The 60,948-nt window shown below is 37.7% G+C and overlaps 1 protein-coding gene across 1 annotated transcript; it reads left to right on the forward strand.

Annotated features, from left to right (window-relative positions):
* The first annotated feature begins 26,084 nt into the window (after positions 1-26,084).
* Positions 26,085-56,724, forward strand: LOC128862872 (discoidin domain-containing receptor 2-like). The gene is made up of 3 exons (XM_054101654.1): positions 26,085-26,416; positions 50,562-50,711; positions 56,115-56,724. Exons 1-3 carry the CDS (start codon positions 26,378-26,380, stop codon positions 56,274-56,276), a joined length of 351 nt encoding a protein of 116 aa, XP_053957629.1. The 5' UTR covers positions 26,085-26,377; the 3' UTR covers positions 56,277-56,724.
* The last annotated feature ends 4,224 nt before the right edge of the window (positions 56,725-60,948 follow it).

Genomic DNA, 60,948 nt, shown 5'->3' on the forward strand with positions numbered 1-60,948 from the left:
TTTCGCTTTTTTCATATCCGGCTACATGTCAGTGGGAGCTCCATGCACCTACCCGGAATATATATATCTATAGATATGTATATACTATACATATATATTTATGCATATATGTATGTAGGTACGACTACTGGCATACATAAATTTAAGAATTTCATTTAATGCGCCGAGCATAGTGTCGACTTTTAGTGTTACTTACTTTTTTAACGGATATGAATTTGCAATTAAAATTAACTCAAGATTTATAGTTTCTAGTTGTACGCGATTTACTTGATTTACGCGTGAAAGTAATAGTTTCTTTATATGCTACATACATATTTGTACATATATATGTGTATGTATGTGCATGTGTATGTTTGTAGCTACGTAAATGCAAACTCACTTTCAATGCACGAAGCTCTTCACTTGCTAATAAATTGAAGAGTACGAGGCACATATTAAGTTTAGTAGGCAAGTAAAAAGTTCTAAGCACTTTTTCACTTTCTTTCGACAATGAAATTCACACAATTAGATTTACACAGCTCAAATATGCAGGGTTTTTTTCAGTCCATTTTGAAGACAATTCGGATTTCCGCATTTTGGTAAAAAAAAAGCTGGGTCAACCCATTCTCAATGAAACCAGTATCTAGTAGCACCAGCCTGGGAAGCACATCAATCGGTCCTCGGAACCGGCTGTGGCTAAGCGCCATTTAGCTTGGGCCATTCCCTCCTTCAAGCACTTCAAGTCGCCAGGTCCTAACCGCAGAAATCTACGGAGGTATCATGCCGTTGGTTAAGCCCTATGCGAGCTGGTTAGCCGTGGGCTATATACAGTGGCTCAATAAATATGTGAGACACCGAAGTGATAAGGTTTTAAATCAAGAAATACACTACCGGTCAAAAGTTTGGGTTCACTTGAAAAATTGTAAAATTTTTTTAAATAATCGTGACATCGGGTAACATTGGCAAAAGATGTGGCCTCTAGCCCAGAGTTGTATTTTGGCTCCGTAATACCATTTTTTTAAATGTCTTCATTGTCTGGTGCAACTTATTGGAGAGGATGACATCGGTAAAAAGCTGGAGAAAGTTCAAAAGCTGCACTAATTGGAATCAGTGAGGCCCTTCGAATCACTCCTTCTCTAGCCCTTAATGTAATGTTAAATGTGGTACCTGTAGGCAACGCGGGCTAAGCTGCCGCTGGTACCTGGTCTGGGTACCTAATCTGGGTACCTGGTCATAGCGGCATTGCGGGAAACTACGAAGCGGACGAGCTGGCTAGACAAGGGACCTGTGAGGTAGTTTCCCCGCGAAAGGAGAGCAGCGGGATCCCCTTGACAGCCTGCGCTCTACTGCTGAAACGATGGGATTCGCGTCAACTCAGCGAGCACTTGGCACGTACACAAACTTGTAAAGTCGCGAAATCCTTCTGGCCACGTGTGGATCAGAGGCGTTCGAGGAATGTTCTAAGGATGTCAAAACCTCAGCTCTCAAACTTTATGGGTGTCGTCACGGGGCTCTATCCGCGAAGTATAAATGCCGTGGGATTTGGAATTACTTCCAGTCCTTTTTGCCTCAGCTGTATGGAGGATGAGGTAGAATCACTTTCATGGTGAGCTCTTTTGTGGCTTCGTTTATTTGGGCTTAATAGGCGGGTTGTGCGTAAACCAATATGGAGTTGTAAGGAAGATTTTTCGAATATCATTTTTGTCAGTTTTATAAGACACACAACTTGTGCTAAGTCTTTCTAAAAGTGCTGAGATGAAGACAACTCTAATGCGAGCAAAGGTAATGTCTATACTGATTTATTAACAGTGGTGAAAGAAATTACCTTCAAAGGCGAAAGGTTCACGATAAGAATGATTAATGGTGAATGGTAGTAAAGGGTTAAGGTATGGCCCTTTAGCACTGCGACCATATTGATCTATTGTGCACCCTATGCTGTCTATTGACTGTTAAGTATGCTTATGAATTGTACCAGCTCCTTCTGAGGGAGTGATTGAAGGTCTTCATCTGTAAGCATGAACTTGTTTAAAAACCTTTTCCTTCTATGCGTCAACCCCGGACATTCGATGATGAGATGTTCTATAGACTCCAGCAAAATCTGCAGGTGTTGGTGTTAGTCATGCCTAATTTATGTAGGTGTTTGTTGCAGGTGAAGTGACCCGTGAGGGCGCCTGTCAGAGTGCGAATGCTCTTTTTGTTTAACGTTTCACGCTAAGAAGCTGACGATCTTTTTGTGTAACAGCATCGGTGTAGTTATTAAATAGCCACAACTCGAAAACTATGCTTCACGCCTTGGGGAGAATCATCAGTATGAGTTCTTTAGCGAAGGTTTGAGGTTAGGGGAGCTCCTAGAGAATCTAGAGCAGATATAAGTTTTTTGGAAATTTTATTGCACTTCTTCATCATCTGTAGAAAATTTAGCTAATTTAGGATCAAAATTAATTTAATTTCTAATTCACAGTCTAATATGGCCTCACGCATTGCCCTAATGCCAGCCCTAATTTGCAACAAGGTTGCGGTATCTCCATAGTCACCAACCCCACCCCCACTGTACACATCACCCTATAAACTTTACTCGTATACTTCACAGCAATTCTGAGCAAACTTTCATTCATTAAAGCATTAGAAAATTCTGTATTCACGCTTATCTCCTAACAAATCTCGCTTGTAATCCTGCCTTATCGCCAATTAAAACAATACTGCTGCAGAATTTTATTTAAGCCCTCGTTATTACATTTCGCACACATAAATACTTGTGTAATTGTACTTATACATTTACTGACATGCATATGTATATGTATGTGTGAATATAAATATACGAGCATATATGGGCATACCCTACAGGGAAAACTACTGGTTGTGAAGTGGAATAGTACCAGTATACTTTTCAGCTCAACCAGCTGGTGTTCTACCTGCTTCCGTCTTACTAAGTGGCATCAGCATTCGCGAAGTCGTGCTTTAAGAAATACATAAAATAATACCTTCTCCTCCAGATGCACAGCACTGGCTACTCAATGGACTCTAGTGGTCTACGTGTGATCTTTTACAGATCAGCCAGCTCTACCTAACCTAACCTAAGTGGCATCAGCAAAATACCAGTTCATACTAGCCACAAAATATTCTACCCAAATATGCGTCTAAAATAAGCAGTTTTAGATCAGTTAAAATTTAGGAAAAAATATCCAAACACTAAAATATTTTACTTCAGATGAAAAGTATATACAGAATTTTTTTTTGTTGTCTTCGGCTTTTGCAGTAACTTTCTCAAGCGGAGAGCTTCAAGTGAGCCTTTCATCAAGATTGATGCCAAGATAATTCGCTTCTGTGGAAAGTTGATTCATTTCGCACAGGACATTTGATGTTGATGTTCTTTAGGGTTTTTTATGTTCCTTGAGGCTCTAATTTTCTTTGGTCCCGTCTATGTTGTACTCCATTATTATATCAGTACCAAACACATTTTTAAGAATTTTGCTGGTAGAATGCTGAAGCAGATTCCTTATTGCAGGAATCTGTCACAGATATGGTTAATACTGTATTTTACACTTTGTTTTTTTTTTTTCTTTTTCATCAAAAATAATACGCACCATCTTAGTACGATTTTCCGACACCTCCTTTTCACTCTCTGCTGCAGAATTTAAAGCAAAACAGTGCCGAAATCACCGTAGGTTACGTTAAAGCGGTTGTTCTGTGGTACGCACTTAGACTCATAGCCCATTGTGATGCCGTGTCGGGGGCTTGTCCCTATCTCTCCTAAAAGCATTGTGTACTTTTCAAAAATTTTTGAATATTTCTGACTTCTGCAGAACTGAGATCTTCCAACTCATTAAAAAAATTGTCTATCAAGAATAGTAAACCTACGTCTGGATAGAGCAGGTCAATGGCACAGTAGGTGCGAGATGATCTCTTCCTCCACTTCCTCTAAGCAACTTCTACAGAATTCATGTGTTTGCACAGCCATTCTTTGGGTGTGTCTACCTATTAGGCAGTGTCCGGTTATGACTGAAATCAGTGTGCCAAGACTGTGCTTATATTGGCTTAGCGAAGATTCTGTGCGTTTAGTATTGAGAGTCGGTCACAATTGGCGAGCGATTATGCAGTTGGTTTCATAACGACATTTTCGTCCGCTGTTCTTACGATTTCTTCAAGGATAAGTCAAACGGGCTCGGCCGCCGTCGGAGCCTGACTACCATTCGGAATTCAGAGAGAATGTAGGTTAGTGAAACACTAAAATGAATAAAAACAAATTTCCGTTCGGAGTCGGCTAAAAACCATAGGTCCCTCCATTTGTGAAATAACATCAAGACGCACGCCACAAATAGGAGGAGGAGCTCGGCTAAACACCCAAAAACGGGTGTACGCGCCAATTATATATATAAACATATAAGTAGCTTGATATCACCCTAGTATAACAATTATTTCTTTTGATGTTTCTAAGCTTAAACTGAGTTGGCGTAAGTTAGGTTAGGTTATGGTGGTAGTCGGTCTGTACGGCCAACTCACATGTCCGTTGTAATACCACTGTGCGACCAGGCAGCCTCATTTATTTTTCTTCGTGGAGCCATTTTGTGGCTTCTATGAAGTGCAGGATAGGTCCCATCCCCATTCCAGACAGTTTCGTAAGAGAACTGAAACAGAAACTACCTAAAAATCAGCTCCGATTGTCCAGCCTTAGACAATTGCAAACGAAGTGATCAACTGTTTCCTCTCCTCTTCCTCAACTCTATAACTTCGACAATATTCATGAGAGAAAAATCCTAATCTCAAGGAATGCCTGCCAAGTTGTCAATGACCAGTTATATTATATAAGCCATAACCTTCGAGATATCCTCTCTTGAAAGGCTAAGTAGTTTATTTGTCTTTTTCTTATTTATTTGCGGCCACAGTAGCCTAGCTGTTCCGCATGTGTCTTCATCTCTCCATGCCCTTTTGGCCTCTTGGATGAAGTGGTTTTCTATTATTAGTTTTCTCATGGCTTTAGGTATCCCAATGGCATTTATATCACTGAACAGTTGAAGAGTAGTACCTTTCGTGGCTAGCTAATCGGCTTTACAATTTCCCTCAATACCTTTGTGCCCCGGAACCTAAAGAAGTATGAACTTGAATATTCACTTGAATAACACTAATATCATTTAGGACTGTCTGGTATTCCTGTGCAACTTTTGGCCTTAGTGAAGCTGCATTTATTGATATAATGGCCGGCGAGCTATCCAAGAATATACTTGTATTTATAGTAGATTTGTTACGGCATGCGAATTAAGATCTTTGCCACTTCTTTTATAGCTAGAACTTCTGCTTAATAGATGTTGCGGATAGTTCGAGCTCTAATCCCTTCAAAAATACTCCATAGACCACCCTATCGTCTTGCTTGGAATCAACTGTATAGAAACTTAATTCCCCCCTTCTCCTTGGTCCTTCTCTTCTTGACGGTATGCTCTTGAAGAGTTTGCCGAAGGTAAGTCTAGGAATAGAGTAGTCTATTTCTTCTTTATGACTACTCAGAGTGTGCAAAATAGAAGCGTGGCCAAGCCGCCGGTCTTTCCATAGCGCCATACTTTGAAGTCTAAGCGCCGAGGCGGCGAGAGCTAGGGTAACAATAATATAAATTTATTCCCCTAATTTAACTGGCTGGGTGGTGAGGCATGCATATAAAGTGAATGAATTTCATGTAAATATTAATTAATTGTTGCCTTGATATACTTGGATAAAGCATTTTTCAAATAAATATTTTCATCCATATCTAAAGTATTTATCCATAATCCTCTAATCACCATGATACATTGGTCCCTCCGTAGACGTCTTAAGTCTTAAACTTTCTTATCTAAAAGCAAAAAACAAAAATCAACTAATTTGCAGAGAAATTCATTATTTTACTACTGATAATATTTTAGTCAATGACGAAATAGTATGATTTCTTCTACAAGGTGGCACAAAATGAATCACTCTATTTCAAGATTTATAATTTTTGCAAATAACGTCATATGTCAATCATATTTGACACTTGTGAACTAAACAGCTGCAGTAGATACCTATGAAATGAGACGTTTTTTTCAATTTCAAACGTTTAATAACAAAAAATGTTTACAAATTTAATCTTCAAAATAATAGCCATCACCAGCGACACATTTTGCTCATCTCTCAGGCAATTTGTGGATGCCGCGCCAAAAAAATTGGCCGCCTTTGGCCGCAAACCAATCATCCAGCCATTTTTTGGCTTCTTCGTGAGAATTGAAGCGCTGCTCGGAAAGTGCGTGGCCCATCAATACAAACAAATGATAATCGGAAGGCGCCAAGTCTGGTGAGTAAGCCGTATGCACCAGCGGTTTCCCATCGAACGTCTCCACCAATTCCCGGGTCGCTCTTGTGCGATGAACTGAATATTGTTGACTGATGACAGACGAAAAAACAAGACATTTGGGCAGGTTTAAAACCTGGTACAAGCAGACAAGCAATGGAGCGCGTAAAAGAAAAGTTAAACATTTTCATCTCTCATTATGAATTTTGCATCACCCTATATAAACTACCAATATCTGAACTAAAAATTTTCATACTAGCTAGACTTTTCCCTATCGGGCATGTATGCATGCGGATCCCATGTTCTTGCGTAGCAAAATGGCAAAATTAGTTAGAATTTAGTATTTGCACGCAATCATGGAAAGGGGTTAAGAGTACAAAGAGAAAATGCTCGTAAAAAATGCACGTAATACTGAAATCAAATAATAAAATGTGAGAAATGTGGAAAATGTAAAAATGTAAAAATGTGAAACAAGAACAAGGACTTTCGCTTTTGTCGTCAACGAAGGATATGCTTTATGTATTTTGTGTAATTGTGTGTGTGTGTATGTGAGTTGGTTTGTATTATACTCTGATTAAGCAGGTCCAAATTGTATTAGTTTATGTGAATGTACATACCTTCATATGTATTTAAGTACGAGTGACGCTAATACACATATAATTGTGTACAATAAAAATAATGCAGTGGAAAAATGTAACGAAATGCGGGGCACCACAAGGCCAGTGATACAAAAGTGTGTGGCGAAGAAAGTACGAAGGAAAAGCAAATGCGAGTGAGAGCAAATGTTGTAACTGCTTTGGCAGAAGGAAAGCATATTTTCTTAAATATATTTTTATACCTCACACGCTAGTGGCATACCAATACTTTAAACGAGATATTCTTGTAATTTATATGGAACTATTTTATCCAACATCCTTTCTAGCAAATTCGGATTCTATGCGCAAATCTTCGAAGAAAAAAGTCGATTAGAGCATAGCGCTTAATTCAACTTCGAGTCGACAAATTTTAAGAGAAGCTACCTAAGTCAGTAGATTTTACAGATCGCAGTGCTAAATTCTCTCATAATAATAATAAGAAGACGAAGATTAATACGAAAGTATTGTGAATGCTAAAGAAAAAGTACCAAATGCTAATGGCTACAAATTGTTTGGGGTTGGGTGTTTTCTTTCATATAAAAATAAAAAATGTCTAACATTGGTTTGGAGAAAATACACAAGACTGCTAGCAAAAAAAAATTGCCAAAAATCAATGCGCTTTTTGAGCAGCTTCAACTTTATCTTCATTATATTAAAATTTAATGGGCTATAAAACTATAATACTAGAAAATTTTCTAAAAAATTCAATTGAAAAGTATGAAATTTTGATAAATTTGCTTGTAACTGTTTTTTTTTGTTTTTGTAATTTGCACATAGCTTGAAGCTTAGTACCTACTCTCCAAGTCTATTTCTGCTAGAAAAAATCTCCTGATCGACCATCGACCGTACGGAGTCAACATAAGTCCTCGATTTGTGGAAAACCATCAGAATTTTTTGATTAAAATATAGTTCATACATAATATTATTCATATACGAGGGCGGTTCAATAAGTACCCGTGTTTGATGACAGAGGGCGTACCTGAGCGAAGTTGGTGTTAGCATCGTGCGTTGCCATCTATCAAACGACGGCAAAACAAATTTCAGACTGATTGATAAGTTAGTTTGGATTTGTCTCGCTATTCGAGAAAAACGTGTTTAGTGATTTTCGCTAAGATGGAAAAAGTGCTGTATCGTTCGGTAATTCGCTTTTTGTTTTTTGATGAAAAAATATGCGAGGAGATAAAAACAAGGTTGGATTTTTTCTAATGAGGACGCTTTGCCTTCTATGACCACAGTAAGATATTGATTAAACGAATTTAAACGAGAGCGAACATCTGTTTTTGTTGAGGAGCGACCAGGATGCCCAGCAGACGGGGTTACCGAGGAAATCATTCAAAAATTCCACCACATAATTCTCACTGATCGACGAACGAAAGTGCGCGAAGTAACAGAGGTCATAGGTGTGTCGACCGGAATGGCAATTAATATTTTACATGATAAGTTGGCGATGATAAAATTGTCGGCCCAATGGGTGCCGCGATTGCTCACAAGCAACAACAAGCAGATGCGGCTTTACCGTCGAAGCAGTATTTGTAGCAATTTAAGCCAACTACGGCCGGCCTCCGTAGCCGAATTGGTTGGTGCGTAACTACCATTCGGAATTCACAGAGTGAACGTTGGTTCGAATCTCGGCGAAACACCAAAATTAAGAAAAACATTTTTCTAATAGCGTTCGCCCCTCGGCAGGCAATGGCAAACCTCCGTTCGGAGTCGGCTTGAAACTGTAGGTCCCTCCATTTGTGGAAGAACACCAAGACGCACACGAAAAACAGGAGGAGGAGCTCGGCCAAACGCCCAAAAAGGGTGTACGCGCCATTTATACATATACGAAGGAATGTTTGCGTTGGGTTGTCACCGTTGATGAAATCCGGGTTCATCATTACACTCCGCAAACTAAGCAAGAATCAAAACAATGGATTTCTCTCGGTGAATCTGCTCCAAAGAAGGCGAAGACAGTTCCATTGGCCGGAAAGATCATGGCGACAATTTTTTGGGATGCGAACGGCGCCAACCTCATGGATTTTTTAGAAAAAGGAAGAACGATCACTGGACAATACGACAGTGAGTTATTGCACCGCTTTCATAAAAAATTAAAGGAGACACATCCGCAGGTCTGTTTCAGCACGATAAGGCACCATCACATTCGTCCGGAGTTGACACCGCCAAACTGCGTGAAATGCTGCCGCACCCTCCGTATTCACCCGATCTGGCTCCCTGAGACTTTTTCTTGTTCTCTAACATAAAGAAATGGCTCGCGAGTTAAAATTTAGTTCAACCGAGGAAATCATCGCCCAGACAGAGGCGTATTTTGGAGAGTTCGAAAAGTCCTATTTCTTGGAGGGGTTGAAAAAATCGCCGGAGCGTTGGGAGGAGTGTGTCTTTCTAAAAAGGGATCATGTTGAAAAATAAACAATTTAGAAAAAAATGTGCCTTCATTTCTAACACGGGTACTTATTGAACCCCCCTCGATATAAATTTGACGCCTGCACCTTTTATTGTTTGCCTGGCCGAGCTCTTCCTCCAATTTGTGGAGCGGGTCTTGGTGCGGTCCCAGGAATGTTTTATGCCACCCTCGAACTAGAAAGGGTTTTTAATGAGGAGTTTTTTCATAGCCGAAATACACTCGAACCCCCCTTATGGCCATTGCCATAATCAGGTTCCTCACTGGTTATATAATCGGCCACTGTCAGTCGGTTTTCTCTTCAGAATAAGAATATGTCGCAGAAAATATGGTTTATGATTACATCCTTGCCCAATCAGTTGGGCTGCCAAGTGTCAGAAATTTTTTTATCATGAATTTTTTAGCTTACATTAGAGAAGCTAAGTCAACTTGGGCCAGCAGGCGTAGACTCGTGTTACTGTTAAGCAAAACACTTTTTAGAGCACAATGTATCTTCCTTAGCCTAGACCCAATATTCGATTCATCTATCAAAAACGTGCGCTGGGTATTCCAACTTAATTTCCACTTAAGCACTTCGCCTTTGCTGGCATATCGGAAAATTCAATCGCTGTAGGCGTGCAATTATTTTTAGAAGCGCTTGGAGCTCAGTAGCATTCAGTGATAGTGGAATTTAATTTATTTAAATAAATGCAGATTAAGTTGGTAAATAGTATGTGAACTAATTCAGTGAAAATAATATTAGCATTCTTCATTTTCTAGACAGTCCTAATCCTAATAATCCTAGCCATTGTCCTCCAAGTGATGCAGCATTCAATTTCAGCAGCTTTAATGCAAACACATACCAGTCCTAGCCCCAGCCACATGCGTAACCCCAAACAACAATTGGCTTAAGCAACAACAACTCAACAACAAAAATCAATAAACATTGCAAACATCATAACGTCAAGTGATGATATGTCTGTCATACGAATTACTTTAATGTTGCGCACACATACATATGCACATCTGAAGGGAGGCCAATGGTGTTTGATTGCAAGGGATTGTCAAACCAAACTGGCGAGTTAATACACAAATGGTTGGCGTTTTTGTAAGAGGATTTATGAAGTGTATAAACTGTGCGGCCAAAAAGCATAAAGAAAACTCCTTTGAAAGTAAAAATGTGAGCACATCTAGCAACATGCATACATACATACATACACAAGTACACCTATGATGTATGATAAGTACGCATATGAATAAAATAATAAAAATGGCACGTGGCACGTTGTCGGTATCAATACTTGTCAGATGAAATGGAAAAAATACAATTCAAATGTATACAATTTTTTCACTCAAGCTCACTTGCAAATATGGAACGCTATCTGCGCTGCTTGGAAGTTGAATAAAGTTCCCCACACATACGCGCTCAGACAAGGTCTGCATACACTGATGCATGTACAGTAGGCCGGGTCGATTTGTGGGGAGGCAAAAAATCGCCCATTGCTCTGTGAAAATCATAATCTAGGGATCAAAATAAGAAACTTTGCCGAAGGAACCATACTTCTAAACAAATTCTGATGTCCCCCAATTTGGGTCGAACTTTTTAGTTTCTTTTCTCATGTAAAGGCCAAAAATGGTGATATTTTGAAGCGATTGTATGGGGAACCCCCCAGGGGAGTTCCAGGTGGTGTGCCACTGGCATGGATGGATCGGCCGTCCAAAGTTAGTGGGGGTCGATCATACATTTGGACTCGATTGGAGCACTCTACATGGGTCAAAGTGGGATTTTTCGTTCGACCCAATTGGAGGACATCAGAATTCGTTTTAGAGGTATGGTTCCTTCGGCAAAGTTTCTTATTTTGATCCCTAGAATACGATTTTCACAGAGCAATGAGCGATTTTTAAATCGACCCGCCCTAATGTACAGCGTTCGGCACTCGAAGTGTAACTAACTTCAGACCGCTCGCGCAGCTGAAGTACGGGCATCAGCTGTCCGTTAGTTAGCTTAATAAGAGCCCATAGTATTATTTACAAACGCCCAGAAGCATTTTGCCGAGGGTAAAGGCGAAAAAAGAAAATCAGAAATGGATTTAAAACGTAAACTTATGATTGCATTATATTTGGCTGGAAAATCACAAACAGCGCTTGTTCGTGTAAATTAAAGTAAATAAAATTTCGTTACAATGATACTGGTAGCATTGCAAAACGCTATGGAGGTGGACCAAAAAAAACCGCAACAACGCCAGAAATGGTTCGGAAAGTGAAGGCTCGACTTGAACGAAATCCACGTCGAAGTGGAAGAAAAATGGCCAAAGAACTGAAAATATCGCAAGACAGCATTCGACGCATATTGAAAAATGAGCTCAAGGTCAAGGCTTACAAGTTCCAAAAAGCACACGATCGGTCACCCCAGCAAAAAAAAGTTCGGTGCGAAAGAGCAAAGGAGCTTGCACGAACGTGGCAAATTTCCTAACATTGTGTTTTTTGATGAAAAAAATTTCCCAATTGAGCAGTTCATAAACACTCAAAACACGATCGCGTTTACTTGACCGAACGCTCATACGAGAATTTGAGCCTACGTATGGCCACTCGAAGCAATTTCCCATCGCAAGTAATGGTTTGGGCCGCAGTGACCGCTGATGGACGCTCTCCAATCGTTTTTATCGAGGCTGGTGTCAAAGTGAATGCGATTTATTATCGGGAAAATGTTTTAGAAGCTGCTTTAGAGCCGTGAACACGCAAACATTTCGGTCGTAGACCATGGACGTTCCAACAGGACTCGGCACCGTCTCATAAAGCTCGTGTGAACCAAGAGTGATTAAAAAATCATGTTCCACACTTCATTTCGTCCACACAATGGCTTTCGAATTCGCCAGACATAAATCCGATGGACTATTCCATCTGATCCATAGGAGAGCAAGGTGAGGACTAAAAAATATGCCAGTATGGATGCGCTGAAAAAAGCGATTATACGAGAATGGGCCAAAATACCTCAAGATCACATTCGTGCAGCATGCAACTCATTTTTTGACCGTTTAAATGAATTTTTTGAACGTTGAAGTCAAGGCAAAAGGTGGTCATATCGAGCTAAAGTGAATATATGTTAAAATTCTAATCATTTTTTAACAATTTTGTCTTTGAAATCAATAAAAACTAATTTAACCCAAAAAAGGTATAGTGTTTTGAATAGGTAACACTTCATATCGTTCACCTTTTATATGTAGTTCCCTAACCAAGTTCAAAAAAAATATTTTTATTCCTCAGAACATCTCTTTCTCCGAAATATTTTTCCTTCACTCACCTTAGTTTGCCAGCAATCAGCTCTTCCAAGCTCTTCCCAAAGCACAGCTCAGCGAAATATCATCGGCAAAATATCTAAGTAATGGGAAAGTGCACCACAGTTAACATGTCAGTTTGAAATTAAACCTTTCACTCAAAACATCAAAATCGTAGAGATTAAGCCAGACCGTAAAAAGCATATTTTGCTTAGCAATACTCGTACAATGGAGTAAAAGTAAATTATTGCAACATCTATTTTACATCTACACTTTCATACACGTGTACGTATATATACATACATACATACATACATATATATATACATATATACTTATATAGGTACATGCATAAGTGCGATGTTCTGTGAGTGTGGCAGCAGATTTGATTCTATCAAAACGGATTATTTTTACAGTGCATTCGAGGATGCCATCCTGACAGTAAGCGCATATACTATACGTATATACCTACAGTAAAGCGCAAAATTCATGCAACCACAAACCTTAAGCTTAAGGGGGCAAGTCCATGTAGAAGCCTCGAAATCGGCCATTTTTTAAACATATTTTTGAAGGTGATAAAATAATTATCATATTTTGAAGCCTTAACACAATTTTATTTAACCTTTCGGGAGTACAAAAAAATTTTTTTTTCATTTTTTCCCCCAAAATGGCGGCTTAGGATCATTTCTTGACGGCTGCCTACGGCGCGAGGTCCCAAACTGCTCTATTACTCTTAATCTATCGATCTGAAACAAAAAAATTAAATTGGTTTTTTTTATAACATATTAACGGAAAGGATGAACCCGTAAAAAACAAGTACAAAATTAATTATATATTAAAATAAGCCTTTGAAAAAAAATCAGAATTTAGGGCTATTTTATTGACATTTTCAACCCCCAAAAAGTAATTTATCAACACGAAATATCTGAAATTGTATGTTTATCCTTCTGATAGTAATGTACAGAAAGGCCTTCCCAAACTTCAAACAAATCGGTCGATAACTTTTTGATTCACAACACGAGCAGTTTTTAAAAATACAGTTTCGAAATAATTGCGTATAAAGTTTGGGGTACAGGAGCGCGCGGACCGCTCTCTACATACTTAATGGGCTATAGAAGCTATAATATTCGGAATTTCCGCATGAAAACTTCACAGCATATTCTTAAGATACTATACTTTCGAAATATCGAAAAAATCAATTTTTTGAAAATTTTACAAGGACTTCCTCCCTTAAGGCAATAGCAGCACCTGTATATCAATGCTAGTCGATAGCCAAGACATGAACCCTTTTCTAGAAGCGATCCCTATGTAGTTACAATGGAATGATGATGAGCGTGATGACCGAGGCAGACAAATTTATTTAAGGTGATAGCAGTAAGCCAGCTGATTTACATTTCTTCTTCCTTGAATATTAGGATTTAAGCAAACAATTAAATGATCAATATCCATTGTATTTCACTACTATTCGACTTTCTGTTATCGTGACATTCTAATGTATTGTACAAAACATTGTGGTTGGTCTAGTTCCAATACCTTTTACAGATTCAACTTGAGACAGACTCACTTCAAATAAAAATTATACAAATAGATAGGAGGATATATCTGTCATATATTTTAAGTGCTGAATAGCTTAGCAAGAGAGAAAGGCAAAAGGAGTGGAGAGAAGAAAGAGAGAAGAGTTTGAGGTGAGCACATTTTAGTTAAAGAATAATTATATTGAGTTGGTAGCTCTGGTGGACTCGTAATGTTGTAGCTAACCAACATTTTTATAAAAAGAGAGTCCACCGTTTACTTCTTATACAAGAAATTAGTGACGTAATATATTATCGTAAATTCTTGCTTATGGGTTGTAGGTTGTAGTATAAGAATGATAGAATGCCAAATTATGCAGATTGTGCAGAAGCATAAAAAGTTAAGTTAGTTTAGTGTAAACAATGAGGTAAGTAGGAAACGCAATACAAAGAAAAAAGTTGTTTGAAAACAAAAGTCTAGAAATATGTCAGATCAACATTTGATTCTGGCAAATTCACTTAGAACCGGGTAGCGAATCAAAGATATGCCCAACTCTCTGTATACTCTCAACAGCAATTGTAGTATTCTTTTAATACTACACTTCCTAAGCCGATTGAGAAGTACAAGCAAGTACCTGACGACAAGCTTACAGGCGCAACTCGCTAAAGCAATAATATCGGCGACGCAAATAACATTGTAAGCGACAATCGCACTTAAGAGACAAATGTTTTATCATTCGTCAATTTAAGGATATAAAATGTTTTTCCATAGTAAAAATTTATAAATTATTTTTCCAACTTAAGATATGTATATAAACTGTGCGTCATTAAAAACGTTACTTTTTATTTCTTAAACAAACTTAAAATTTTGTAGCGTACAAAGTTATTCGCGGCCATGATTCATTTACTATTTCAATACGACAATAAAAGCTCATAGAGATATCTAGAAGTTTCTCCGTACATTCGAATATGGTCTAGAGTTACATGTCCTTAGAGGATATGCCATCGCCTAGCTCACAAAAGCAACAGACTCTTAATTCAACTGGTCCTCGTTGCCTGAAATTATAACGAAGGTTACAATATGCTGTATGGAGCCCAGTGAGAGGTCGTAAGTGCTCTTTATAGAGATTTTAGAAGCCCATTTGGCACTCTTTCTAGAAGCAAGAATAAATAGTTTTGTTTACCTCTGCCCTGAACTTTAGGTACAGCGTCGTTTGTATTCCCAGTGGTTGATAATTTTTTTTACGTAGACTATGGTAAGCACGCAAACGAGTTCTGTTTTTTTTTTTTTTCAATATAAAAACACTCTGGAAACAAAAGTTTACATATACCCCCTATTTTCGTTGGTTTCAAAGTCGTTTTCCCCATATAACTTTGTTTTCTATGTTATAGAATGGTTTTTTTAGCTTATTATCTTTAGAAAATGGTTTCAAATAAAACTGTATCAATTACAATCTTCAATAAACGTGTTTTGGACATTCAAACCAACGAAGAAGGGTTTTTTATTTTATCCGAAGGGGGAATCTCACATAGATACCGTCAACATAGAGGGCATACACCATTCGTACTGCCCGCTAAAGGTCCACCTCATTTAGGATCAGGCGCAGTCAGTGTTATCTTACTGAACTGAAATTGCGAAACAGTACACCCACGTACCAAACCCTTAACTCTGAGCTCTATAGCTTTAACTTCATCCTGTAGCTTTAACTACAGCCATTAGGCATTGCTTCGCAGGGTCAAGCTGGATAATACGTAAGTCTCTTCATATACTCGTACAAATTAGTCTACTCTCCATCGTTTGGTTGTTTCCTTTCTGTGACGCGCTGCTAACACTTTCTTTTCACTATCGTTTCTATAGTCATCCTTTCAGACACATCTCTTGGGCAGAAAAAGAAGATATGTTCCGCATTTTCACTGCAACTACCACAGAACGAACACTTCATTGCATCATCATGGCCAAATTTATGAAGGTACTCTCTGTTGCAGCCATGTCCAGTCAGGAATTGTGTCAGGCAGAAATCCGTTTCTCCATATCTTCGCTCGACCCATTTGACGCTAAATCCCAGCGATTTTGCCACTCAACCATGCTCCTCTGTCTTTCCTCTTCGTGTTCGTCAGCCGTAACGCGTCTATTTTAGAGGGTGTGTGTTTGGAATTTTGATCACCACTGTATATTAAAAACAATTTTTTTCGACACACACTAAGGGATTTAACCCTTACACTTTTTTATTTTGCCTTATTTCTGGTACTTAAGTAGAATTCTGATACTTATAGTAGAATTTTATGTCGCATCGATTGTGAAGTTAAAGGCTGAAATGCTCCACAAAAATGTTCGTCGTTGTTTTTCACATAGAACTGCTGGATATATCACACATCTAAAGTTTGCCATAAGAATTTGCAAAAGAGCTTTGACATATAATATATTATATCACTCCCATTAGAGAAGCTCTATCTTTTCAACCTACTTTTAGCGATATTGAAAAACAAGCATTAAACGCTTTTACTGACGCCACAAAATATTTCCTTGGTAACATAAAAAAAATGAAATCAAAAGTCGGAAATTCGACATACCTGTAAAAGTTCCTCTACGAGAGCATGCTGCTGACGGTGAGTTTAAATTTGTGTCTGCAACAGAGATGGATTTGATACAGTGTGTACATACTGTCAAATCTACAATGCATTTGTCTTAAATTTCTTAAAATTATTCTACTATTTGTAATACCATCACTTACGCACATAATTAACTTTTCAATCACCTCAACTACATTTCCATATCTCTGGAAGATAGCAAATATAATACCTGTGCCAAAAATAAAATGCTCTACCGCTCCTCAGCACTTCAGACCATTTTACCTGCCCTATCGAAAGTATTTGAAAAATTTTTGGCGCGACAAATTACCTGCTACTTGGACAAGAATAATCTGCTGAGTAAAATCCAGTCGGGTTTCAGAAGTCTGCATAGTTGCTCCACAGCTATGCTTAAAATTTTTGAAGATGTTCGCTCTGCTTATGATAAAAACTATCTAACAGTGCTAGTATATATTACTGGATTTTTCAAAAGCATTTGATACTATTGATCACAACATTTTACTGCAAAACTTGTGCTATCACTATAAGTTTGGAGCATTTTCTCTGCAACCAATAAAAATTTACCTTTCGAATCGGCTACAACAAGTTAAGTGTGGTGATAACTTGTCAAGCCTAAAACCAATTACTTCAGGTGTGCCGCAGGGCTCTATTTTATGTCCTATTTTATTTTGCATTTTCATTAATGATATTGTTGAGTGTTGCCAAAATTCGTCGATTCATCTCTATGCTGATGACACCCAGATCTACCTGACATAGTAACTAACCTGGGTTTCAGAATACATTCAAGACTATCATGCGTTAACCATGTAAACTTTGTTGTAAACAAGGTATATAATATTCTTAGAAAGCTATATTGTACTGCCTACTTATTGCCACGGCAAACTAAATTAAAACTTGTTAGATCACTCATTGTTCCTCATATATCATACGCTGAGTTAGTATATTTCTGGCTTGATAATAATTCGAAACATAAATTGCAAATCGCTTTAAATAATGCAGCTCGTTTCGTGTTTGAAAAAAGGAAATATGACCATATATCTATCTACTCAAAACAAATTCTCGATCCTAACCTCGACACGTAACTCAAAATGCGCTCTCTTTTTTCCCTGCACAAATTAATATACACACAAAAACCATTGTACCTGTATAAAAACATTAAACAATGCCAGTGCACTTGGAATCAGAACGCATTTTCTTTGTTGGTGCCATAAAACTATGGAATTCTATACCAACTACAATAAAGCTTATAAAACAAGCAAGTTGTTTTAAAACTGCAGTTTCTAACTACTTCTAACCTTTAATTCGCCTTCCATTCTCCCATTGCCACCATCTTTCTCTTTTTCTCACATAGAATAGTATGTCTTAGTCTATAAGTTTAATAGTTAAAAAAGTTTTAAAATTTAAGTAGCATTTTTATGTACACTGCTGGTCTTAGGTTAGACGCACGTTTAGTTGCATACAACTTTGCTTCATATTTATTTATTAAAGGACGATAGAAAATAAGTTGATATGCAAAAACATTTCTTATTTAATGATACTTTAAATATAATATTCAAATGATTATACATATTTAACAAAATTGTGTTTTTCCAACATTTTCCTAAAGCTACTCAAAATAAGGCGAATTTTTCTTGGTCATTAGAATAGACGCACTTTGGGTTTTTAATTTGTATAAGAAAAGTATTTGGATTTTAACTTAAATTACTATTTGATTTATTTGAAATAAAAAAAAAATAGTTTCAGTAATGAGTACCGCCTCCTTTGTTAGTAATAACATCATAAATCCGGTCCTTCATAGAATGATACAAGGAATCTAAGTAGTTCAAGGAAATCTCGCTCTAAGCACGTTTAATATCTGCAGTCAATGTTTCCTTATCTTCGTATTGCTTTCCTCCTTCGTATACCTTCCGTGTTAGCCAGCCCCAAACATTTTCAATTACGTTAAGATCTGGAGAATATTGTGGCCAAGTCATGATATTAACGTTTTGACTCGAAATAAAAGATTTTACTACTTGAGAGATATGAATAGGAGCATTGTCTTGTTGAAAAGTCCAAGGAATTGGTCCAAAGAGATCTTTTAATTTTGAAAATACGGACTCCAACAATGTTTTGAAGCGATCGCCGTTCATCTTTTGATCGATAAAAATCAAGTCAACTGTTCCATAAAATGTGATAGCACCCCACACCATTATTCCCCCTTCTCGGCTAAGGTGGCGACTTAAATATAGCTCATCTTTCCGCAAATCGTGATAATAATATTGAAATCCATCAGGGCCATCTAAATTAAAACGTTTTTCATCAGTAAATACAACTGAACGCCAATCATTTAGTCGAGTGTCAGATTGGACAGTCCACGTCATGTATTCTTTCGCGAATTGAAGCCGGTTTTCTTTGCGTATTGCATTCAAAGGGGTTTTTTTCTTGATTTTTAGACGCTTCAGGTGTTCTGTTAGCATTTTTTTTTTTTTTTTGGACAAGATTTGCACTTTGATAAGAAAAGCATTTTGGACAATTAGAACAAGCATGATAATAAATAATTGATTTTGTTTAAAAAAACGATGGTGTGTCTAACCTAAGACCAGCAGTGTATACCAGCCTCGTATTCTAGAATTAGAAGAAGATGTACTACCACAAGACTTTGTCTACTATGTACAAAACAAATCAAATAAATTGAAATTGAATTGAATTTCTTGTGGATTGCAATTCTTTTATTCTATACAATACTGCACACACGCATGTGAATCACCTCTATGGCAAACATGTGTATGTATGTATACTGGTGCACATCCATATGTATCTGAATAAGCGCCGAGGGTGAAATAATTATGTTTTCAATTCAATTTCATATTTATGCTGATGTTTGTGCAAATGATTCAAACAACATATTCGAAAATGCGATTATTTCTGGTTTTCTCTATAGAGGGCATGCACTTGAAGTATTTTAATTTATGCTTCACTTTTGATTTTTTCTACTTACCTACACATATGCAAGCTCAAGTACGTACTTGTAATTTCACGAATTGATGAAAGGAGGTCTGGACGGAGTAGAGATGTTTGCTATGGCGCATTTGTAAACTTAATGGAAGACAACAGAATTAACTCGTTTCTTAAACATCCTAAAGAACTCGTCAGTGGCAACTTAAATTAATAGTAAATTTTTGTGCGGTGCTATAAGTAAAACGCGGCCTCCATAGCCGAATGATTTGGTGCGTGACTACCGCTCGAAATTCAGAGAGAACGTAGGTTCGAATCTCCGTGAAGCACCAAAATGAAGAAAATCTTTTCTCATAGCGGTCGCCCCTCGGCAGGCAATGGCAAACCTTTGAGTGTATTTCTGCCCTGAAAAAGCTTCTCATGAAAAACCATTTGGCGTTCGGAGTCAGCTTAAAACTGTAGGTCCCTCCATTTGTGGAACACCAACAATACGCACGCCACAAACAGGAGGAGGAGCTCGGCCAAAGACCCTATATTGGGAATTGTTCATTTAAAAAGCGCGCGTTACACATACATATATCTAAATTTTTTTTGCTGGAGTGTTGGTACAACTGTCCTCTATAGTGTCACAGAGTTTGAGCGTGATCTGTCAATTAGCTTGTTATCAGTCAACCGAAGGTGTGTTCTGCGATATTCACTATGGATAAAAATATCGAATTTAAAGAATTTGTCTTCAATTTTATGTTTCGAACGAGAATTCGTATGCCGAATCGATGAAAATATTGCAGAAAACCTATGGCGAGTGTGCTTTATCCAAAACACGGATCTACGAGTAGTATAGGGCTTTTGCAGAGGACCTTGCCCCGACGGAAGATTTCCACCATCTGGTCGCTCATCAACGCCTTCAACGGATGAAAAATTCGACAAAGTCAAGGAAATGGTGCTGGAACACTATCATTTAGATTTGAGGGAGGTAGCTCGTGATCTTAGCGTGTCTCACGAATTAATTCGCAACATTTTACACCATTAATTGGGCATGAGACGCCAAGACGCGTGGCTGCTTGACTCGTTCCAAGAGAGTTTAATTTCTTTCAAAAAATTCATCTGAAGAAGTTGGCTGAAGACATGATTGAGCAAGTGAATTCGAATCGAACGTTTATCCAAAGCATCATACAGGAGATGAGAGTGGGTATATGAGTTTGACATGCAAATGAGTCAACATACAACCAGTCGGCTGAATGGTGCTATTCATATGAGCCGAAACCAAAAAAACCTCGTCAAAGTCAGTCAAAAGTGAAAGTCATGCTATTCGTTTTCTTTGATTATTATGGTGTTGTGCATTCCAAATGGTTCTACGGTAAATAAAGAATATTATTTGCAAGTTATGCGACGTTCGAGAGAGAATGTGCGTAGAAAACGGCCCAATTTGTGGAAAGAAAACTCATGGATCTTGCACTATGATAACGCACCGACTCTCAAGGCTCATATTGTGAACACTTTTTTGATCAAAAACTCGACAAATATCATCGATCAACTACCATATTTACCGAATTTAGTCCCCTGTGACATTTTCCTTTCCCCAAAACTTAAATTGCCACTCTGCGGACGCCGCTTTGAGTCGATAGAGGCCATTAAGGAGAATTCGCTGAAGAAGATCTCTTTAAACTCGTTTAAAAGGTGCTTGGTGACTGGATTAGTTGCTGGCATATGTGTATTGCCTCGAATGGAGCCTATTTTGAAGGCACCAAAGTAAATTTTGATGATTAAGCAAGTATTTTGAGTTTTATTGAACAATTCCCGGTACTTTTTTGACAGAATATAACTATCCTAAAAAAATAAAAAAAAAATGGTAAGGAGTTAAGAAGAACTGAAGGTTTTACACTTTAAAAAACTTTATACCAAAATTTTCAACATTGAATAACTGTTCAAATTATAACATTTTCCGGAATTTTTTTCACTTACTCTCATTATATAATACTTGAATTGACTAAAACAAACTTTGAACATATTTTCACCTTATTTTACTAGGCTTTGCCGATGTAAGTTTCGAATTTCGACCTCCAAGTCACGATTATTCTTACATTACTAACTACATTTCTACATCCCTGATTTGAAAAAAGCTCCTAGCCATCGGCGCATTCCCTCTGGGCACGCACTAGCTGCCGCATGCCGAATACGAGTAGTTGCTCCTTTAAAACTTTTGAATACTAGCTCCAATTTTTTGGCAATACTCAGAAAGCTGGTACTGTGCTTTGCTAAGCCTCCTCTAGACGGATCATTTGCTCATGTAAAGGTAGACTCATTGGAAACAAGTTCCGTCAATCTGAACTTTCTTATAATAAGGACTGCAATGTTATCGTTCACAATTATTCTCCCTGTTGTAGGTCTTTGGGAAATGTTGGCTCTTTGCAAAACATGAATTCTTTCAAAATCATCGCATCATGGCATGTAAGTGGCACGTCAGGATATATTCCATGTCATACTAGTCCTGGACATACCGATACAAATTCTTGAGCGAGTTGTTGCTCGTAAGCAGACCATTTTGAAAATGAAATGTTTTTTCTACAAAATTTAGTTCTCATCCACCTTTACTCAAAATTTCTAGAGCTAGCAACCCAGTGTTATTACTGAATTGCGGGTTTTTTAATAAGGGTTTTTTAATAAGAGGTGTTATTATGATGTTCAAAGAAAAATGCTATTTTTTAATATAAATGATCGGATGTTTATTTCATTATAAAGAGGAAGGTATGCCGTTGATAGTGGAAAATAACATCAAGCAAATGACCACCACGACCACGCTTACAGGACAATATCCTTTTCATGAAATTTTCTATAACCGAATTGCAAAGTGGCTGCAATATGTCCTCGATAGCCTCACGAATTCCATCTTTGATGTTTTGAATCGACCTTGGGCTGTTGGCGCAGACCTTTTTGAGTTCCCCCTTGGCTTTGCAGAGTTTGCGTACTCTGTCCTTGTTGCATTCCCCAGCGTTGTGGGCTTCCTCGTCGCACTTTCTGTACTGCTTTGAGCGATCCTCTTTGTTTTTCAGTTTCGCCGAATGTGGTCAAGCTGCAGGCATTTAAAGCACCTTGTTCGTTTTTGGTATTCACGGATCCGACAATTTAACCAGCCCACTTAACTCGTTGCCCAGTGAGAATTTTATTCGCCTCCGCTTCCGTTAGGCTTAACACTGCTGTCTGTGCTCCATTGGGTGCCTTTCGTATGTTCACTACCTTTATAGTTGGTGCACCGATGTCCAATTGGTCGCAGATTGCATTAACGATTTCTTCTTTGGTAGTAATCTGATCGATGTCTTTACACTCGAGAATCTTCTTTTGTGTCAGACTCCGTACCGCCGCTCGTTCCCCTAATGAACTCCTTGGTTTGTTCACCATAATTTGCTAGCTGGATGAGTATTTTGCCCTTTTGTTTTCGCCTCATTTTTAAAACTATTTATTAGGTGTGCAACTAATTTCCCGCTGTTTGTCAATAGATGCCGCCAGCAGTGTGTGCTAGTCGATTCTAACATAACCTAACCTCACAAACCAAGCTTAGATATATGGTAATCAAACTGCTTCGACACATTAGTGATTTTGTTTTGGTATCATATACTTTTGATTTTGTGAAAATGTCTGATTTTGTGCCGAATAATCGTCATTTGTGGGAAGTGTAGATTTTCCTCTTTCATTCGAAAAAAACAGCGGCTGAAACGCATCGAGAGCTACAAAAAGTTTATGGAGATGCTGCTTTAAGCGAAACAACGTGCCGAGATTGATTCTGTCGCTTCAAAGAAGGTGATTTTAATGTTGACGACCGTCCGCGTGAAGGAACGCCAAAAACCTTCGAAGACGCTGAATTGGAGGCATTGCTCAATGAGGATCCGTGTCAAAAGCAAGAAGAGCTTGCTTCAGTATTAGAAGTTACCCGCCAATCCATTTCCAAGCGATTGCATGCTTTGGGAATGATTCAGAAACAGGGGACTTGGGTTCCTTATGAGTTAAAACCAAGGGTCGTTTTTTCGCCTGTCAACAACTGCTCCAGCGGCAAAAAATGGAAGGGTTTTCTTCATCGCATCGTGACGGGTGATGAAAAATTGATTCATTACAGCAATCCATAGAAAAGAAAGTCATGGGTACGGTCCGGTCATGCTTCTACGTCGTCGCCTCGGCCGAATATTCACGCTGCGAAAGTTATTCTATGTATTTGGTGTTATTTATTATGAACTGTTAAAACCAAGCGAAACCATCACTGGGAATCGGTATCGACTTCAATTGATGCGATTGAGCCGAGCACTGCGCGAGAAGCGGCCGCAATACGCGGAGAGGCATGAAAAAGTGATTCTACAGCATGACAACGCTCGGCCTCACGTTGCCAAACCCGTTAAAACCTACCTGGAAACACTGAAATGGGAAATCCTACCCCACTAGCCATATTCGCCAGATATTGCGCCGTCCGATTATTACTTGTTTCGATGGATGGCACGTGGTCTAGCTGACCAGCAGTTCCATTCATATGAAGGCATCAAAAAATGGCTTGATCCGTGGATAGCCTCAAAAGATGAACAGTTTTACCGCGACGGTATACGAGATCTACCAGAAAGATGGGAAAAAGTAGTAGCCAGGGATGGGCAATACTTTCAATGATTCACTTGTAACCATGTTTTCAGAATAAAGTTGTATTTTCATCAAAAAAAACAGCGAGAACTTAGTTGCGCACCTAATACTTGGCCAAGTTCTCCGAGTTTGGGGTCGGATTTCACCGACTTTAATATTTACGCATAGGAAGTTTCACCCTTCGCTTCTAATACTATCGCGCAAGGTCTAATCCTCCTTGGTCTAGCCTCTCTTGGCTTGGTTTTTTTAGCTCCCGTTCTCCATTGAGCAGCATCCGCCTTCTTAGTTCCCTCTAGTTGGGCAAACGGCATTCCGGTATCCTGCCGTACGCCTGCTCCATTCCTCTCTGAGGTGTTCCACTGAGGATATGCCGTCAAAACCGTATTCTTTTGGAGTTTAGTTAATGCTCATAAGTAACAGGCTGAGCTGTGAATTTTAGTCGCCTCTTACGACAGGCTTTCCTTGCCGCCGGTAAATTCTATTCCCCTAGTATTTGAAATGTATACAAGAGATGTTACGTGCAATGAAGTTAATATTGGAATTAAAAAAAGGAAGAAAAAATTAAAAAAGTGTGTATTTATTTAACAATCCAGTGATCGAACCGAAAGAGGAGTTAAGAAGTGATCGATAAACCAACAAATCGATAACAATATTCAGGCATATTTTTTCTGATTTTTTTTTTCTTCACTGAAATAGATAGTGAATAGTGGATAGATTTGCATTTATTAAGAATTTGGTAGTTTTTCCCTAAGCAAATGTAACTCAATCTGTTAAGAAATTTATAAAAAATTTCCAATACTAAGTAGTTTAGGATAGTTGTTACAATAAAAACTTGTGAGTGCTACTTTTTAGTTACCTTAGCCATCAGTGACTGCATAATAAGCAACATAATTGACAGACACCGCCAATGCAACCCGACCCAAAACAACCAGTCGCTATTAGGAAGCCACATTAAGACTGAAACTTCGTTCAAATCCCGCACATTAATTATTATTATATTTCAAAATCACTTTAAAAGGCATTAACAATTCACAGCATTTCGAAGAAAAATCGAACTTAAAACCGTCACTTCTGTTCATTAAATCACTCATGTTACCCACATTCTCAACACTTTGCTGGCACATGTCAACCTCAACCCATGTGACCCCCCTGCCCACCGCTGCCGTTATTTACTCTTCACTGGTTTGATTTGTCAGTTGTTGATTGCATGGAGGATTTAATGCCTTCATTTTCGGTTCGCCACTGTTTGCCAGAGGGTTAATAAGTAGATAAGTAGTGTGTGTGTGCAAGATATTTTTGTTATTGTTTTCCTCTTTTTTTTTTTGCTTCCTTTTGTGGTATGAGGAGTATTGTATACGTCCATATTCCCCATTGCAAACGACCCCATTGACCACTTGGTTGTGCATGACTAACAGGCGTAAGGCAGCAAAATAGATTACAATGTGAATAAATATTTTGCTCGTATACAGTACAAATGTTCGTTGAAATGTTTGCTTTGATTGCTTGAAGTTGTTGTTTTCTTATTTCATCACTACACCTCTACGTCCGTCATCTCAACTTGGCGGCACTGCTGCGCTTCTGGTCTGTCACGAAAGCTTGGTTACAACATCAAATGCTTTGATGTGCTAATACCAACATCACCGCCGGGATAACTGTCAAACTCCTAATCCATTTGGCAAAAGTGGTGGAAGGTGAATGGCGTATCAAATGAGGGTTAAAAACGTTTATTACCGCGAGGCAGAGAAATGGCAGTGAGTGGCAGCAGCAACCACCGCCGCCACGTGTTTTTCTTTGTTGTTGTGTGCACTGTTTGATATATGTTGTTTAACTGTTTATTTAATTTTTTGATTTTGATAATTCTTTTATTTTTGATTTTTCTTCCTCTTCATGTATTTGTTATTTTTTTTTTTTTTTGTTTTTTTGTTGAATGAAATACACTTCGCCATTTTTAATTGAATTTTCAATTGCCAATTTCAAGTGCGGTTTTGAGTGCAGCGCATATTCATTTGCAATTTGTTATCCTTTTATATTTGTTTATTTACAGGAGTTGCATTATTGGCCCGGAATTGACGATAAAAGTCTGCTCCATTGGTACTGTGATAAATCGTATCGCTTATGCGGCCGACTACTGCCAGCTGGAGGGTACTTCCGGACGTCAAACGCAACCGATGCCCATACGTTGGATGGCCTGGGAGAGTGTATTGCTGGTGAGTGGAAATAACTATGTATGTATATGTGAATTTATTTGATTATGTCTTATTTCATGGGAAATGGGAAGAAGGGTATATTTTCAACAAAGAAATTACAAATAAAGTGGGTGCAATCATGATGGGGTCACCACATACTGATACGTTTTGATTATTGTTATTTTTCTAATTAACTTTACAAGTTTATAAAAACTGTAATACATTTTAATTATTTTCAAATTAATTTTAATTATTTTCATTTTATGAAAGATTTCATTTTGTACCAAACACTACATGAGTCTAGGTCTCTTACTTTCTACAAAATTTTTAAACTTTCACCTAACTTTTATGGACTCTTCACAGTTTTCTTACGAATTTTCAAAAAAATTTTGATTACGCAGTTTTATAGCCCATTAAATTCTAGTATAAAAAAGTGTAAGTCTTAAGTATCTCAATATTGTTATTGATTTTTGACAATTTTTTCAGCTGACGGTGTTGGGTGTATTTTAGGCCGGGTCGATTTGTGGGGAGGCAAAAAAGTCGCCCCTTGCTCTGTGAAAATCATATTCTAGGGATCAAAATAAGAACCATACCTCTAAAACGAATTCTGATGTCCCCCAATTTGGGTCGAACTTTTTAGTTTCTTTTCTATAGCTCACTTAAATTAATTTTTTCATTTATTTACATATGTTCTGACTAAATAAATTTCTTAAGAGAAAAAATAGATATTATTATAATATAAATAAATAAAAATAAAGAATAAACATAGTCATTTAGCTGATTTTTTCATGTAAAGGCCAAAAATGGTGATATTTTGAAATTGGGGGACATCAGAATTCGTTTTAGAGGTATGGATCCTTCGGCAAAGTTTCTTATTTTGATCCCTAGAATACGATTTTCACAGAGCAATAAGCGATTTTTAAGGTAGTAGTCTGGTAACTTACACGTTTTTTGAGGCCATGTTTGGGACATTTTTTGGAAGGGAAAATAAAATTCAATCGGTTTGATTTTCTGATATGTTATTAAAGGAATCAGAAGGTGTACAAAAATTTTTTTTTTTTTAATGTTTTGATACTATTTTTGTACACTGCAGCAAGCGGCAAAAAAAAGAGGTACAGTGGCTGGCCGGCGTGATTTCGTCACTTGTGGTCATCTGAAACAGAAAAAACAAATTGCTTATTAATCAGTGTGCTTGTCGTTCTGGCGGATAGTAAGATCAAATGATTTTGACAAAAAATAACAAAATGGCGGACTTCGTAAGAAAATTACCCTTTTTTAAAGTGGAAATCAGACTAAAAAATGGAAAGTTAGGGACGAAATAAATTAAATCTATTACCCGCCAGAACTATTGATGTGTAGAAAAACATATCTAAATTTCAGCTCAATCCGTTAGATAGAAAATTTGTTTTCACGAGGGCCATCCGGAAAAACGTTGTTTTGAGAAAAACGCGTTTAAAGTTTTAGCGTTTTATAAAGAAAACGTACAAGAACGGTAAGAAAAAAAAATATCAAAAATTAATGAGAGTCTTCAGCCACTTCAAACGTGTTTTATATTATACTTAAGTGTAATAGGCTATAAAATTGCGTAACCAATTTTTTTTATTCTGATTCAAATGTGGGAAATTTCAAAGAAAATTTGTCGAATTTGTACGAGACTTGTTCAAAGATTGAAACTTGGATTAATATAGAATGAACTATATTTTTATAAAAACCTAGCTGTACCCGGCGCGCGTTGCTACTCCAACAACTAATGGCGAGTTATATCTATGAACATGTCATATTCGTTTCCTCTGTGCAAAAATACATGATCATAATAATTTTTATGACAATCGGTTAAACGGGGCAGAAGTCGCTACTCAGCCTTCTCCGTGGAAAAATACATATATATACCAATTTTTATAATAATCGGTCAAGTAGTTTTTGAGTTCATCGATGACATACAGACAAACATTAATTTTTATATAAAGGATGGTTAAGTTTCAAGGGCCGGTGTTAATTTTGAATAAAATACAATTTTTTCAGGAAATTATTACTATTTCTCTTTATTATGATAATATTGGATTGGCTCACGTATGGAATAAAATATTGGGGGTTCTATGTCGTTAATGTGCCGCATTATTTATCTCATCCTTTAGCTCTTGAATTGTTGCTGGCTTATCGGCGTTTACCTTTTCTTTCAAATAACTCCAAAGAAAGAAGTCCAACGGCGTCAAATCACACGATCTTGGCGGCCAATTGACATCACCGCGACGTGAGATTATTCGGCCATCAAATATTTCGCGCAAAAGAGCCACTGTTTCGTTAGCTGTGTGACAAGTGGCACCGTCCTGTTGCAACCGCCTATCGTCCACATCTATATCTTCCAATTCGGGCCATAAAAAGTTCGTTATCATCTCACGATAGAGAACACTATTCACAGTAACTGCCTGACCGGCCTCATTTTGGAAAAAATACGGCCCAATGATGCCGCGGGCCCATAAACCGCACCAAACAGTCATTCTTTGTGGGTGCATTGGTTTTTCGGCAATCACTTTTGGATTATCATTCGCCCAACTGCGGTAATTCTGCTTATTGACGAATCCACTGAGGTGAAAATGTGTCTCATAACGAATCACGAAGTGCGCGATATGCATTTTGATTTGAACGCCCGTTTTCATAATAAGGCTGAATAACTTTAACGCGTTGCTCGATTGTGTATCTTTCGATGATTCGAATTGAACTAGTCTGAAATTAAAAAATGTCAAATAAAATGCAGAAAAACTTGACATTCAGCATCGGCCCTTGAAATTTAACCACCCTTTACCTGAATGATCTACATGACTGTTTGAAAGGTGGTCTACTAATTGATGGAATAAATGTGCACCTTCTTCTAAATACTGATGATATTGTTCTTTTGGCGGATAATCCTAATGTCACCTATGATTAAAAAAATAAAAATATTTTGCGCTTAGTGGAACATGGAAGCAAATTTAATGAAATCATGATAGTCTTTAGAAAAAGTGGTCAAATTTAATAAAAGGTTAAAGTATTATTCCGCTTGCGAAAGACCTTTCTCATAAGCCGGAAATGTAATGCTTACTTAGTGAAGACGAGTTTGGCGGCTGACATTTCTAAATCTCGTAATTTAGGTTTACAAAACCTTATAAAAAATGCTGTATATAGACTTTTGTCCGGCACTGTATGTATTTATATATATACAGGGTGTATTTATATATATACAGGGTGAACGATATGTAGTCTTACCAACTTCACATTGCTTGTATCTGTAAAACAGCTCAAGAACGTCAAAATTGTTCTGATGACAGTTCAATATATTGTTTATAAGCCATCAAAAGCATTTGCGTCTCAGTTTTGTTGAATTTTTTTCCTGTAATGGAATTCAAACGTTGTATTTGGCTGGAAAATCACACCCAGCCACTGTTCGTGAGCTCAGTCACCTCAAAGTGAATAAAATGTTTGTGAATCGCACTGTAAAACTTTACAATGATTCTAGTAGTATTACGAAACGCTATGGAGGTGGACAAAAAAAACCTCAACAACGCCAGAAATGGTTCGGAAAGTGAAGGCTCGACTTGAACGAAATCCACGTCGAAGTGGAAGAAAAATGGCCAAAGAACTGAAAATATCGCAAGACAGCATTCGAGGCATATTGAAAAATGAGCTCACGGTCAAGGCTTGCAAGTTCCAAAAAGCACACGATCTTTCACCCCAGCAAAAAACAGTTCGGTGCGAAAGAGCAAAAGAGTTGTTGCGCTTGCACAAATTTCCTAACATTGTGTTTTCTGATGAAAAAAATTACCCAATTGAGCAGTTCATAAACACTCAAAACGATCGTGTTTACTTGACCGAACGCTCGTACAAGAATTTGAGCCTACGTATGGCCACTCGAAGTAATTTCCCATCGCAAGTAATGGTTTGGGCCGCAGTGACCGCTGATTGACGCTCTCCAATCGTTTTTATCGAGCTTGGTGTCAAAGTGAATGCGATTTATTATTGGAAAAATGTTTTAGAAGCTGCTTTAGAGCCGTGGACACGCAAACATTTCGGTCGTAGACCATGGACGTTCCAACAGGACTCGGCACCGTCTCGTAAAGCTCGTGTAAACCAAGAATGCTTCAAAAATCATGTTCCACACTACATTTCGTCCACACAATGGCTTTCGAATTAGCCAGACGCAAATCCGATGGACTATTCCATCTGGTCCATTTTGGAGAGCAAGGTGAGGACTAAAAAATATGCCAGTATGGATGCGCTGAAAAAAGCGATTATACGAGAATGGGCCAAAATACCTAAAGATCCCATTCGTGCAGCATGCAACTCATTTGTTGACCGTTTGAAGGCTATAGTCAAGGCAAAAGGTGGTCGTATCGAGCTAAAGAGAATATATGTTAAAATTGTAATCATTTTTGAACAATTTTGTCTTTGAAATCAATAAAAACTAATTTCACACAAAAAATTTATGGTGTTTTGAATATCGTTCACCCTGTATATATGTTTTTTTTTTTTTTTTTTTTGAAGGCGCATACAAGTGTAATCTACTCTTTCAAAATAACTTTACTCTGTTATCCGGTTGCTGTATAAGCAAACGATAAGGTTGATCTTTTCTTAAAAAATTCTGCAGATCATTTAGATTTTCGTATCAAGTATCGCATATACGAGGTGGTGCAAAATTAGTCACTCTATCGAGAGCTCTTAAAATTTTTGCAAATGGAATCGTATCTCAATTTGACACTTGTGAACTAGACAGCTGTAGTACCCAAAGACAGACGCAATGGAGCGCATAAATTCAAAAGAAAGATTTCCATTACTCAAAATCATTAATTTTTTATTTAGTTCAAAAACAAATTCGGATGATTAATTTTGCACCTTTTTGTATTATCATTTATTAGTATTTAAAATTTCTAAAATTCCTGCTCCACAGCTGTAAAACTGGCAGCAAAATAAGTTAAAAAATACAAAATAAAATAAGATCTATACTCTTGCTTCCGGTGTACTTTTACGCTCCATGGCTTCAAGTCTCCGCGCTATACTTCAACCCATTCCTCGCGAGTAACGCGCGAAAAAGTTTCATCCTTTCATTTCGTTCATAATTAAAAATTAATGAAGAAATTTATAATTTTCGAAACTGGGACAAATATAATTGGCTGCAGGAAGGAAATTGTCAATATGCGGCGGCGTCTCACCACTACCTCCGCAACTTGCCGCACCACCAACTGCGAGTACTGCTCGTATCGCTGTAGGGCAATGACAGCAATTCGCTAAAGTTATTTGTACATACGAACATTGTCTGTATATGTAAGTGCGTGAGTGTGAGTGCGTGAGCACAGTACAGCCATGCATGTGAGTTGGTGCGAAAGATGGTGGAGATGGCGATGGTGCAACATTTTTACTACAACAAAAAATAATGATTTTTAATTACTTTCCATTATGAGCGTTTCGTATCGATAAATTTCATGGGATTAAAAAAACACATAACTTTTACATTAAAATGTTTCAGTGAATAATGAAATGTGGCATGGAAGTTTTAGTGAAAGTTTTAATGTTGAAATTGAAATGTATGAGGCTACTAATGGATTGAGAATTTAGTGCAATAATCGTCATAGGGATTGAGGTCAGTGTGGTGGTAAAAAATTGCTCACGCATTTAAAGGCTTTGGGTATGTAAAAACTATTTATTTATTTATAATTTTTTTGTTGTTTTCTTATTTTTTTTTTTTTTTTTTTTTTTGTGGAAAAAACTTTAATTAAACCCCATTTAGCGCCATAATTACTATTTTGTAGAAAATACAATTTAATGAAAGCATTTATGCGCTTATAAAGTCTATTTAAAACGTATGTATGTGTGTGTGCACATGCAATGGCTGTGCATAGATTTAAATATATTTATTTGGAATATTTAACAGATTACCAGAAAAAATAGATTTTTACCATACAAATGCTTCAACAATCTACTGCCAACCTACTGATAATGCGTACGAGTATTCGGGTCATTCCACGGCAAGTGCGCCAGCCCACTGCCCAGAATAGGTTATGATTAAAAAGTTGTCTATGAGTGCGTGAGCCTATGATATTGAAAAAATACCTTTCGAATGCAGTTTGCGCGGAATTTGCTTAAATTATTTTCTCAAATTTCTTCGACTCATTTGCAAAAATTTTTAAGGTGGTTTTTGGCGTCACTGAATAAGAATTTGTAGTCAAATTTTCAAAACTCAAAAGGGCGAATGAATATCTTAAAATTCAATAGATTCACTTGAAGCTTGTTACTCCCATGATTTTAGGATCGCTAAATTTGAACTCGAAGTCAATTTTTCGAAATTGTAAATAGACGACCAAAACGTCTAACGTTTTTCGCAAAGACAGAGACGCTGCAAAAACAGGGTGCTTGCGCGGGGGTGGTATTCTTATTGCTATCAGGTGTCACTTAAACGCATTTTTGTGCCCCCTCAGGAACGGTGACTCTCTACTGGATCAGATCTGCGTCTGCATAAGTAGTCCCAACTCACAAGGCTCTTTATATCTGATTGCCTCGTATTTGCCGCCTGAAAGTTCATACGAGCTGTACAAAGCGCATGTTGACAACATAGTATATCTTGTCCTAAATAATTTAAATGACAATAATTTATGTGTGTTAGGTGATTTCAACTTGAGTAAAATAAATTGGTGTGCTAGTGCCTCTAACTCTATTCTCATACCAAATAATGTAACTGCAAACCATGAATAATATCTTATTGATAATATTCTTAGTCTTAATTTATTTCAAATTAATAATTTTGTTAATTCTCTGAATAGAATCTTAGACCTCATATTTGTAAGTGATAACATAAACTACGAGATCAATGAATGTTTGAATTCCATAACTCCAAAAGGTAAGCATCATTTACCCTTAGTTGTCAAAATCGACTTTTATAGTTTTGCTACTATTGCATCTGATGTCAGGCAATCATTCAATTATTCTTTATGCGATTTTATCAATTTCAATGACTTATTACTTGACATTAATTGGGATAATTTATTTGCTGAACTTGACACATCTAGTAGTTTTTCTGCGTTTAAGTCCATTTTGTCTAAACTCTGCCTAGATAACATTCCGCTCAGAAAGAAAAAGCCCTATAAATTGCCCTGGTATTCTAAGTCTCTGAAGAAGCTTAAAAATCTTAAAAATAATTATTTCAAGAAGTTTAAATCTACGAAGAATCATTTGTACTTCGTTAAATATAAGCAAGCGTTAAAGGATTTCAACGATTTAAATAAATCTCTCTATAACAGCTATATTACCAATATAGAGTTAAACATTAAAGCGAAACCCAAAATCTTCTGGAAATACATAAAATCTAGAAGGAGTAGTGCCAGTGTTCCCACTGGTATGTTTTTCGATAATAGCCAAGCGCGAACCCCAACTGAAACGGCAAACTTGTTTGCTGAATTTTTTAAATCTAATTTTGCTGACGACGAACTTGATCGCCCATCCGACTTTTCTTCTGACTTAGATTATGCCCTGAACTTTGGAGGCCTTTGCCTCTCTTCTGAGGATATTAGTAATGCTTTAACTAAATTGAAATCATCCTCTCAAACTGATGCTGATGGACTTTCAGCAGTTTTGATAAAAAACTGTCCGGCCTTCGTCTATCCCCTGAAAATTATTTTCAACAAATCTTTATCGTCGGGGTGTTTCATTGACGTTTCATTACGCCCTTCTTTAAGAGTGGCAATAAAAATGACGTTAGAAATTATAGACCTATCTCTAAGCTGTCGACTATTTCCAAAATTTTTGAGCATGCGGTCTATGCAAAGCTGAGTTTTGCCGTTAAATCTTTAATTTGCCCTAATCAGCATGGGTTTATTGCTAACAGATCTACAGTATCTAATCTGGCCGTTTTTAGTGAATACTGCATTGATTCTTTCTCCGCTGGCTTCCAAGTCGACTGTATTTACACCGACTTTTCGAAAGCCTTCGACAAAGTTTCTCATAGAATCTTAGTTAAAAAATTAGCTAGTCTTGGCTTTCATTCTACATTTCTGCAATGGATAAACTCTTATTTGAGCAATAGACGCTGTGTTGTAACAATCGATGGTATTTCATCTACCTCCTTTGCTGCCATCTCAGGTGTTCCGCAAGGAAGTATCTTGGGACCGCTTTTATTTGTGTTATTTATTAATGACATCAAAAGTTGTTTCACATTTGCTAAATTTTTGCTTTATGCTGATGACCTTAAGATCTTCTCAGCGATCAAGACGCAAGAGGATGCCATTAAACTTCAAGCCGATATGAATAGGCTTTACTTCTGGTGCCAGAATTCACGACTTTCGCTGAACTTATCTAAGTGCTTCCAAATATCTTACTCTAAAACATCTAATATTTTGTGCACTAAGTACAGAATCTCGGCATGTGTCCTGCAGTGTGTTAGTGAGTTTAAGGACCTTGACGTCATCTTCGATAACAAATTCTCTTTTAATAACCATATAAATTATATTACTTCTAAATCTTTTTCGATGTTGGGCTTCGTCATACGGATCGCCACTAAGTTCTCTGATCCCTATACCATTAAGTTACTGCATACATCTTTTGTTAGATCTCATTTAGAATATGCTGCTTTTATTTGGAGACCTTGTAGTCAGCAAGCTATTAATAGAATCGAACGTGTGCAAAAAATATTTCTCAAATATGCCCTTCGGTCCCTGAATTTTATTGATCATGCTTATAAGTCTCAAGTCCTTAGAGATTCGTAGGACTATACTGTGTCTGTCTTTTACTCATAATATTATTACTGGAGTAATTGATTGTCCCTACTTGTTGGAAAGGATTCGATTTAATGTTCCCCAGCGATCTCTTAGGAACTTCTACCCTTATTATGGGGGAAACTTTAAAACTAAGTATGCCAGCAATGCTCCCATTACTCGTGCTTTACGGGAATTAAATGCCGTTCATAATGATGTTCTTCTTGATTTCTCGCTTTCAAGAACAGCACTTTTAAATCTTTTGAATTCTATATTATAGTTAGTTAGTAGCTAGTATAGTTTTTAAATATATTACATATAATATATTTGTAGCTTAATCTAAGCAACTTTTGTATCATAGTCTGTAAGGATTGTAATTCATAGACTTAAATAAATAAATAAATAAATAAATAAAAAATATGGTGGATATATATTTCTTTTAAATCTCTAAGTTCACATCAAACTTGTTACTCGGGGGTTTTTAAATATGATTTTGAAGTAAATTTTTTCCAAAATAGAGAACGGAAAATCGCAAATAATACGTAAGCCACCGTAAAAAAACCCGCCGTAACAGAGTGGATTGTGCCCTAGTTGGTTGATAGGTTAAAGTGGTGATTCAACCAAAATCCAACTTGTTTAATGGATATTTACAGCATAAAGCCTGAGTACCCGGATTCAAATTTACTGTGGGCATGAAACATCAAGTGATAGGTTTTTCAAGTGAAACTTCTTAAGCGTCGATGGACGAGTTAGAATGCAGAGTAAAACTTCAAGGCCATGCAACGTTTAGAGCATTTTCCTTCCGCGAGAGAGAAAAAAGATATAACGTAGAGGAAAAGGAGAGAGAGAGTTATACTTTATATATATCTTAGATAAGCTTTAGGCTATTTTTCCTGAGTTTTTCCTTGTGGTTGCTAATTTCTAGTGAGAAATAACACTGCCTACTTTTTGGCGGTTTGTTAGAAATATACTTTTGGCGCCTACTTTTTGTCGTTATATTTCCTTGGTGCCTTTTGTTGGGGCGATCTTTGGTCACAATTTTTTGGCGTTTTTGCTGCCTACTTTTTGGCGCTCATTTCCGTTTCCTGGGTAGTGCATTTGCGTACTATAAAATGCTATCCATTGCGGCATCGGATTTATTGGTATTGCCTTGCGGTAATTTGTGTCGTTGCTGCGGTCCTGGAATCGCTGCGTTTCTGCGGGTGATAAACGCTAGGAGTAGCACGCGTTGTTGCCATGGTTTGTGTCCAACGTTTACCTACACCGGTTGACCCTTCTCCGCTTTTTGTAAATTTAGTCTATTTGTATTCTCTGCAAATGTTGTGAATTTATTTAGATATATATTCTTTCTCTCTCCTCTCCCTCATTCTCTTTCGGGTCTCTCTCTCTCTCTCATTCTCTTTCGGGTCCCTCTCTCTCTCATTCTCTCTCGGGTCTCTCCCTCTTTCTTTGTCTGCCTTGAAAGTTTCACTTCTGTTATGTGTACTACGCTACTCGCACTTTTTTTATTTTAATAACAGACGACCGACAATGGAAAACCTCAAAGTGTATTTCTGACAAGAAAAAACTTCTCACAAAAAGCCTATCTGCCGTTCGAAGGCGGCATAAAAATGTAGGTCACTCCATTTGTGGAACCTGCATAGGTCCTTTAAGGCCATCAGTCATGCAGACGATATCACTTTAAATTCTTCAAAAGTGTCTGACTTGTAGAATAAAACCAATGGGTCTAGTCACCGAGTCACGGATTGTTGTCTTAAAGTTTAATAGTCCAAAGAACTGAGCATTGAAAATTAACTAACGCAGGTAGCACTAGGCCGCAATAGGACGGAGAATTTCCGAACAAAAGAATATATCTGATTTTTAGTGAGACTATACCATCTTTCATTAACGATTAACAACTAGAAATTTCTAAAGGTTGATCAATTTAGAAGTATCGAATTTTACATTGAAATAAAACAACGAAAATTTAAATTTATTCGGCAATGTTTATAATTTTTGTGTAGAACCATTCATAGCATTCATTTTTTAAACACAATCCCTTTCAAGTATTGGCCGTAACTGCGCCATAATTTGTACACCCGTAAACACCAATTTTGAATGACTTGCTGGAGGACTTTGGTCGGTATCGCAAGCATAACTTTAGTAGTGTTCGCTTCCAATGCCACAAACGAAGCTGGTTTAGCCACAAGGCATTTAGACTTTACGTACCCTTACAAATAAAAGTCCAAAGGATATCACACGATTTTTTCTGGCCAATCCACTGGTCCGAGATGAGAGACAAGTTGCTCACCAAAACGACGTCACAGTACATCCATTGTTTCACGGGCTGTGTGGCAAATAGCGCCGTTTTGTTCGAATGTTGTGGAGATCACGGGCTCCAATTTCCGGCATCTAAAAGACTTTTATCATTGGCGCCATAGCGTTAGCCATCCATTGGGACTCCGGCACCAGACTCGTCTTTGAAGAAATGTAGGCGAATGATTCCTCCAGTTGCTCTTCAATCCAAATAGGGCAATTTTGCTTATTGGCGTAGCCGTTAAACCAAAAATGAGTCTCATCGCTGAACGAAATACGGGTCCCACAATGCGGATCTTCGGCGAGTTTTTTGAACAGCCTAACTACTGAAACTATGACGATTTGGAAAGTCGGCCGGCTTCACTTCTTAGAGAAGCTATATTTTAAACGCTTTCACTCCAAGATATTTGCATAAAATCGTCCAAGGAGTGCCATAAGATAGGACAAGTTGTTGAGATCGATGCCGAATCGATTCTTCCGGGTCTTCGGCAAAACTTTCATTTACAGCCGCTATATTCTCTTCACTTCGGGCTATACGTCTAATCGATCGAGTATCATCCTAAGCGTACGATGAGCCTGAGCGCGCGGTGAACACTTTTCACAGAGCGTGGATTTTCGTAATACGACTTGTTAACGCTGTTGAGGCGTAAGTCTTTCCACGATAAAAAGTCAATGGATGTTGAACAAAATTATGTATTCAGTTTAACAGTAAGCACACGTGATCTGTCGAAAAGCCTCTATTGGAAAAAGTACTTCCAATCTGAGCACCCTTTATTGCGGAAGTTGCTTTATTGTGAATGCGCCTCTGGTCGCAAAATTAACAATTATGCAGCAATCTTCAGATAATCACTTCTCACTGCAATGTGACTTTCGAAAATCGTTTCCCCTCCCCTGGCAAGCCATAATAAGCTGAGCTGTTAACTGCCTTTCCCACATTTGCCATATTGTGAAAAATACACTGGCTCCACAGCAGCACCACTTAAAGCCTTAACCCTTTTCGCCAAATTTTAATAACGCGCAAGCTGCTATGAATATACGAGCATAAGTAATATTATGAGCGCAGAATTTACAATTTACGGCTAACAACAAACAGAAGGATGAAATAAAATGTATAAAATAACTAAAGTAAATGAAATGGCAGATAAACGTATTTTTTCTAAAGCTGCACTTGCACACACCCACACATATACACACAGTACATGTGCACACATATACAATAATACTTTGGCCCAAAGGCAGATGAGAGCAAATACATAAAAAGTGCAAATAACTAGCAAAGCTGAGCTGAGATGAAATGAACTGAGATGGGGAAGGCTTATCAGCCACCCAAGCAAAGCGAGAATTACTTTAGCGTGAATTTACTGCCGTAAATGGGTGAGTGGGGACAGTGTGAGTGGTAAAGGTGGCCAAAATAGGAAGTGTGGGTGAGTGGAACTGAAAATGAGCTTGAGACTGAGTGCGACTGAATGCGGGATGCACTTTTCGAGTAGCGCCAGAACGCGCTCGTATTTTCACATTTTCGCGTAATCCGCGCACCAGGCGTATAAATTTTCATTTAGCGCGTATTTTCCACACGAAATCGTACGGATGGGATTTAGAAAATTTTCAACGTTGCACTCCGACAATTTTTCTTTTTTATCCAAGTGTTTTATGTGTGGAAAAAATTTGGGCAATTTCTTGTTTGACTTTTTATTTGTATTTTTTTGAGTTTTTTGCACTTTTTTGTATTACTTTTTGTTTTTGCGTACCATTGTTTTTTTCTTTTCTGCTTTTTTTATTACTACTATTACCTACTATTTTAATTTTTTTATACTTTTGTGCACAAATTTTCAGTTAGTTTAGTGTACGCTTTTAAGTATTTTTTCCAGTCAATTCTGTTGGCATTTAATTTGGGTTGCTGTACTCAGCAGCTGTCTGCCGTGCATGTGTATGTGTGTGCCGGTCCGTCTGTGTTTGTGTGTGTGTGTGTGTGCATCGCACTTTTCTGATAGTAATTTTCTGTGAAAAGTACAAATTGGCCGTAAAAGTGCGGTTTAGGGGCACTTTTTGCTAGTTCACTTCACTTTTTTCTCTTAACTTCCATTTCTGTTGTTTTTTCGCCTCTTTTCCCCCTTTTTTTTGTTTTTTGTTTTTTTTTTTGTATGTTGGTGTGGGCTTTAGTGCATCTCAATTGTGGTAGGGGCAGAATAGTGTCTGCTGTGGCTGACAGCAAACACTCATATCTCCTTTTGAATAGAAAACTGATTGTGTGGCATAAAGTGAAATAAAAACAAGCCAAATAAGTGAGGGAGCAATGACTGAAATGAATGGAAAGCAATGACTGCGTGAATGAGTGAACGAATGAATGAGTGAATGACTATCTAAATGGCATGAATGTATGAGTATGGCCAAAAGCGTCGGTTGGATTAAGTTGCTAACACAAAAACAGCTATGAAATGACTCTGGATTTTTGGATGAAATGAGAAATTAAAATAAAAGGCAGCAACTATGGCAGAAAAGAGGCACTGACATGAATCCTTAATAGCTTGGAAATTGCTATTTGGGCACACCCCAAAATAACCGAATGCCAACGCTTTAAATTATAAATATTTGCGCTAAAGAAATGTTGTAATTAATTACGAATCGTCAAAGGAAAACTGTTTTATGGTGAAACCCTCGCCGTCATACTCAACTCTCAGATTTGAATTTAGTTGTCTAAGACTAATTTATACAAATTAATCATGCAAATGATATGCACAGCAAAAAGAGCTAAGTATGCGATGAAGGAGGCCGCCGTAGCCGAATGGGTTGGTGCGTGATTACCATTCGGAATTCACAGAGAGGTCGTTGGTTCGAATCTCGGTGAAACACCAAATTAAGAAAACCATTTTTCTAATAGCGGTCGCCCCTCGGCAGGCAATGGCAAACCTCCGAGTGTATTTCTGCCATGAAAAAGCTCCTCATAAAAATATCTGCCGTTCGGAGTCGGCTTGAAACTGTAGGTCCCTCCATTTGTGGAACAACATCAAGACGCACACCACAAATAGGAGGAGGAGCTCGGCCAAACACCTAACAGAAGTGTACGCGCCAATTATTTTTTTTTTTTTTTATGCGATGAAGGAAAAATGCGAGGGTGCGCTTAAATGAGATCGTTCGAGTTAAGAAAATGCATCACAAGCAACCAGTAATTGGACTAGCAAAGAAAGGTAGGTAGGTAGGTAGGGCGGTTGTCGCAAGACACACTTAGACTTTCGGCAGGTCCATTGTGATACCACTGGAGCTTATCCTTACTCTACGTGTTCCCTTTCAAACCATCCGGTTGCTTTAATAAACGAGCAGAGCTTCGTTAGTTTTAGATGGGCTATGTCCGCTACATCGGTTAGAAATGCTGTATCGAGAGTGCGCAGCCTTCTCATAGCTAGGCTTTCACACTCACATAAAAGGTGTCTGACTGTTTCCTCTTCTTCTGTATTAAGACAGCTTCTACAGAAATCGAAGTAAGGGAGTCCTAACCTTCTAGCGTGGCTGCCTATTAAGCAATGACCAGTTAAAACACCTATCATTTTTCTTATAGATTCTCTGTTGAATCGTAGCAAGATCTTCGATCGACCGCTGTTCCAGTTCGGCCATGTCTGTCTGCTTAGTTCGCATGTTGTGAGGTTTTGCCAGATTGTATTTACCTTTTTGATGGTTTCCCTGTCTATAAGTAATTTACAAGTGGCTATGGGCATGGGTATCAGCGCCTTATCCGGTTCGAGACCGAGCGTTGTACCGGTTCTTGCAAGTTCATCCGCCTTACAATTTCCTGCAATGTTTCTGTGGCCTGGTACCCAGATAAGGTGCACCTTGTAGCACTTAGATACGTCATCTAGTAGTTTAAACATTCTAGAACTGTTTTTGACGAGTGTGTTTTTGATTCCAGCGCTTTTATTGCTGCTTGACTGTCCGAGTAAATGAAGACTTCATTTACGGATAATACTCTCGTTTTTATCTCTTTAAGTCCCTCTTTTATGGCAGTGACTTCCGCCTGAAATACACTGCAATGATCAGGCAAGCGAAATGATTGGCATACCCCGAGTTTGTCGGAGTAGACCCCTCCGCCTACTTGGTTGTCTAGTTTTGAGCCATCTGTGTAGATGTTTAAGTCATTTATCTTGACAATGAGCCCGTTATCCCATTCCTCTTTGGAAGGAAATACTGTGACAAAGGATTTATCGAAATTGATGTCCTTGGTCCTACAGAAATCCGTTGTGCTGGGAATGCAGGGGAATTGTTCTAAAATTGAGGAGTGCCCTCTTTGGTACGTTCTGAGTAGGCCGATTTCTCTTAGTCTGAGAGTTGCTTTGGCAGCTGTTTGCTTACCGTACTGCTCTATTGGTAAAATGTTAAGAATAATATTTAGTGCATCTGTGGGTGTAGTTCTGAGGGTCCCGCAGATGCAAAGAAAACCAGCATCGAATTTTATACCCGTGCGCACTAATGCACAAAGATTTAATGAATTTACTCTCATAACGGTTGTTATAACAGCTTAACGGAGCCAAGAGAAATATTGACACATGTACGAGATGGCAAAGATGATATACTACCAGGTCCTCCGAAGCAAAATTGAGCGGAGGCTATGTTGATTTTTTCGTATATCACCAATCTGCCGTCACAACACCCACGGCGGAAGCAAATCAGCGGATTTCTTCAAAAACGCTAAGAGCCGCTTAACGGTCTCATACTGGCCACACCTCGGCAATCTGTATATTGCGCGAGGTTTGATTGTTAGTATTGTTGTACGGTGGAGTCACCGGTTTTCATCGTCTACATATCTCACCTACCGGTAGGCCGAAGGAACCTGCTTTTTCAACGCGGTGGGTCCAAGGGAGAGAGGTTATTGGTGAATGGTTTTAAAAGGCATATAAGCAAATGGTGAGTGTCATGCGAGCTACCTTCGCATGCGAGACATACAGTACGTTGAGTATTTTGGGATCAATTCTGGATAATAAGTGCTTACCCACCCACTGGAATTTGTTGAAAGCTACCTCAGCTGCACTATCACGACAGACGGCGGAGCAGATGAAGATGTCAACTGCAGGCTAAACAAAGCAACAGCGGAGTTCGGGCGAATGCGTGCAGTATGGGCGAGTTCACAAATCTCCAGGCGCCCTCAATTGCGAATATTCAGCTCATGTGTGAAGTCTGTATTGTTGTACGGAAGTGAAACATGGCTGGTCCCAACACCATCACACAGAGACTACAATCTTTCGTCAACAAATGCCTCTGCATCATCTGTAGAATATTCTGGCCGAACACCATCAGCAACGATGCGCTGTGGAGATCATTGAATGAGGAGCTCATCCTATTTCAAATCAAACGCATAAAGTGGTGATGGATAGATCATACGCTTAGAAAATCACCAGATAGCATCACGAGAATGGCACTAGACTGAAACCGCAAGGAAGCAGACGTCGCGGTCGGCCAAAGATCACTTGGCGAAGGTCGATGTTACACGAGCTACCAGAGGCCGATGTCATATGGGACGGCGCAAAAACAACAGCTCAGAATCTTGTACGATGGAATAGTCTTGTCGATGCCCTACGCTCCCGAGCGGAGTGAACAAGGATATTAAAAATTTGTTTACTCTTCTGCAATATCCAATCCCGCAATTGTGACAAAACGACGCGACAGCTGAAGCTCTTCGTCTGCGATGGATGGTGGTTGGACTCCGATGACGGCATTCAGCGGGCGGCAATTTAATAAGTTGGTAAAACACTCCGGATGAATGTCGTTTAAGTCCTGCATATATACTATTTAGCCCCGTAGATGTGTTTTGTCCTGGATCTCGTGAGTGTAATTAAAGCGATACCTTCTGTTGTGCACATTCGACAAGTGCCAGCAGGGGTGGTTCCTACTGTAGCAATCCAGCACGAATTACTTGATGGGCATCTTACTATGCTTCTTAACTGGGAGTGTAATAGACTCGCTGTGGTAATGTTGTAGTGGTGACATCGGAAAGCTTCGCGTGGCTGGCCTGATACAAGGGCGATCGATTTGCAAGGTTTGGTCATTAACTATGGTGAAAAAGAAAAGTGCAAGGCTGCTACGTATCACGAATTCTGCACGATCATTTCACATGTTTCACACACTTGTCCAATCAGACGTCGTTCAGATGGCAACGAAGGAGCATGCGCGTGAACTGGGTTCATTTTTTTCGTATATCACGAACAGAATCTCAGTTTTTTTTTTTTTGTGAACACATCCTTCTTACGTCAGCCCATCAGCTTATTTTGTCAAATTCGCCGAAGAACGATATGTTGTTCAGCACACCTTCTCAATTCTTTTCACCATGGCCCTGAAGGCAGTATTTTGGAAAATTTGTTGCTCCCCCACTGCGTGTCCCTAGCTCCGGGCAACGAAATGGGCGCTGCACAGTTCAGAACCAGCCGGTCAATTGCTTTGAAAACTCCCGCTTTCTTGGCCTTCATGGCCCAGCGCCAAAACCGAAATTATTTCTATATCATGCGGACTCCGCCTATCGAGTAGGTTGGTCGAAAGGAGGGCACTTATTAAGTTTATTATTATTAGTAAGGCTGTTGTTAAAAAATAGGGAAAACGGAAATCACTGTATGCGGAGATGCACCTACTGGCGATGCACATCAGACATCCTCCAAATTTGAGAGATGTACCATAAATTAGATCCCAAAGCTGTCGAAGGTAGTCTAGACAGAAAATTGGCAACTTGGCAAATTAGCCAAACAACTTGACATGGACAGAGATGCTAACTTTAACCTACCCATCTAATTAGAAGATGAGTCGATAGCATGATGCTGGCTCCAAAACTGTCGACCCTGGACGCAGGGAGAGTAGAAGAGGGAGTCTTTATCAGAACGCCTACTTGGATCTTCTCTGTCTTCGATGAAATGGTACCTTAGTTCCAGGGCAGAATAAACATTCAGGAGAGGAAGAGAAAGGTTTGTTTTAGTGGCATACCACTCGACGCAACAGACGACAGTCGCTGTAAGTGCGAAAGCACAAGAACAAAAAAGCCCCAATAAAAATTCAGATTTCAGATTAAGTTGAGGTAGAGTTGAGAACTAAGGTATTTTTTCAAATCCCCAAAACTGATTCTCAACGGTACCTCCAATTGAGAATCAGAAAATTTTGATTAAAAAACGAAGATGGTTTTTGTTGTGTATGGCAAAAAATTTTTTGTTTTCACTACTTGATCTCAGTCGTTACTCTCACTTGGCTTCAACATTGACTAGTCGATCCCCGCCCGGTCTGCGGAGGTGGTCCGCAAACTATGTATGTGGTCGATACTCGTCAGAATATTTCGGTGTCAAAACTCAAAAAAGAGGAGGATAAAGCAAGGAGTACTACAGAGTGGTGTCCTTGCTTTTCAACTTCTACATGTCAAGGCTTCCTCAACCACTAGAGGGAGTCTCACTGATCTCATATAATGAAGACTATTTGTTAATGGCTTCTGGCAATGACATCAATGGCTTGTGCTCAAAAGTGAACGAATAGCTTTCCAACCTTTCTCAATTCTTTACTGCGAGAAATCTTTAAGTTTCCTCCACTCCTCTTTTTCCTTTTCCTCCTTCAAATCCACGACGACCCAATCCACGAAGGAAATGAAGCCACAGCTAACTTAAGACAGAATAAAGACAAACAGACAAAATAAGTGCATAAGCTGAATAGAAAATTAAAGGTAGGTAGGTAGGTAGGGTGGTTGTCGCAAGACACACTTAGATCTTCGGCAGGTCCATTGTGATACCACTGGAGCTTATCCTTACTCTACGTGTTCCCTTTCAAACCATCCGGTTGCTTTAATAAACGAGCAGAGCTTCGTTAGTTTTAGATGGGCTATGTCCGCTACATCGGTTAGAAATGCTGTATCGAGAGTGCGCAGCCTTCTCATAGCTAGGCTTTCACACTCACATAAAAGGTGTCAGACTGTTTCCTCTTCTTCTGTATTAAGACAGCTTCTACAGAAATCGAAGTAAGGGAGTCCTAACCTTCTAGCGTGGCTGCCTATTAAGCAATGACCAGTTAAAACACCTATCATTTTTCTTATAGATTCTCTGTTGAATCTTAGCAAGATCTTCGATCGACCGCTGTTCCAGTTCGGCCATGTCTGTCAGCTTAGTTCGCATGTTGTGAGGTTTTGCCAGATTGTATTTACCTTTTTGATGGTTTCCCTGTCTATTTATAATTTAGCGCTTAGATACGTCATCTAGTAGTTTAAAACATTCTAGAACTGTTTTTGACGAGTGTGTTTTTGATTCCAGCGCTTTTATTGCTGCTTAAAGGTATATCATCGACAATTATTTATATAGAGAGAAAAGTATAATTTTCTATGGGTAAAAAGCGAGTTCTAGTAAATATAGGTATATTAAAAATGCATTTTGGCAAATGGTTCGAAATATTTCATAGCAGAAATACACTCGGAGGTTTGCCACTACCTGTCCAGAGGCGACCCCTATCAGAACAAACTTTTTCTTCCTTTTATGGTTTCACCGAGATTCGAATCTGCGTTCTCTCTGAATTCCGAATGGTAGTCACGCACCAAGCCCATTGGGCTACGGCGACTGTCATGAATATTAGACCTAGAATTTTTCTACGATCAGCAAGGGGAGAAAAATTACTGAGCTTTAGACGTGGTGTATGGTGGAAGATCCTCTGAATGTGAAACAAAATTAAAACTGTTTTTAAATGAATCCCAGGAATCAATAGGTGCGCTTCAACTTTTTTCCGATAGGGAGGGCGAACGACGCAATATTTTTTATTTTTCGCTTGTCATTTGTAAACTTCATTAGTATACATTTCAACATGGAACGCTACACACTTGAGCAACGATTGCAAATCGTGCAAATTTTTTATGGAAATAATCGTTCTGTTGCTGCTACTTTAAGAGCATTACGGCCATTTTACGGTCCATTTAACAAGCCGTCCCGTTTTGGGGTTATGTGAAGTCATTGGTCTACAGTAACAAGCCGGCGACGATTTGTGAGCTCAGAGCCAATATTGAACGCGAAATTGCTGGAATTTCGGCCGATTTATGCAAAAGAGTAGTCGAAAATTGGGTTCAACGATTGGACTTCGTAAAATGTGCACGCGGTGGTCATGCAAAAGAAATCGAATTTCATACTTAAATGTATATGTTCAAACTCGATAATAAAAAAAAAATTAGTTAAAAAAGTCAAACCGTTTGTGTTTTATTCAAAAAAGTTCATAAGTTGAAGCGCTCTTACTGAAAAACCCTATACAAATAATTTTGGTCATGTTGGCTCTATACTATTGCACCATATTCTAGTATAAATTCTACTAAAGTAACACCAACTCATCTTAACGAACACCTTTATTAGACGGGCCCTTTCCTTAGACGGATATATTATTCCCTAGACTTGGTGATTTGGGTATCTTAATGAATAACCGTTTCTTGAAAGGACCCCTCTCTTGGGCGGACAACAGTTGACTGTCGGTGAGTGTCCGCCCAAGGGAGGTTTCACTACGTTTGTAAATAAAAGGAATTCGATTGAAAAAACTCTCCCGCCTTCATCGTTAGAGATGCTTGCGGCAAAATTCATTTGTGAAATGATAATGCCAACGCTCACGAAACTTCGAACTGTAAACAAATCCAACACAAAGGACATCTGTGCTAAAATTTGTGCATTCGTGCACTTAAGTGAAATTGCAGATGTTGCAGTTGCAAAAGTCGTACTTCCAATTATTGCCCATGAGATAATTTACTTAAAATACTAATTTACACAAATACATAAAGATTTTGCGAATTACCCAACAAGCATTAAGGAGTCCCATTTCGGAATCTTAGGGCTTATAATGAGCTCCTTTAAGAGTCCAAAAAAAAGTTGAATCATATCGGCTTAAACTCACACATTAAATGAGTTTAAATATGAGACTCTTGATCAAGACACATTTAGGATCCTTTTTAAGACTCATTTATGACATTCATAGGCTGCATATACGTCTCTTGCTCTTTTATGACCCTTGTCCACATAAACGACTCTTTTTGGATTATTTTTCAGACACATTTATGACTCTAAATGGCCTTCAAAATTGTTTCCTCTCCATAGGAAAATTATATTATATTGTATTATATTATAAATATCAACTAAATCGGAAGCATCAGTCAGCAGCTCATAGAAATAACTGTGTCGTGTGTGAAAACTTATATGAAATCTGCTAAAATTTTGAGGAGTGTTCAAAATATAAGGTGAATTTTCAAATTTTGCGGGTTACGTACATTCGACTTCCGATTATTTTGTTTTTTATGTTGGTACACTCGTCTCGAAGATATGTTCACGGTTTAGCAATATAGCATTTTTTGTTTGTTTTTGAGAGGCATAAATAGGTGAATTTCATGTTTGCATGTTCGGTGATTTTCTGCTATCGAAAAAATTGGATCAATAAAGTTGCATCAAATTTTGTGTAAAAAATGGGATTAAGTGCTAAAAACCGCTGATATGTTGACAGTGGCATACGGCGAGAGTACTCCGAGTATAAAAGATTTTTAAAAGTGGTACAAGCTTTTCACAGAAGGCCGAGAAGATGTGAATGACGACGCTCGCTCTGGACGCCCCAACACATCAACAACCGATGAAAATTTTGAAAAAGTTAAGAAAATTGTTATGGAAAATCATCGATTCACAATTAGAAAAGTTGCTGAGGATGTCGGCATATCGGTTGGCTCATGCCATGCAATCTTTTCAGAAATTTCGGGCATAAAGCGTATGGCAACGAAGTTCGTTCCGAAATTGCTGAATTTTGACCAAAACCAACGTCGCATGAGCATCGCTCAGGAACTGTTGAATGGCGTCAACGATGATCCAGATTTGCTTGAAAGGGTCATAACTGCTGACGAATCATGGGTATATGGTTATGACATCGAAACCAAAGCTCAATCGTCCCAATAGAAGAGTCCAGGAAAATAAAGAGTATTGCATTCAAGTTATGCGCCGTTTGCGTGAAGCAATACGAAAAAACATCCGGAATTGTGGAAAAAATATTAATGGGTTTCGCATCATGATGATGGACCTGCTCACTCAACTTTGCTTGTGAGGGATTATTTGGCCAAAAATAACAAAAACAACACCGTTAACATGCCTCAGCCACCATATTCACCAGATTTAGCCACCTACGACTTTTTCCTCCCAAATTTAAAGAGACCCATGAAAGACGGCGTTTTGCAACGATTGAGTAGGTAAAAACCGAATCGCTGAGATAGCTCAAGGACATAACAAAAAGTGCATATCAAGTGTATTATATCTAACTAATATAACACACCTCGTATACATGAATTTAACAACTTTACCTAATTAAAAGTTCTAGAAAAGTTATTTTCAATAAACTGTCGACTTGATGACTTTATGAGGTTAGGTTAGATTGACCTGGCTGGCTGAAAGGCTTATTGATGCTTAGTGTTCAGATGGAGCTAGACCCTTACGTTTCTTTGTAGTAGATATCTTGTAATACGTCTGCGTCTTTTGTGAATCTATCGTTGTTTGTAATTTCTATCTTGTATGCGTGCGCCGCTAGCAAGTTGTGGCCTGTTGCATACCTACGATAGTTCTGCTTTCTTTTCTAGACAGACCTAGTACGAATCGGACGCATTTATCTGCACTCTGTGTACACATGATTTTCGCGGTTTATGAAGTAAGACAAAAAATCAATTCGAAAATGTGCGATAAAAATTGCTAAGCTGAAATTTTTTTTTATTACCACAAAGCGGATAAATAATAGATCATAAATGATATTAGATATATATGAGATAAAAAAAAATATTTTTTATACTCATATTTTCTAGATATTTAGTAGCAAAGATGATAGATTACCAGGTTTGGCCATCCGCTATAAAGAAAAACAAAATTATGAGAGGAACTTCGGATGCCACGTGACAGAACTCTACTCTCTCATTTCACACGTAGTCTAATCACAAGGATGAAGGTTTGCTCTTTCACTATTTTGAAAAGGAAAATTTTGAGAGAAACTTAGAAAGGATGATAGATTACCAGGTTTGCTATTTAGCTGTAGTGAAAAAGAAAGTGTGAACGTTGGCTGTCACGTCACTTGGGGTTTCGGCAGTCGAAATCTGCACGATCATTTCACAGTCAATGTTCAAACGTCAACGAATTGTCATTGGTTGTTTTTTTCATATATCACCAACAAAATCTCAATTTTTTGTAAACGCACCTCAAGTGGCGTCCGCCCATCAACGGATTTTGTCAAATTTGCTCAGAGCCGAATAACGGTTTTTAAAGAGCTCACCTTTAAAATCATTTCGCCATGGAAAACTTCGGCTGCCACGTCACAGGAGAATCAGCATCTTTTCACACATATTCACACACTCGTCAAATCACTCGTTGTGTTGACGGCAACGAAGTGTCATTGGTTGATTTTTTTCGTATATCACTAACACAACCTCAGTTGTTTGTTGTTGTATATTACCAAACAACAAAAGTTTTTTCGTATATCTCCAACACAGCCTCAGTTGTTTGTAAACGCACCGCAAGTGGCGTCCGCCCGTCAGCTGATTTTATCAAATTCGCACAGATCCGAATGCCGGTATATTAAAGAGCTCACTTTTGAAATCTTTTCACCATGGGCAACTTCGGCTGTCACGTCATAGCGAAATCGGCAGCCGAATTCTTCTCGATTATTTCAAACAGATATTCACACATTCGTCCAATCAATCGTTCTTCAGATGGCAACAAAGCATATCGAAAGTATATCATTAACACAATCTCAGTTATTTTATAAACACATCCCGTCTTACGTCAGCCAATCAGCCAATTCTTTCAAATTCACTGACAGCCGAATAACGTTCTGATCTTGCCCACACCTCTATAAATCTTTTCACCATTCTTAGTAGCACTCCTTTCGAACTCATTAATTCTGAGTACTTCGAATATGTTTTTTTGGGTAGTTGAAGTTCGGGTGTGATATTTGCAACTCGATTCGCTCTACGAATAAATTTCTTACAATGTTTGATAATAATGCGATAATAAAGTATTAAAATGCGCATACATACATACAGATATTTATGTATCTATAAGGAAACTAAAAAAATATTATTTTCTATTATTAACTAGAGCTTATATAAATAATTAATTATAATTATGTTGCAATTGTAATTACTTTCAATAATTAAATAAATAAATCAATTCCTTTAGGGTAAATTCACATCCAAATCGGATGTTTGGTCCTTTGCCGTGACGCTCTGGGAGATATTAACTTTCGCACGCGAACAACCCTACGAACATTTGACGGATGAGAAGGTGATCGAGAATATCGGGCATATCTATGCGGATGATAAGTTGCATGTGAGTAGCTAAAAGTTCGTGAAAATTTATTGTAAATACAAACATTTGCAAGATGCGTTCAAATGTAAACAGGACTTTGTAAAAATAATAATTTCTAGCTATTTTAATACCTTGCGCACTGAGTGATTTCACGTAAAGTGAGTTAGACTTTGTCGTAAATTTTTCTGAAAACTGGTTTAGGCTTGACTAATATAAGAAGTGAACTGAAACAATTTGGAAATAAAAATTCACAACTCTGAGATATGAAAACGTTGAAAATTTGGTATAGAGTCATTTAAAGTGAAATATCATGGATTATTGTTTACATTTTTTTTATTATTATTATTTCTCACATTAATCATACATCTGTTGTCAGTATGAAAAGTACATTTTTTAACATTTAGTTAGAAAGATTTTTAAATACATTTTATCATGGCCAGTGCCATTAAAAAACTATATTTTTCATTTTTTAGGGTTAAATCAATTTTTTGAAAAATATTTAATTTTTTTTATTATTATTTGTAAGCTTGAGTATAATAAGAAGTAAATTGAGCAATTAAAAAATATTTAGTAGTTTTGAGATTTATTTAATGTTGAAAATTTGTACAGAGTATATTCGATTAATATTTGATTATATATTAACATTCAAAACAAAATTTATTTTCAATTTTTCAGAATAAAATATAATTTAAAACACAACAATTTTTGAAAAAAAATTATTTATTATTTTTATTTTTTTTATTTTATGCAATGTTGAAAATTTGATATAGAGTTTTTAAAGAGAATACTTTTCGATAAAATATAAGGAAGGAAGAAGGAGCCTTGGGATTAGAGACGAAGATGGCCATGCATTTTACGACGCCACCGACGGTTGCTGATTTGCGTTCGTAGTTAGCCGCAACAAGCTACTGATGAACTTCACCAAATTTATGATATTTAGACCCGCTATTTCCGCAGGCGTAGCGAAAAAAGCCGCAGCTCTCGAATTTGGTGCGTATCCTTACCGGACATTGTCCGTTAGGTGTTCATGCCGTGAGACTTGGGATTGCCTGAAGTCCATTCTGCAGAAGCTGTCTGGAGGACGAGGTGGAATCATCTCAATACCTTCTTCTCAGCTGCGCTGCTCTCGTCTGGTGATTTAGACATCTGGGCTCTCATTTTTTTTTCGATTCCTTTTAACATTCAAAACAAAATTTCTTTTTAATTTAAAAACAAAAAAAAAATTTTTTTGTTAGTTTTTTTTTTTGAGAAAAAATATTTTTTACATTTTTTTAAAAACTCCTCCCAACCCTATTTTATTCCTTTCATTAATAAGTATTTCTCAGTAATTCCTGAGAATTTCCCATAAATAAAAATATTAAATTTTTCTCCTATAAAATATTTTTGAAAAGTGCATATATTTTATCCAAATAAATCAACTTAGACAAAAAAAAATGTTAAATATATTTTATCCTAGAAAATCACAAAAAAAATTTTAATTTTTAAAGGAAGCGAAGATATTTTCCTTTAAAAAACTCTATACCAAAATGTTAAATATTAAATAAATATCAAAATTATTTTAATTTAAATTTCAATACTCAGAATTATTAAATAATTTTTCTAAATTAATCAATCAGTTCAAATAAACTTCTTCTTCTTCTTTAATTTAGGACATGCCTGTTTTTTCTTTACACAATTTCTTAGATACAAAATTTTATAATTTATCATATTAATAATACTGAATTATATGTAATATTTAAATACATAACTGATATTAATTTTCTATTGAAGATAATATCCAGCTTTGCGCCCATCTTTTCGATGGTCTTCCAGGACGTCGCCTTCCCACTGGAATTCCGTCACGTGCAATCTTAATTAATCAGTTGTTGGAGGCTCTTGAAACATGCTCGTTCCATGCGCGTCTTCTTGATCTTATAAATTTGACAATGTCATCGGTGTTCGTCTGGATTCTAATATCATGTTCCGATCGTTCGATACATCTATTCCCAAATATTTGAATTGCATTACTTGTTCTATAATGTTCTGGTTAATTTCCAGCTTACACCTTATTGGTTCCTTAGATATTAAATACTATTGATTTTGTTTTTGCAGTTGAAACTTCCATATTAAGTTTCAAACCAGTAGTAACGAAACGGTGCAAGAGCCTTTGAAGATTATCTTCACTATCAGCAATTAAAATTGCATCATCTGCATAGCAAATAATTGTTTTGTTTTGATTGTTTAGTTTGTAGCCTTGAAGTTGGTTAACTTCAGAAATAATTGTATCTATGATTAGGTTAAAAAGTTGCGGACTTAATTAATCCCCTTGTCGTATTCCTGTGGGGCACTCTATACTGTTGGTAAATTTCTCATTTACCATAACTTTAGTTGTGCAATTGGTATTGAGATTCCTAATGACTTCAACAATTTGTCGAGAAACTTTTCTCTCTTTTAAAATTTCCAAGACGTCCTTCAGCCTGACTCGGTCGTAAGCTTTTTTAAGGTCCACAAAACACATGAAGGCTGGACAATTGAACTCAATTGATTTTTCCATTATTTGTTGTAGGATAAAAATGCGATCTGTTGTTGATCGGTTCCTTGCTGTTCTTCTTGTTCGTGTAGGTATGGCTGTAATTTTGATGGTAGGAGTTTTGTGAAAAGCTTTTGTGTGGAATTCAGGAGCGTTATTCCGCAGTAATTATGCGAGTCGTCTTTTCCCCCCTTCTTAAGATCGGGATTGTTATACTTGTTTTCCATTCTGATGGAGCTTCTTCGTGATTCAAGATGATATTGAAAAGTTTTATAAGCTGTTGTTGAAGCTGTATTCCGCCATATTTCAGCATTTCATTTGTGATATTGTCATGGCCAGGTGCTTCAAAGTTTTTATCGCATATTCAATTTCGTTGAGCGTTACCATTTCGCTTTCAGTTTCATATTCATAGCAAGAATCAGATGTTGTCGTGGTGTCGTTTTTGTTTTTGTATAGCTCTTTAAAATATGATTCCCATTTGTCAATATTTATTGGATGTAATTTGACAGTTTCATTTACTTCTAACTTCCTGTTTCTTAGCATCTTACACACTTTCCTTTGCTCACCATACATATCTCGTTCCATCGATTTTGTAAAACCTTCCCAGTAGGGTTCCTTAATTTCTCTTATTCTTTTATTTGTAGCGTTCCTTTGGTCTTTGTAGCATTTTTATAAGCTGTTTTATAAGCTGTTGTTGAAGCTGTATTCCGCCATATTTCAGCATTTCATTTGTGATATTGTCATGGCCAGGTGCTTCAAAGTTTTTATCGCATATTCAATTTCGTTGAGCGTTACCATTTCGCTTTCAGTTTCATATTCATAGCAAGAATCAGATGTTGTCGTTTTTGTTTTTGTATAGCTCTTTAAAATATGATTCCCATTTGTCAATGTTTATTGGATGTAATTTGACAGTTTCATTTACTTCTAACTTCCTGTTTCTTAGCATCTTACACACTTTCCTTTGCATATCTCGTTCCATCGATTTTGTAAAACCTTCCCAGTAGGATTCCTTAATTTCTCTTATTCTTTTATTTGTAGCGTTCCTTTGGTCTTTGTAGCATTGTTCACTTTCTTCAGTTTTCTGCGACCTATACTTCAAGTAAGCTTTCTTTTTCTCATTGGTTATCTTTAATTTCTTTCATGTACCAAGGCGTTTTATTTTTCCCTGTTTTATTGCTTGTTATTGACCTTTTACCTAAGGCTTCTGTTGCTGCTTCCAAAATATTTGTTTTGATTTTTCCCAAGCTGTGTTTGGACTATCTCCTTCATCCAGACTTCTTTCCTCAATTTTGTTAGTTAACCTTCTTAATAGTAAATCTTTTATACTATCGTGATCAAGTGATTCTACATTATACTTTTCTTTTTTGCTACTTTTATCGTGTTTGAGATATTTGTAGCCCATTCTTAATTTACATAATAGAAGAGAGTGATCACTTGCTTTATTGGCTGAGTTTAGTGTTCGCACATCCAGTATGTTTTGTGGCATGAAATGCTTGCTTGTAATGATATAATCGATCACTGAATTTTGTCCTTGGGAATTTTCAAATGCATATTTGTATTTTACAGCATGGTCAAAAAAGGTGTTATTAATTCTTAAGTTATTTTGTGCGCAGAAGTTTATTAGTGACTCACCGTTCTCATTTATGACATCCTCATTAAATCTTTGTTTTAGACCAGCGATCGCTGTTTGGCCTATTCGAGCATTTAAATCATCCATTATTATAATCGGCTCATTATTTTTTATCGAATCCAGCTGGTTTTGCAGATTTGCATAAAATTCAGTTCGTTTTTCGGTAGGTTTTGTTATATTGGTGCATACACGCTAATTAAGTTGGAATCGTTTGGTGAATTTTTAAGTTTAACGTGAAGTAAATGTTCATTTATGTATTCTATTCCTTTTATACTAGGTTTCAGATTTTTGTGTAGTAGCAGTCCTACTCCCGCTTTTGCTCTAACTTCCTTACTTACTCCACTATATATCATATATAGTCGTCAATCACAATGTTACCTTTGCCTTTTTTCTTAGTTTCTGAGAGCGCACAAATATTTATCTTCTTTTCTTTGTTTTTATGTTTTAATCTCTTAGTCCTTTGACGTTGTCGGGTCGTTACCGTTGAGTTATTGTCATTGTATCCGAGGCTTTGTGTAGTTCTTTGAGCACGAAATTTCTAATGTAGTAGGTTGCTAGCCTGGCTAATTAGGATTTTTACATGTTTACTCCCATTGATTCGCAGGAAGTATTTGATTTTTGTTTCCCTCCTGAGAAGTGTTAACAGCCGCTTCTAACATGAAGTACATACGCTGACCGAATAGCTGCTCACTCTCGAGACTCTGAGACAGTCGCTACCGGGTTCAAATAAACAAAAAACAAAAATTGTTTCAGTACAAAACTTGTTTGCTCTTGTCATGTTTCAAAGACTTTATGATTTAAGTTCTGATACAGGCTTGTCCGTATCCTAGACTTTGAAAAAGTTGTAAAGCAAATTCCTTCAAAAATATGTCTAAATCTGCCTAGAATGGGCTAAAGTTCAATAAAATAGAATCGGAATTGAGTATCTGAAGAACCATCAATTTAAAGCCTATGGATCAAGTATTCGACTGCTAAAAGGTGTTCTGCATAAATTGCGTTATCGCTTGTCACTTGTGAACGCATTTCAACTGTATCACTCACTGAATTCGCCCGATTTTGGCATATTTTCGCAAAACGCATCTGCCCATGAAAAGAGAGCGTTTTGAGCAGCCATGCCTTATACCGCTGTATTGTGAGCAACATTTTGAATAAAAAACTTTTTTTTTAATTCTTTTTTTTTCGTATACATATTTAAAAGTTCATATTTACTCTAGAAATCAACTTGTAATTACATTCTCTTTTAATTTTTCTAAATAAATGCAATTTTTTCCCTCCAATTCCTCAGGAACTGCTGCCAATGCCTCTGAATTGTCCGCGTGAAATTTACGATCTAATGTGCGAATGCTGGCAACGCAACGAATCGAGTCGACCCAATTTCCGCGAAATTCATCTCTTTCTGCAACGTAAGAATTTAGGCTTCAAGCCCAACAACACAATGCATTACTAAAACGAAGAGAAGAATCGAGATAAAAGGAATTAACCAACGATTTTTAAAACTTCTAACAAAAATTAGTGAACATTTCAAAAAATCAGAGGAAAGCGTGTATATTATTAAAAAAAGGAGCCGCTTGAATGGCAGTGAATACTTGGTATTTAACACAAAAACAAAAAATTATAGTTGTAAATTATAAGCAAAGCTAAACCCGGCGAATTTACTACTTAAATAAAACTTATGTGTGTAGGTGACAGATGACAAATGACAAGTGAAAAGTGACAAGTGGAAAGTGGCAAATGGAAAGTGGCAAATTGAAAGTGGCCAATGGAAAGTGGCAAATGGAACAAATGACTTATGACTGGTGACAAGTGACCAATAACACCTGACACCTGACAACTGACCGCATAGTGACTATTATATGAGCTGCAAAATGCAAAGCAAATATTATCAGCTACTTAGTATACACTAGATTTATAGTATATTAGTAAATATGTGTATGTAAATGTATGTAATTAAATAAGGGGATTGTGTTGTAATTAGCTACTAAGCGAGGCAAAATATATTTTCTGATTGAAAAGCTTAAGCTGAAGAGAAATCATATGAAATGTTTGCGGTGGTAGGCGAAACTCTAAATAATTTTAAGTAAATACATAAATGTATATAAGCAGGTACTTCAACTTAAATTTAAGCTTAAAAAAATAGAGTAATTGTAAATTTTCCTCAATGGCCATTTTGAGGCCTCAAAGCGAATACACATCACTAGCATTTGTAGGAATAAAGTTTCGAAATAGGAAGAGACAAAATTGTTTGTATGTATGTATGTACTCAAACTTAATTCGAAGCAAATGTAATCATAGTTGTAAGGCGATAATACTTCTGCGTAGACACTAAAAGCTAGAAAGTGTTTTGCATCAATTAGTTTTGCTTGTGGTTGAGCTGAGAATTTGTGAGAAAATTCAGAAAAAATGTTATGTTTGGCAAGAAAATTATGCATTTTCGGTGGGAAATTCAAGGTTATTTATTAGCTTCCAATTTATAAGCCAGCATTTCTAACTAAAAAGTATTTTCTTAATTTATAAAATTTTTTAATTTTTTTTAAGTATATTTTTTTTTTAATTCGAAAATATTTACTAACCAAAACCAACATTCCTTGTAGCTTTGAAAATTATTTTGAACTTGCTCTAACAATGATTTCTTCGAATAAACATAGATTTTCGCTCTGAAAGAAATTAAAAATAATTTTGATAAAATTAATGGAAAATATTAAAAAATATCTAATTTTTTTAATTAAAACATTTGGTTGGTTGGTTTAAGGGTGACCCCGCATCGGAGTACCACATAGACCGCAAGTTGGGTCCGTTGTGTTGCCCTAGAGCTCATTATTTTGAATGATTTCCCCACCTAACCGAGATTTTTATTGTAGATTTTGATCAAAGATATTAATTCGTTTCGAAAATTTGATGAGAGATTCGATTTTCAGGTCCGAGAGTACTGAAAGATTGTCAATTGTTGGAGAGCCTAGAAGAGCGAGTCGACTTCTGGCTAGACCCGGACAACTGCACAGCAAATGTCTGCTCGATACTTCCTCATCTTCGTCCTCGCAGTATCTGCACAGGTCGTTCTGAGGAACCCCGAGCCGACGTGCGTGAGTGCCCAAAAGGCAGTGGCCGGTGATAAGAGATGTTATATGCCTTAGTTCGTGTTTCGAAAGACTTATAAGGGTTTTTGTCTGTTTCAGATTGTAGGATGGCCAGATTTGTCTGGTCGTAACGCAAGTAGTTTCCACTCGCCACCTCCGATCAGCAATGCTGTGAAATTCTCGATCGATGAGCATTTTACATGTTGAGAGCGGAATGTGGATTGTGGGTAAGTCACTAACATTTGATTGCGCAGCTCCAGCTCTTGCGAGCTCATCAGCTTTGCAGTTACCTTCGAATCCACTGTGACCCGGTATCCAGATAACTTGGACAGAATTCTGAACACTTATCTCGTTAAGAGATAAGAGACAGGATCGAACCACATCTGAGTGGGTATAAGAGGAGCTGAGTGCTCGAACGGCCGCTTGACTGTCGGTGAAAAAGCGGATATCCTCTAGTGATATTCTATTTTCTAAGAGAGTATTCGCAGCATACCAGATAGCGCATACTTCCGCTTGGAATACGCTACAGTAGTCGGGTAATCTAAATGATAGATTGATGTGAGGGGAACTGGAAAATATTCCAAATCCCACTTTGCCGGCTTGTTTTGAACCATCTGTATATATAATCAGCGGGCCATCGATTTCGGTTAGATTTGTCTTCCATTCTTCCCTAGTTGGGAGTGAACAGGAGAATAGCAAGGGTGGTGATGGAAGACTTACATGATAGTCTATGTCGGGAGAGATAACAGTGTTCCTGTTCAGTATGGCTGAATGGCCAAGATACTTATTCCATTTTGATATAGCATTCATGCGTGTCGCTGCTTTCGCTGCAATCGCTTTGCCAGCCAGATCGATAGGGAACAAGTGAAGCAACGTATTTAGAGCCTTAGTAGGTGTTGTACTTAAGCATCCTGTTATCAGGAGGCAGGCTGTTCTTTGGACTCGATCAATTGTGGCTACTCTGCATCGTTTTTCGAGTGCTGTCCACCATACAACCACACCGTAGAAGAGTATCGGTTTGATGATCGAGGTGTATATCCAATAAATGATCCGAGGTGAAAACCCCCAGGTTTTGCCTATAGCTTTCTTACAAGTATAGAGAGCTATGAAAGCTTTTTTACATCTGTTTTCGATGTTCAATTTCCAACTCAACTTCCTATCTAGAATAACTCCTAGATATTTAGCTGAATCAGATAGGAGTAATGATTCCCCTTTTAAAGTTATTGTTTGCAGTGGAGGAGATTGTTGTTTCCTATTGAAGAGAACAAGATCTGTCTTTGCTGGATTCGCATTTAGTCCGCATTCGGTGCACCATTTTGACAGAATATTGATTGAGCGTTGCATGAGCTCAGTGAGGGTATTCAGGTGTTTGCCTGACACGCAGAGTGCAATATCATCTGCATAGGCTACAACCTTGCAGCCTGCTTTTTCGAGATTTCGAAGCAAACTGTTTACAGCGAGATTCCAGAGAAGGGGTGAAAGTACTCCGCCTTGAGGAGTGCCTTTGACGGCGTACATTCTCATGCGGCTTAACCCAAGCTCTGAAGTGATTATTCTATTTTGGAGCATTTGTTCGATCATCTTTCGGATGGAGTAATTAATACCCAATTTGGCAATTTCAGACAAAATGGCGTTGGGTTCAATATTATTGAAAGCACCTTCTATGTCCATAAATGCGACAAGAGAGTACTCCTTATTGTGAAGGGAAGTTTCCACTGTTTGCACCAGTGAATGAAGTGCCGTTTCAGTCGATTTCCCTTTAGTGTAGGCATGTTGTGCCACTTAGTATCAAGTTGGGTTTTGATTTGCTCATCTAAGACTTTTTCAAAAGCCTTTAAGCAAAAAGAGGTTAGGCTAATGGGCCTGAAGTCGTTTGGTTTGCAGTGTGAAGGCTTCCCCGTTTTCGGAATGAATACTACCTTCGATTTCTTCCAAATTGTCGGGAGGTAAGAGAGATTTAAACACTTGTTAAAGATCCTTGTTAACCAAGGCAGTAGAACTTCCAGTCCTTCTTGAAGTTCTGCTGGAATGATGTTGTCAGGACCTGGTGATTTAAATTTTTTAAAGCTTAGTATTGCTGTAGAGATGCTATTAGAGCTGATTAGATCTGATCTATTCCCATAATTACTCTGAAGAGTACTGGGAAGTGCAGGTAAGTTGGCAACACAGCCTGGAAAGTGAGATTCTAGAAGTATTCTAAGAGTGTGGTCAGTTGAAGTAGTCCAAGTTCCATCTTGAGTCATGATAAAACTGGGAGAGACTGGGTTTGATGCAAGAATCTTGCGTAGCCTGCTTACTTCTGAAGTGTTCTCTAATTCTTGAGTGTATGATCGCCAGGATGTGCGTTTTGCACTTCTGACGGCTTTCTTAAAGTCTGTGAGACATTGTCGATATTCTTCCCATTCGTCTGTTATTTTAGATTGGTTAAAGAGTTTCCGAGTTCGATTGCGAAGTTCTGAGATTTCTGGAGTCCACCAAAAAGGTTTATGCTTACCTCCTGTTTTCGTCAGGGGGCAAGATTGTCGTGCTGCGCCTTGACACGTCTTCGTTATCATGTTGACAGCGTTTTCGATTTCGTTTTTATTTTCCATTTCAAACTGCCTGATATCAGGAAGTCCATTGGCAAGATGTTCTTTATATTTGATCCAATTCATACGTTTTTTGTTAAGGTACTTCATGGGTTTTGCCGTTTCGGCTTTTAAAGTGAATGTTATATATTGGTGGTCGGAAAAAGAGTGCTGTTTATCAACGCTCCAGTCCTGCACCAGTTGTGTACATGATTCGCTAGCAAGAGTAATATCGAGTACCTCTCTTCTAGACGAGTTAAGAAACGTAGGGACATCACCTCTATTACATATATCAAGCTTATTCGCTAGAATGTAGTCAAAGAGTTGCTCACCTCGTGTGTTGTTGTTTGTACTACCCCAAACGATATGATGGGCATTAGCGTCTGCTCCAATGATGATGCGTTTCTGCTTCAGATGCGCCGTATTGACGAGCCTTCTCACTGCTTCAGGAGGAGGCGCCTCCGCTGCGTCGTAAGGC

This window comes from Anastrepha ludens, chromosome 5, assembly GCF_028408465.1.
Source record: "Anastrepha ludens isolate Willacy chromosome 5, idAnaLude1.1, whole genome shotgun sequence".
Classification (NCBI taxonomy): domain Eukaryota; kingdom Metazoa; phylum Arthropoda; class Insecta; order Diptera; family Tephritidae; genus Anastrepha; species Anastrepha ludens.

Bases quoted from the DNA above. Each gene is read 5' to 3' on its own strand.
- LOC128862872 (XM_054101654.1), top strand. From the start codon at position 26,378: ATGCCCATACGTTGGATGGCCTGGGAGAGTGTATTGCTG. The intron at 26,417-50,561 runs GTGAGTGGAAAT...CAATTCCTTTAG, and splicing joins CCTGGGAGAGTGTATTGCTG to GGTAAATTCACATCCAAATC. The intron at 50,712-56,114 runs GTGAGTAGCTAA...CCAATTCCTCAG, and splicing joins ATGCGGATGATAAGTTGCAT to GAACTGCTGCCAATGCCTCT.